Source organism: Teleopsis dalmanni, chromosome 2 (assembly GCF_002237135.1).
Source record: "Teleopsis dalmanni isolate 2A chromosome 2, ASM223713v2, whole genome shotgun sequence".
Lineage (NCBI taxonomy): Eukaryota > Metazoa > Arthropoda > Insecta > Diptera > Diopsidae > Teleopsis > Teleopsis dalmanni.
Window position 1 is genome coordinate 183,853,261 of NC_051847.1, and position 72,089 is coordinate 183,925,349.

Consider the following 72,089-nt stretch of genomic DNA (forward strand, 5'->3'; position numbering starts at 1 on the left):
CACATACAATTAATTTTATGTCGTATATTGACAATATTTCTGCAATCAAAAAGAATAATGTAACTGTCGAATATTTCGAATTTTGTTTCTACAAATCATTTTCCGTCATCAACTAAAAGACAAATAAATGATATGATTTCTTAGCCTAGTGTGGGGTAGAGATAAGCTCCCCAGCCAATATAGAGTAAAAGTGCGTAATAGCACTAACTCAAGAAATATAATCAAGAATCAAATCAATTTCAGACAGATTAACAACTTGTGCTGCATTTTAAATTAAATAAAAAACAAAATATTTGTTTTTAATTTTGCTATTTTGTTAAACTACTAAATTGCAACTTTAATAAAAAGTACCATATCGTAGTGCTACACGGCAACCCTTGCATGTTAATTTGTCAAATACGCCGCGGAGTACTGAATGGTTTGACAAGGTTTCATATTCCTCTGATTAACGTTAAAATATTTGTTGTTAACTGCGGCGATGAATATAGATATAAACAAATTCAGAGCGAAACATGCTGCAGGTGTGTAAGGAATTACAATTTTAATTTATTATTTATACGTATAAAATTCCTTATATTTTAGAATCAAAGGAAGCAGCCCCGCTACTAGCAGCTGAGAAGGTTAAATAATATTTAATTAGCAATAAATAAATAAATGTATATTTTATTTCTTTTTCACGTTAGGATGAAAAAATGATGCAAACCTTATGTAGGAACTCTCAAATAGGATTCAAGGAACTACCAATATTTATTGTTGTTGAGACTCGTTGTATAACTATGGAACAAGCAGTTCAAGCAGGCATTATAGTAACGTCCACACAGATACTCGGTGTAGAACAAACTAATGAAGACAGTAATGTGCCTATGGATGCAAGTGTCGTTAATGTGCCCTTAGTAGTGGCAGTACGTTCTGATACTGTCGATGCAGGGGTAAATGCAATTCCTCTAATGAATGACGCTGCAGTTCTAACTGATGGTCCCAATCCCACGCGGAATCGTAACATACAAGTTTGTCTTGATAATAAATCATTTAAAACAGTTGCAATACAATGCGACATTGATTTCGAAGAAGAATTTGATGCAATGAATAGCGCTCCGTCAGAAACAGAAAATGCGCAATCAAAAGAGTTGGAATTTGTCACATTTGCCAAAGAGAAAACAATATGTCATAAAAATGGTAAACATGAGTGCTTAGTTTGTGGTGAAGTAAAAATTAATTTCAATCTAATGTGCAAACATATGAGTTTGCATTATGGACCAAAGATGCTGTGTGCTACTTGTGGCCATCAATTTGAACATGTTTATTTATACGATAAGCATCCATGTCTCAACGAAAACGCAGAGAAGAAATCTGTTGCTAAAAAACTTAAACACAGATTTAAATGCCCACACTTTCGTTGCGGCGTCACAACAATATCGCTATTGGAACTTTATGATCATATCAATGAACATACAGGAAAACGTTCTTACATTTGTGACGGCTGCAACCGTCGTTATCACACAATGGGTGAATTGCGACGACATTTATCAATGCGTTTGAAATGTTTAGAGAACGGTAAAGTTCGTGACGTACATGGTATATCGAATTTGGTGCGTGAGAAAAATTATCGCATACGTGTGTTTCCAGTCTACTCTGCCAGAAATAAACGTGTACTCATCAAAGTCTTTCTTTCCCGACTACCGCAATCAAACTTTTGCCAACTCTGTTTGAAGCATTGCACCAACTCCTATATGTATTCGAAACATTTACAAAGATGCAAAAAAGCTTATAAGTATCGCTTACAGAGAAAACTCAATGCAACGTCCGCAGGCACAAATAAAAGGACAACGAAGTCAAAGTAATTATACCGAAATGTCTAGAACATTAGTGATTTATCCTTATAATTTTAAGAACAATAAAAAACGAAATTTAATAACATTAATTTATATTTCGCTTAACAATTTAAAATACACTTCAATTCACTTCACTGCACACCATGTGCTTTACTTAGGCCTTCAAACAATTGCTTTTTCTCCTCGTTGCACTCTTTGAGCGTTTGTAGCGCCAATTCCAGTTGGACCTTTTTCTGTGCATGTTCTCGTATATATTGGTCAATGAATTTAATACAAATTTCATCCACCTGGAAATCTTCAGATCTCTTACCAATCGCTGTAGTTATTTCTTCTTGTATATTACTCTGATCTGTCTTTAAAGCCTTTCGTAATTCCTCTAAAGCTGGATCACGTTTCGGTCTGCAGTTCTCGATTCGTTTTAATGTTTCTCTATAATCAATGGATATGTCATGCATTTTATACAATAGCGCGATGAGTTCCACGCCATTATATAAATAATCGCGTTGTATCATATCATAGAGCAAATCATCAATGGATTTATGCCACGCTAGGAAAAAGGCCATAGGGCCAAAATGCCTTGTCGAACGCAGTGCATCGAAATCTTTATTCTCATTAATATGTTGATAGACTGTGCTACTGATGCGATGGAATTCCTTCTCATATGGTTCATATTGCATAAGCAGCCGATCAAGCACAAACTCATATTTGTGTTCGTCTAAACACCTTTTGAGGTGCACATCTTCAAACATTTTTGGCGTTTGCAAGCTGCGTCCAGTCATTGGCGCGTAAATTTGATTTATACGTTTGACCACATCCATTGGGGCATACTCTAATGTACCATCTATTTGACGTATGACCACTTTACGTTCAGATTGTCGTAAACCATATGTTACATCGCTTATAACGAATTTTGAATCTGAAAAATCTTTTAATGCTGGATCTTTGGAAATGATTCTCTGTTCATCTTCTTTGATTTTAACCAATGGAGGCATTTCAAGTAGTCTTTCTGCTTTTTTAAATGATGCTCTAAATGCTTGTTCGAGTTCTTCTGTAGTCATAAACTTTGTTGTTGGTGTGTTGTCGGCTACCGTTCTTTGGCGAAATACTTTAGAAAATTGTAATTGTGTCATTGATTTGAGAAGTTTTTGCGTTTCGGCATCTGTGAAAAGCGGCTCTGGATCTTTTTCATATTCCAATGTGATTCCTTTAATTGTGCACATTAATTTCATTTGATTTTTGCTGGGATGCACAAATTGCACACATCGTAACCCGCACAATTTACGTAAATTTACTAAAACCAACATTTTTATAGAAAACTTATATTTTTACTACACCAAAGAGTTTTATAACAATCACCGCATGATAATAATACGACAGATTTGACATTTCCATTTCGATAATTTATTTGACAGCCATATGATCTTAAGAATGACATTTATGTTAGAAAATTAAAAATCGATATACGATAACAATGGAAAACCATAGCATGTACATGAGGATTTCCAGGCTCAGATATAAGATGGTCCAATATATATATAATATATGCACTGGAATATCAAAAATTGCTTTGAAAACAAAATAGAGAGACATAATTCAGACATAGAAAAAGATATAAATGAATGCGTTTGCAAATTTCAAAAAAGAAATATAATGGTTAAAATGGAGAAAGAACGATACTGGAATGTCTGAAAATTTAGAATTTAATAATTTGTATAAAGAAGTATAAAAACTTAACCCCTAGTTATTAAATAAAATAAATATTTGCTTTCTTTATCAGGTTTTAGATCGTTGGTTTTTGTTTAATATTACTTTAAATCTGGGGGAAAAAACAAATATTTATAAACAATTAGGGTATAAATATAAAAATATAAAATAAAATTTTAAAAAAGTATTATTTATTTCTCTTTCACTCATAATATAAGTCACATTTCACAACGTCTCAATTTTTAGGCGGTTTTGTTCATGTGCCTTTATATAAATGAACTCATTATCAATAAATCAGCTCATTTAAGGCGAAAAATTATGAATGCAATCCTTAAAAATAAATTTCACACAAGGAAAATTACCAAAATTTGAAATATGTGTCATATGTTTCTTATACGAAATGTAAATAAACAACAGCTGAATTGTGAACAAAGGCACTGAGGAAGTAAGTATTTAATAAAATCTTTGTTTTTATTAATAGAATTTGTAGTTGATATATAATATGTATATAAATGATTTAATATATCAATTATATATTCAATTTCTTGGTTTGAAGTCATATTAATGAGTGAAGTTTATACAAATTTATAAAGTTCTGTCAGTTGCATAAATGACTTTTTATAATGTGAACGTTCACTAATTAATATAAATGAGCGAGTGCCTAAATGAGAGAGTGTAAATGTACTGTAACCTTCAAATGCATGAAAATACACATATTTTTTTCCTTTTTATTTATAACTTTTAATTACAATTTGTTTTTTCAAACTTATTTTTTGAATATAACATATATAATTGTTTTTTTTTATACATTTTATAATTGTTCTATTAATATTATGTTATTATGAATAATTAAACAAACATATCTCAGATGAGGCAAAAAAACTGTGAAAAGTTTAAATAAACAAATAATGTACAATAAATTTATGTTGTATTGCATTTACCACTGTTTACATACCCAATAAGGACATAAAATAATATACTATAAATAATATAAATATAAATACTATAGTAATATAAAAAATAATATACTGCACTAATAGCCTTTTCTAAATTAAATCTATAACATAAAAAATTTTTTTTGCTAATTAATTAATGCATTAACTCTGCGCTTACACTTGCTTTGAATTAATTTGACATTAAATACAAAGCTTAGGAAGCACACTAATTGGGGGATGGTAACTTAGGTGCAAGAGCTTTGATCTGTCAAAAAATTATCTCCGAGCTTCTTTTCTGCTTATGCTTGCATAAGAAAGGTTAGTCATTCTGACTTTGTCAGCGCAGCAAGGAGTGTGGGACTTAGTAATTCTTAATTAGTGAAACAAATAATTAAAAGTGTAAAATTATTATAAGTGAAAAAGTTAAAGTGCAAGAATCCAAAGTAAACATTGAAGAATCAAGGTAAGGGTTTTTATTTGAAAAAAGTCAAATATAATATAATTCAATCCAAACAAATAATATGTATAATGTTTCAATCTATTGAATATAGACCGCAAAGTCAAGGTAAGTATGATTTTTTGCAGTATTGCTATTCCGACACTACTTTATTTTATACATCAATTTTTTTTTTGTTTAAAATTTAACTTTTGTAAGATACTCTCTCTAAAGATACTCTCTCCTCAAACAATGAGGATCAAAGAGATCCTGGAATGCAAAATAATGAGTAAGAAAATTATATTAAATAATATTATACTGAGTTTAAGAGATAAGTGCCACACCCAGTGCAAAATATTATGCATTACTAAAATCAAGTCTAAACTGAAGTCATTAAAACTTGGTGCATAAGTAAAAAAACAGTTTTGTCTGAGGACATTTCAACTACATACAATATTCTTAACAATCTAACATATTGGTAACGACAACTTAAATTCCATAAATAAAATAAAATAATAATATAATAGCATTTTTTTAACGAGCACAAAAAAATTTAATTAAAAGGATAAACCATTTTAAATAAAAAGCGTTCTTATAAAAACCGTTTTAATATAGTGTAATATAGTATATATAGAAATATAAAAGTAATTTTATTTACAAATTTCTTTTGTTAGTTCTGTTAATTAAAAAAAGAATGAAAAAATATCAAAAGAACATGATGGTAAGTTTAATTCAAAGAAAAATGGAATTTTTAAAAAAATTAAATAGAAGAGAGTGATATATAGATATTAAGAGAGACATAACTAATTTTGTTGGTTATGTGCATGAGTTTGTGTGTTGTAAGCATAAGTTTTATTATTTAGACAAATTATATTAGATATAAACTATAAAATTATCATTATGTTAATAATGCAGAAATTTAAAAAAATACATTTTTTATATACATTGTCTGCTTCCAATTGCTCTCTTTCAATGCTAACATATTTTTGGGTGTGTGTATGTGTATGTGCCTTTGTTTAAAGACAGTAGTTTTAGTGAGAGAGTTATGTTAAAAACATATGTTTTCTTGTTTTATCTCGCTCAAACGTTCAACAGACAATGGAATGAAAAATGGTATAAGAAAAGGATGAACGTATACAGTTATTGGGTGCGGTCAATTCTCTTTTATATTATGATTATCAAGGCTTCGAATTAGTACTGAACCCAAAACTGAAATAAGCCGATTGATTTGTAAGAGTGAAAATTGGAACCGAACCGAATAATATGTGCAATACAACTCAATACCTGTTTATACATGCGGATTCCTATTTAGTTGTTGTAATTTTTTTTACATGTGTATATGTATTTTGACTTAAAATTATGCAAATTATTAGCAAATAATAATTACGTCTTTTTCGCACAAAATATGTAATTTCGCGAAATTTAATTAAGTTTTCTGTTTCTTGCTTATATGCATAAATTATTGAATTAAAATAATAATATAATTTCTTGTGGTAGAAATTTCGTTTTTATTAAAAAAACGACTATATTATATATCTAATTAAGATAAAAAATAATTAATATTTGATCTCAACTCATAAAAAATACTACTTTGAAGCTGAACCGAAAATAACTGTTGTACTATACGAACGAAGACCGAAACTGAACCGATTCGGTATGAAAAATTATCTATTCAGAGCAGTTTTTATGTATGTATTTAAAATTTCACAAAATATGTATGTATAATTTATTAAAATAATAATTCTTTTTAAATATATTAATTAATTATAATTTTTTAATAATTATTACAATATAATATAATTTTTTATATATATTAATATGTCTATTGTAAGCTCGTGAACTTATTTTTTGTTTTTGTTGTTTAATATTCGTAATCTTTAGTCATCATTTCTTCAAAATACAACCCTGGTCAAGTGCAATTCAGTTACTCACTGAACACATTACATTGCACATCATTGTTTAAGGAATGCAAAAAAGTTTCTATTGTGACAAGAGTGAAAAATACTTGAAAATATTAATGCAAATTAAGAATATTGAGTAAAATGGAGCCTGAACCTGAACCTAAACTTGACAATGATCAAGCTGACAATACTGAAAATCTACAAAAAAGAAAGCGTCGCCGCTCAGATTTTGATGAAGGAACCTCGGAAGAGAATTGCCACTCCTTAACGGCATCAGCCGCTGAAGGTGTGCAAAATGTTACAAATGGTAGTTCTGTAGCTAAATATCGTGAAGTTGACGAAAATTTGGGTTTTACACTTTTGCAATTTAGTGACGAAATGTTATACGAAATCTTTAAATATTTGGATTCATGGACTTTATTGGCTCTATTAAGGTGAGTTCAATTGTTAAACCGTTGATGGATTCACAAGATTTATTTACAATTTGTGTATATTATTACTCTTTTGTTTAGTACGAGTAATCGTTTTGGACGTTTAGTTAGAGATAGTCGTTTTTGGAAAGAAATTGATCTATCCAGAGAACCGTTACCACTTGGTATATTAGAGGATGTTATGGAACGAACGCATATTAATGCAACTACTCTCAAGCTTCGTGGGCCACCTCCAAGTCAGCATATTGAGGGTGAAATAAAACATTTGACAAAAACGTTATATCAAACGTTGACTATACGTTGCACAAAACTAACAGTGTTAGAATTACAAGGCGTTACGATAGATTTTAACCTCGTATGTACTTTCATATGAATAACTAAGCTTATATAGACATCTAACTAATATAAATTTATTTCAAGATACGCATATTAGACTTTCCAAAAACTTTAAAGCGTTTATATCTAAGAGACTGTAATGTGCGCGTACCAAGTAATGGCAAGAGCATGTTTGCTGGAATTGACACCCATTTACTGGACTTAGAGGTAAGCAAAAGAGTAGTAATTATAACAAGCAGTGTTGTATATGGATTGCGATATATTTTTTTTGGAATACTTTATACAAAATTAAAGCATCATTAATTTTGCCAGTTTTTTTCTTAAAAGTCTTAAAAATTTAAATTTTATTTTATTTTAATTTTTATTGTTATTGTTAGATTATTAAAATGATTAATAAATAATTAATGCAACATATACTGCCCCTGTAACGTACATTTAGTCTAAATATAAAATACACTTTAATTCTTACAGGAGCTTGGCGTGGAATACAGTCCTTGGTTTGATCCATACTACATAATGATTTTTTCCAAACTTCCTGCATTGCGCTCATTGAGCTTAAAATGTTGTCAGCAAATGTCTGAATTTGTGCCTTACGGCAGCATGGGTGCGCGTTTTGGTTTTAAAAAACTCGAAGTACGTATTTTCGTTATTTATATAGATGTATATATATATATATATGTATATGAAAGCTCACTTCTAGTTGTTGCTAATGATGATGACATATATATGTATATTTATAATTGTTTGTTTTTATTACAAATAAGAAAAATATTTTCTTTCTTAGTTTTTGGATTTGAGTTTATCGCCGATTAATGACTCTGATTTGCAATGTTTTAATGCTGTTACCACATTAAAGGAAATAGTACTTGATTGTCCAGAAAATTTGCGTAATATTGCAAAACCTTGTGAACGCCGAAAAGCGAAAAAAGCTAATGGAGATTCAGGGTCCACAACAACAACTTCATCAGATACAACAGATGAGGATTTAGATGACGAGCTTCTTACTCCAAGACCTTCTACTAGCAAATCCGGTAGAGGTAGTTCAATATTAAAATACTTTGAAAAAAATGCTGATGAAAGTTCTTCGTCACCTTCAACGTTGCCTTCTACTTCGAGTTCAACAATACCTAAACCACCAATGAGTCCGTCATCTCAAACTCGTATTAAATCACCAACATCCAAACAATTTTCATCAGTTATTGCTAGCTCATCCAAATCGAATACTGCAAGTACAAATACATCATCAGTGGAGTCACAAACCGAATCAAATGAAACCGAACCCCCAATTCCTCCTCCGTTTATAAGCTTGGGCTTAAGAAGAGTATTACCATGTACTGTCACAACAACGGTTACATCAGGTCGTGTGACTTCTACTGATGTTCAATGTTCGTCACCAGAATTCGAAGAGATGACAAATATGACGGTAAGACCGCTAAAACGTCCTGTTTCCGAAGATTCTTCAACACCATCAACGGATACCACGACTACAGATGCAATATCACCTGAACCATCAACTTCGTCACAAGCAGCATCATCGTCGCAAGCGGCATCAACGTCCGAAGCAGCATCAACATCACAAGCAGCATCAACGTCACAAGGAGCATCATCGTCTCCATCAGGCGATGCACGACCACATATGGGTCGTACAGTTGCATCACTTACAAGATATTATCGTTCACAATTATCAAGAACTCAATTTTCTAGACCTCCTGCCTTCGCAATGAATCCGTCAAGAATAATGTCATCACATTCATTACATTCAGTCTTACGTCCGGCAATGAACCGTTTTTCAATAGAGAGGCCAGATGAAGTCATTTATATTGAGTTTCCGAATCGTCAACCCATTTTTTCACGATCGACAAGCAATAATAACAATAATAATCAAAACAATGCTGGCAACGGTAATAATGGTAATGGTAATGGTAACGGCAATGGTAACGGTAACGGTAACGGTAACGGAAACGGTAACGGTAACGGCAACGGTAACAATGTCAACGGTAATAATGCCAATGTTAATAATGCCAACGGTAATAATGCCAACAATGGTAACGATTTCGATCAAGTATTGAATCATCCATTATTTTGGAATATCTTACTTCCATTGCCTAGACGGGATAATCGTGTGGGTAATCGGGAATTTGAAATAGGTGTTAATCAAGAACGTGATGCTGCTGTTGGAAGCGGACGAACACGTTCTTCATATCTTTATCGTATGCAAAATCAATATCGTTCCCAAATATCAGATCGTGCGATGACTTGTTTTGGGCGTGCGCGTAACCCCGTGGAGCAAGGTATTATATGGATAGGTGGTGCCAATCGACCACGTGATACTCGATTTGAACGTTTAGTCATACGCAATTATTCACTTGTAACTGATATTACATTAGAGCATTTAGTGCAGTGTTCACCATTTTTGATACACATCGATGTGAGTGGTACAAGTGTTACCATTGCAGGCGTGCGCCGTTTCAAACAATTGAAACCAGATTGTGAAGTAGTTGCAACTCATTTGCCTGAATCATCTGAAGACAATGACACTGACAAGAATGCTACTTAAGGATTCGCAAATCACATGTTCCTGTTGCATTTACAAAAACTTAAGTGCTTTTGTCGTTAAAATAGAAGTAATTACAATATGTTTAATTAAATTTTCGAGTTGTGTACTTTTTATATTGATAATATGTTTAAGGCTGTTACAATAAGAAAATGAAATTGTATGTCTACAAGCAGACTTCAAGTATAGAAATAGAATAGTCTGGAAAGACTTCTCTCATTGTTTTTAACTCATATGTATTTTTTAAGTTAAGTTACACTTGCAAAATGAAATATTAAGTTGATTAATCATTTTTAAAATAAAAAAAAATTAGTACATAACATTACTTAAAAATTGCATATTTAATCAAATTTTAGGTAATATTTTTTAAATAAAGCATGTATAGAAAGGTTTCGAACAGTATTGAATTGCAACAACAAAATTTTTTATTTATTCGAACATACAAGTACAGCACGGCTTTGTGTCAGTTGGTGAATGAACACTAACTCTGAGCTTCAACTTTGGCGGGGTACGAGTTGAACTCTTGGTATTTGCAGTCTCAAAAAATTATTTACGAATAATAAAATATACGAAACAACTCCAAGACTCAATACAAGATGATGGGTATTTGGAAGTATTCAAAACAGATGTATGGTCAGTCGTAAATCCAATTAATTAAAAATTAATCGGAGTTTGCTTTTTGCTTTTGAGTAAGGTTTATAGGAAAAGATCGAACAATTCCGAAAGTATTTACTAGAATTTTTTTGAAATAATTCCGTACAACAATATTATACTAAGTGCACTCAGACTATTATGGTTAATTATATTATCTGGTAAAGTTTTTATTCTATTTAGGACAGAAAATGAACTACCAATCAACGCAACCAAAAACTGTTGCGTTTGGGGGAATAGCTTAAATCGTACCGAGATACTTCTGAAGAGGCTTCGGTCATTGATATTCTTCAACTGTAGATAATAACATTTTATCATAGACGATTGTTATTTATGTATACACAGCAAATTGTATAATTCACAGGTTTTCTCGATTAGGGACTTAAACTTCTTTGTCTACGTGTCGGTTTAGGGGCACCACTTTGCCCATTGATTCAACAAATCTAAAACTGTGTAGATACATGGGGCTAGTTCTAGCTAGGAATCGTTTTTTTGAGATTAACAAAAATCTGCAGAAAAGAATATAATAATAATAATAATAGTAAGTAATAATAATAATAGTTAGTAAGAATAATTATAATTAGTAATAATAATAATAGTTAGTAAAAATAATAATAGTAATAATAAGTACCAAAAACCATTTTTTACCGAAGAAATAAAACAAGTGCAATCGACACCTTATTACTAACTCTTTTTTCTGAATTTTTTTGATATGCTAAAGTAGTATTTAGTGGACCCATTTATTGATATGCATTTGTCCAACAGATGGCGCTAAAATCGATTAAAGGAAGTTTAAGACTTTTCATGGAAAGCAGGTGAATTAGCTTCGATAACCACATATTGATTTTTATTTTTCCAACAGTTAGCTCTGTGTAGGGAATCTATTCGCTGAAATTTAGGGTTTTGTGTGTGCGGAAATATATTTTTGAAAAATGAGCACATCAATACCACTGCATCATATTATCTCGTGCTGTTTTATAATGGCACCAAGATAATACCTTAACAGGTGTAATGTTGTCTGCAATCCATCAAAACCTTGCACCGAAGCATGGGGCGATCTTAAAGGTACACTCGATTTACCGATACACATTAAATGCATCAAAACCTGGAACTCACCCAACAGTTAATAACCAGTAACATTAGCCACTGGAAAAGTACCTAAAATTTTTAAGAAATCAATGGACACCACAAATCTGACGAATAGTTGTTAATCACCAATAATATCAACTATAGGAATAGTAATTAAAATCCTTAATAATCAGTGGACACACTGGAACTCTCCGAATAATCAATCATCTCCAACAATATTAGCCACTGGTATAGTACTTAGAATCTTTAAATAATCAATATTAATAAATAAATGTAAGCACCAACAATATCAACACTTGGAATAGTATTTAAAATTCTATAATAACCAATAGATATTCTGGAATTCTCCGAATAATTAATAAATCCCATTAATATCAATCGTTAGAATAGTGTTTAAAATTCTTAAATAACCAATAGACACTAGAATTCTCTGAATAAATAATAAACCCCAATAATATCAGTCAAGGAAATAGTACTTAAAATCTTTAATTAATAATGAACATACTGGAATTCTGCGAACAATTAATTATTCCCTATAATATCAGCCACTGGAATAGTATTTAAAATTAGTAATAATCAATGAACACACTGGAACTCTGCGAACAATTAATAATACCCAACAATATCAATTACTGGAATAGTACTTAAAATCCTTAAAAAAACAATGAACATATTGGAATTTTCCGAATAACTAATAGTCTCCAACAATATCAGTCACTGGAATAGTACCCAAAATCCGTATAGCCAATGAAGAATGCAGAAATACGATTCACTGTGTATATGTGTACAATATTAAGGGAAACCATCAACGATCTTTAGTAGGACCGATAGTAATATAGGTGTGAACATGGACTATACCTTAACGGGAGTAGATATTCCCTAATGACTGTTAAACGGAATTATGTGAATCCCAGTACTGAGACCTATTGAGATGTAATATTTATTGTGATTATAACAATACTCGTAAAGTATGAATAAAATATGACCATACAGTGAGTCCTTTTTCTGTCAAGTTAAAAATGCAATAAGTCATTTTAATCCGCAAAGGGAATCTATTAAGTCCAATAATTCATCACAGATTAATTCGGGGACAAACAAATTAATATCAATTCAATGTTGAATCTTCGATTTTCGCTTTTGAGATTTAAGCAAGCAAACGTTCATGTATTTTTAATTTGTTTAATTCAAAAATATTTGCCTGCCGTCCATGTCCTGTGTGTGCGGCGCTTGTTTATGTCCTTCGCAGTGAATTACGTATTCGAATTGGCGCGGGGCTGTTGTGCGGGGACGCTGATTTTTGAACCTGCCGCTGCTTAAGATGCAAGTGACGTTTCGCTATAATTTTCCAGTTTTTCGAGCAACTCAACCAAGTGTTACGATTTTTTGTCTCTGTTGTTTTTTGCGATGCTAAACGGTTGTTGACCGTTATTAAAACCGTAATTTTGCATATAATTTTGTTGTACAAAAACATAAAACAGAAAAAAAAACTAAAAACAAAAAACAAAAATGGTGGAAAAATCGTAATAAAATGCCTTCGCTCATTGGGTGTCGGTAGTAAAAAATTAAATTCCAAACACGCGTTGATAATATTTTTTCAAGCGATTTTTAACGCGTCTTCAGTTTTCTTTATGTGCGTTTTCCTTTAGTTCTGCGTTTTTTTTTTTTTAATTTTTATTTTCATTCTAAAGTGGTTCGGGAAAGCGCGTTGGTTTGTGAAAAAGAGCATTTTAACATAATTAAACGCTGAAAGCGCAGTCTTCGGAGTGGAGTGGAGTAGTGGAGCTGGCAAACTAATTACGAGGTTGAGTGTAATTAATCCCAAGTGTACAATACAAATGGAAGGGACATAGTGAACTCTCCTGAATCACACTTCCACCTCCAAAGCCAGTTTTTTCGGTAATTATTATTGTAAAATAAATGGAAAAATAAAAAATAAAAAGAAATGTGTTTTCTTTGCACTAATTGACAAACGTTTATTGTTTACTAATTGCGAAATGCTCATTACGATTTGATGTTCAACAGATACTTTTGGGTCAGAGTACAAATCAAAAATTTAATGATGCAAAGTTTCTTTCTTCTTCTTCTCTCTCAAAAAAGCCTTTAAACTGAACTTATCAGTAATTTTCTGATTTCTCGGTATCTCAATATCAGTAAAATATTATACAATATTTTCCAATGCATTTAAAAAATAACGCCAACATGCAATAAAACGCCGGAATGTCACAAAAGTCAACAATAAGTCACGGAAAGCCACACTTGGAGACGAGGTCTTGACAAAAACTAAAATTAAATTATGATTGGGAATATGAAAAAGTATGGAAGAGCGAAAAAGTGTAAGCAAATTTACCCAAGCGGAAATGAAAGTTTTTTACGTTTCCTGTGTGTATTAATGAAATCATGTGTATGTGTGTGTGAGTGTGTGTGTGTCTCAGTATGGGCGCGTCTATGTAACTCACATGTTTTATGTGTGGCAACACATATTTGAAAATTTGTTGTTACTTGTTACAGTGGTCCAATAATCGAATTGTAGGAATTTTAGGAATTTTATATAGATTGAATCTATATAGATTCACTATTCTATGCAGTTAGGACCTCGAATACTATCCTGGTTTTCTCTGAAATCCTTAAAAACACAGAAAAAATAGATCAATAGTACACGAAATCTTCCGATGATAGAACACTTTGGTATTCTATGGATTGCTACAGAATGCAAAAGCAGATAAAGAATACAGGAAAGTTACCAATGATACAACACATCGGTACTGTAAGAATACCGAAGTAGATAAAGAAAACAGGAAAGCCATTAACGATACGACACATAAGTACTATAAGAATATAGAAACAGATAAAGAATACAGAAAGCCACCAACGATACAACACATCGGTACTATAAGAGTACAGAAACAGATAAAGAAAACAGAAAGCTATTAACGATACGACACATAGGTACTATAAGAATACCGAAGCAGATAAAGAAATCGGGAAAGCCACCAACGATACAACCTGGTGTGTTCTATTGTATGAATTGTTAAAGGATGTAGACAAAATAGATCAATAATACAGAAAAGCTTTTTTTTGCGGTAAGTGGATAGCTTTAGTATTGGACTTCAAGTCACTAAAACCACCTCTTAGGAATGAAATGAAGATTCATTTCATAAATTGAGAAACAGAGTCTTAGTACTTAGAATTCTAGGTTTATTTAAGCTAAAAAGTATGGGCGCGGTACAGGAGGCAGTAAGAGAAATTTCATTCAAGTAATTAGTGGGAGAGTTGAGAAAAAGTGGGTTAGTACTGAGAAGTCAAGATTCATATAAGTCAAAATGCATAGATGTTGCGTAGGGTGAATGAACGCAGGTGGAGAGAGGGGGTGCAGAAAAATCACCGAATATAATAAACGCTAGTAGATCAAGAATACGGAAAAGCTTAAAACTTTCCAACAATATAATATAAATATAAATATGTTTTTTTTAATTCCTAGAAGGAGTATAGGGTCGCAACATTTACTTAATAGTCTACTGTTATTTCAGAGATAGAATCACATATATGTTTAAAGTAAGCTTAAAAATTGTTTTTAATTTAAAGAAAAATCATTTTCCTGCACAATTAAGCTTTCTCTTACATATGTTAACTGGTTTACTTACTTATTTGGCAGTAATAACCTGTTATCGACTTTCGATCTGACGCACATCCTTTCCTGGAGACTCTCTATCAAAGTAGAAACTATAGTTAAACGTATAGCTTTAATTAATTCTTGAAATTCCAGTAGAGCGGGCTTTTTCAGTTGCATGTGGTATATATTATATATATTTCCTTAGCATCCTTTTTGGATTAATATAAAAATCGTATGAACTTAGGGACTCACTTAGTTCTATTGACCTATATTACTGTGCAAAATTCGATCGGCTTGAAGCCACTACATTACATTTGATATATAATATATCCTTTTATTTTTATACATAGTGTCATTATAACCATTTTAATGTCATTTTTAATAACGAAATTTTTTGTTTCTGCCCACTGTAGTGGAAATGGATTTCTTTGAAATATTTGTATGCCTGCTGGTGTCCATCACCGAGGAATGTATTTTTAATAAAATTATTTTTTTTAGCCACCTTTGGGAAATTAATTTAAAAAACATTTATTGTATTTATTTTTCAAAAGACTAAATATGTGAACATATATATATATATTTGTATATAGGAGTATGTATCAACTTACAAAGCCTTTTGACCAAATGTAATAGTTCCAGACATAATCGCAAATTTAGATGGTAAACTTTTAAATGAGTTTAAGAGAATGCTTTTTATTTATTGAAATAATTTTAATAAAAAAAAAAGGATTCAATTTTTACTAATGTATTTGAAATTTGTGTAAGAAGTCTATAAAGAAAGAACTCTATGAGGTGGAGTTTATACTCAATTAATCTTTATTACGAATGCGAGACTATAATCAAGGTGTGAGTTCTCGTCGGACTCAGTTTAAAAACTTAAATCAATTTTTTAATTTGAAATAATCGCTGGACTTCGCCTATATCATCAAACGATGTTGATTTTTTGAACTTTTAAGAGTGATTCTCTAATAAACTGTTATAATTGCCTAGAGCAAAGCGTCACTTTAGTTCAGCGTGCGATTAAGATATACTCACGGACTATTGTATTCCATACAATTCGACTACAATGAGAGTTATCAGTTACTGAAGCGACCGACTGTAGATTAATTGTGAGTTGAGCATAATTTTGAACTAATTAAATATACTTTACACAAGCCTTTTTAGACAATTTAACTCGGACAAGTCAGTTTAGTTACTTAATCAGTTTAAATCAACAATTAAATGATGTAATCTATTTCTATTTATGATTATTATTTTTATTATTATTATTATAAGAAGGGATAATGATATCACACAACTTTTATTGCCCTATTTGTAGAGAAGGTCTCCTAAACTTATTTGGACATTAATAATGTATCATGATTACTTTATAAAATAACGATAACTATATTTACAGAAAGCTACGCTTCTGATGACAACAAAGAAGCTATTTTTTTTTTATTTTTTTTAATTCGAATATTTTCTAAGACCACTGATAATGAGTACTTGGCAATACTCGAAACAGCGTTGTATGGTCAGCCAAATTTCAATAAATTATATAAATTTTTGTTTTTGTCTTTTCCTTTCTATTCGAAACCTTCTAGCTTTATAAAATAACAATTTTAGCTATAGGTCTGTATCCATACATCCATTCATCAAGTTTATTTTACAATAGCCTTAGTAACCTGAGAAATAGTTTTGCTTCACAGAGCACCATAGTAGAATCGCTTCTTGTGAGTTCTTTCGCTCATTCATTTTCTAATATATCGTATTACTCATATGTTCTAAATCAGTGATTTCCAACCTTTCTTTAACCAAGGACCACTATGTTATTTTTATTTGTAGTAAAGACCACACTGTTTAAGAATAATAAACTGAATGATTATTTTAATATGCTCTCTGCATCTTTGGTATAACGTATATTGAATAGTATATGTTCAAAGGTACATATTGTAGGCTATAAAATAGGTACAAACATTATTATTCGGAAATTTTTTGTGCTCATTTTCTAATAGTTGAGGTCTCAGTACAAATTACTAAATACCTGTTAAATTTGATTTATGGACCATTTTTAATCATCTTCATGGACCATCGCTTAGGAACTACTATTCTATATTGATATTATGTCTCCAGTTCTTAATTTTCATAGATTTTACGGACTCATAGATTTAATTTAAAATTATTATTAAATTATGACAGGACAGGAGTTCGATTCCTGGTACTTGCAGTCTCAAGAAAATTATTTAGGAATAATTAAATATAAGAAATAATTCCAAGACCACTGATGATGGGTATTTTGCAATGCTCGAAATAGCTGTATTATTATTATGACATATTCTATAAATCACAAACTCAATTCAAGAACTTAGTCTATTCACATATGTTTTCCAGACACCCCTATTAAGCGCTATTGCTCTAAGCTCGCTGAATGATTTGTTAGTTTCGACATTTTCCATGTACTTTTTGGCCTTCCACGATTCGTTCTACCTTGTGGGTTCCATTCTAATGAAACAACTGTTTGGTCAGCCAGAAATTCAATTAATAAAAATAATATAAAAAAGGGTTTTTGTTGTTGTAGTTCACTAGTTTTCGAAAAGACCATTTTATAAATTAAAATTTTGAAAATTAATTTAAGCAATATTAAGATGAATTGATTATCGTAATGACTTTGTTATAGTAATGTCTGATTGCTTCAGGTTCTGTCACTCTTATATTTGTAAGTCAGTAGCCGATTTTATCTCTCTAACGTTTGCTTACGAATTCTGTAGCGAAATATTAAAATCCCCTTAAGATGTGTCAATAAACAAATTTTGCATTACTTACATTATTTAATTATTATTCCGTTTAAGCTCCGTTTAGGTTTATTCATTTCATTCGTTCTGTAAAGTATTTAACACAATTAAGGCTATAATCCGAGCGTCCTTTAAGTGCAGCAAAGATTCATAAATATTTTTCTTCTGTTTTTGTACTTTCAGGGCAATTTTACGGTAGAAAAATCTCCTAAGATTTTCTTATCTGAATATGAATTTAATTAACTTAAAATTAGAAAATGCCAAGCCAGGCCAGGCCAAGTCTAGTAAGGCTTATAAAGCAAGATAAAGGCAAAGGTAAATGCATACTCGGCACACAGATCCCTACCGAGACGGGAATGCATCCACATCGAAGTACACGCGAGGAGAAGGGTTAAGATGAAATTTTGAAAGTGCATGTCTGCATAAAATTTAGTTAACCGAATGGTAAGAAACATTAACGATGATAGGTGCTCTGTTTTAGCTTCAATTCCAAAGGATTGGAAACCAAGCCTGAGGTGTTGCATGTGGCACGAGTGTTAAATTTGTGCTAAGAATAAAAACAGCAGATATGAAAAATTAAAATATAATAGCAAAAATAACTAGAAATTGGTAAGGTGTATAATGACGAAACGATGTGTTAATTAAGGTCATAATAATTAAAAAAAAAAAAAAGAAAAGAAAAGCAATTCTTCCATAAGTACGGTTGTGGGTTGGCAGTTGAAATGGCTGCCAGGATATCTAATATGTTTTTAATAAGTTTATTTTAATACTTTTCAGTACATGCTTTTTTTTTGTAGTATAAAATTTAAATATTTTCTTATAATGATTTTTCCCGTTCTGTTGCTGGAGAGAAGAGGATTTTCGGTCAAATTGAAAGCAGCTGCTTTTAAAAACTGAAGTTTTTTTGCTCCTTTGCACATTTAATTATGCAGCAACAGCGATTGCCTGGTAAATATACGAAATTATAAAGTTTGGAGCAAAGTGCTAAATAATGTTCAACTTCATTATTCTTTTAATGTTGCTGCAAAAAAGTTTATTATTTTCAATGTCGCTCATAATTATTACAATTTTACGTTTCAGGATATTTTGCAGAGCGCACTGAGCGAGCTCCTGGAAGGAGGAAGTTTGGTATTGTGCAGCAAACAACAAAACATCGTGTTGAAGTTTAGTGAAGTTTATGATGAAAGCGTTTTTGCTTTACCTATAAAATTTACTGCATTTCGTCATTAAATCTTAATCAATTGCGTGCTTCATCTGTGTCCTCTGTGCTTTCATTGTAATTGAGTTAGGAGTGATAATACCAAATAGACTAAAGAGACTAAAGAGACTCATTAAAAGTTCTAACACCATTAATTCCATTTAATAAAGTTTCTGAAAACTATTTCAATTGAAATACTTTTTATGTTATAAACATGATATTTTATAGTTCAAAGTAAACAAAGAAGTACAGGTAACTAAGATAGACACCACCATTCATCCGATAGACGATAAATCACTAACTGAATTAGTAATTCATTATAGCAAAATTATTGTAAACATGAAGAGTAGTGAAACCAAAGGAATTTCTTTATTCTTGATATTCTTGATATTCAGATGTCTGAGTCACACTAAATACGGGGCTTTACGGGGCTTTATAATATGATGGATCTGATGTCTTTGTATCTGCCTGTGTTTATCAGATTTGGCTGTATTTTTAGGATACTGAGTGTTGGATTATTGTGACTGTCAATTGTATTGAACAGTTTCAGAGCACGATCTTTAATGTATTTTTCAACTGAATCCACTCTCAGATCTCTGTGGATATCGGCTCCTTTTACATACCATGGGGCGTTAACCAGTTTTCTTAAGGCAATATTTTGCCCTCTTTGAAGAATTTTTAAGGTTGAGCTTGGCGCTTGGCAAAACGCTATACTGCCATAGAGTAGTTTTCTTTATGTTGAACTCTTAATTGATTACTTTTCTCTATCGAAAATAGAAGATATTAAAAGTTTGAAAGGTTACTTAAAATCATACCTATCAAGAGTCAAATCATATAAAACTTTTGATGACATCAATCGCGCTTTTTTATGGTGGAGAACCCAAAGGCCACGAAAGGGAAAAATTGACGTTAGTCGCATTATTTTATTATGGGTCCAACCACATGAAATAAGACAAATGCAACGCATGAACTCATTGTCTTGCCAAATGAGGATACTAACATCCACTGCTTTGGCAAATGCGGATTCTAACATCAATTAATTGAATCTGAACCATTTTGTGGTCTGGTGTATAGTGAAATAATTCAGAAAATTGCAGGATTTTCCAATAAAAAGTTATTAGAAAAATATTAAGACTAAAAATATGCTAAGAGATATCAAGTAAGGCAGTCTATTTTAGCCTGCCTTAGTTGAAATCTTCTTATATATATCCAGCAGAAAAGATATCGAAATTTTCAATTGGTTTCTGACAGGGCATTGCAGGTTCTCAATGAAATGTTTAGTATTTATTGGTATTAATATTAATATTATAAGTATTAGTATTAGATTCTGTAGAGTAGTAATATTTAGAGGTTAGTATTTGACGCTTTTGTGAAATGGATTTTTAAATGACTGAATATATTCTCTGTAAACTGAATAACTGTAGATTCATTTATCTGGGTATTAGATTTGCCACTTACAATATATGAAATAAGACAAAAATGTTAAAGGTAAAAGGTTAAAAATAAATGCGCTTAATAGACTAATAGCAGTATATAGTATATCTTCTTTCATTGCTTCTTATCCGAGAACCCACTCCATAGTAACGTGTTTGCTTTGTTCAAGTTTTTTGTGGAGCGACAGATATTTTTTTTACACTCCTAAATAAAATTTAACAAAGTTTTGAACTTTTTCTCTGCATCCTCAGAGACTTGCGGATTTACATGTGAGATAATATCACAGGTTTTAATAAGAGAAAATATTATAGATTAATATAAGAGGAAATATTAATTTTTTGTTATTTTAATGACTGCTTTTGGTGTCTAGATTTAAAGAGCTTTTTGTGGAATATTCCAGGTACTATCTTTTGATCCTCTATTTCCACGTCTCTTCCATTACTTTAATGACTCTAATAGTTTTCGATATAGTAGGTTACTTTTGTATCAATTTGGATATATAATTATTATAAGATGGAAACATGTCTGTGTTACTTTTAAACGATACATTTTGCCTATTTAAACTGAAATTACTGGTTGATTAATCGATTTTTAATGTCTTCTGGGGTAAATATCGTTCATCTGCTCTCAGTCTCAAACTAATAATATTTTTTTTTTTAAGTTGGGAAAAAATTCAAATTTATTTTTTTTTATAAAGGAAAAACTCATTTATTAGGGAAAGTATACCATACCCTAACTACTTAATGGCTTAGTTCTCTTCATAATAAGCGAACTTTTCTAGACTAAGTGGCTCTTCCACAGACACCCCAATGTTAATTCCTGCTCCTGTCAGCTAACTTCGTAGATTGATTTATGATTATTTTTTGCGACAGGCAAATAGTGAGTAGACGCTTGCCAATCTATTTCATCTATATCTATTTCAAATAGAAGCTTTGACCTAATACACAGAAGAAAATCAGAGTTATCTATGTTATTATCTGTCTTTACTGGGCACTGGACTAGAGGACGGTATGAAGTTGGACTTGGCCTAATCTGTTGTGTCTCCTGTAATGCGCTTCTACTAGCTCTCGAAGAAAGGACATCAGAACATCTGTTGTGCTTATTTCTAGGTTTGATCAGAACTAGGCTTAAGTTTCTGGGGGCCCCCTCTTTTTCAACACACTCAGCTATATCTCTAGCATTAGCATTGGCCAGATTCTTGCCTTTATAAATGCCTCTGGCTGGTTTTAGTTTCACCTTCTCTCTACTATCCACTATTACGAGATTTTTTGGATTCAAAACGGATTTTTTAGCTAATTGAGGAGGAATCGTTTCTCCCGCCACCACAACTAACTAGGCCAACTTGCAGGGTCTGTGTGAGTCGAGTATTTTTCAATAATTGAGTTGCTTAGTGTTGATTTGTATGCTTTATTTTATTTTATTTTATTTTATTTTATTTATACTTTTATTTATTGGTAATTTCTAACAACTTGGTTGTTTTTTTTGTAGGCGTTCTCTTTAAAATAGTAAATTTAGAAATAAATCTAATTCACTTATACAATGGAATTTTATTTAAAATTTATGAACAAAACTTATATAAAATTGCATTCACACACAATTTTATTAGTTAAATAAGTAGTTTAATCAGTAAACCAAATATTTTGATATTCATAAATACTGCTTTGATTACATTGAGATTTTTGGCATTTCAATTGAAATAAAATTCCGACATTTATTAAGTAAAATGCACACAAAAATGTTTAATTAAAAGGAAGCCTAGCACTTAAATATTTAAAACAAATAAATTAATAAATAATAATACATAATAAAAACAAATTTTTATTGGCTTTTCTGGATAAATATACTAATTTCTGTAATGTAAAGTTCAGTTGTGTGTTTTGCTTATCAATATTGCTTATTAAATTATTTATATTTTATTTAAATAAAATTCAATTTTTCTACATATCCTTAAAGGATTTGCTATAGTTATTTAAATTATTTTATTTAATTGGAAATAAAATAAAGTTCTTACTTTGTTTCTTTTACTCATGATATCAATTTTTTTTATTATATTATGAATACAGTAGCGCACATATATACTGTCTTAGGGGGGTAGTTTTGAAAGTTAAATTAATATTGACATGGAAATATTTAATTGAAAAAAAAAAACAATTGTATCAATTTTAAAAGAGTCCAAAATATTTTAGGGGGCATGTTTGAATCCCCTAATCCCCTTATATACGCCAACCATATAACCAACAACTCAGTGGTAAGGTATGTATTTGATATTTAATGATTATTTAATTAAATTATGGGTAATTTTTCAATTATACGAGATCGGTTTGATAAGACAGTGACTTTTTGAATTTCCCGCGCAGTTACTCCAAATGCAACAGTGCTGTCGTCAGCTGTAATCTAACAGTGGGCAACTTTCTAATTTTGAGCAAGCAGACAACCTCGTGAATTTGTACGAAAATGGAAAAAAGTGAATTTCGTGTGCTAATTAAGCATTCGTGGCCAAAATCCACGAATTGGAATACGAACTGCTACCCCATCCAGCATATTTTCCAGATTTAGCCCCTCTTCGACTATTTTCTGTTTCCAAACCTAAAGAAATGGCTGAGCGGTAAGAGAATTGAGTTGAAGCAGTCATTACCGAAACAAATGCGTATTTTGAGAGCTTTGAGAAAACCTATTATTTGGAGGGAATAGGAAAATTAGAAAAACGCTGGATTAAATGTGTCGGGCTAAAAGGTGATTATGTAGAAAAATAAAATGTTTATTTGCCAAAAAAATTTGTATTATTCAAAACGTCACTGACATTTCAAACCGCCCTCGTAATAATACTTTACAATGCATTGTAAGCTAAAACTTAGGACATACTGGCATTCTTAACTGCTACTCGTCTATGGAACTGAAGTGGGTATGTCACAATAATCCTCGAGGATGCAGTGACGCGGAGACTACTTCCCAACCCTTCTTTTGAAAAAAAAAAAAAAAAAAAGCTAAAACTTTTTCATGTGGATATTAAAAAAAAAAAATTCTATTTTAATTAATTTTAAATAAAATTATTACTATAGAAAATTCACATGCATAAACACACTATTATTGAAGTACTGTATTGTCTTTGATCTATATGGTACTTCTGGTTTCGAACCAAAAGTGATTTTGCGGTGTACCTACAGTTCAAACACTAAAGAAAGAGTTGGTGCAAGGATATTTGGGCTTAAGACAAGAATATCACTCGCGATGGGTATAAGAGCCACTGTCTTGCAAGCGGAGGTACACGCCATCGAGGTCTGTCCTCGTATCAACACAAGAAATGGATTGAAAGATGTATGTATTTACTCAGATACTACTGAAAGTAGTACTAGAAGTTTTCCTCAAAGCTTTTGTTATACTGCTATGACACGCTGCAGCAACTGGCAAGCAAAAACAAAGTGATGCTTTGCTGGGTGTCTGGTTACACAGGAAACAATGGTAATGAGTCTGCGAGGTTAGAATCTGCCATTCAACTCTGTATGGAACGGAGTCATATATATAGATTAAATTGGTCTACAACTAGGTCTTTGATTGAAAAATGGTTTTCAACCGAGAGAATTTGTTACTGGCGCGACATTCCAGGTAATCGTCAGACTAAAGAGCTGGTTCATCCCCAAAGTTATGGTAAGCTATTCTACTTCAGCAGAACTGTGTATACGATGCTGGTGAAATATATAACGGGTCACCATGGACTGCGTTATCAACTTAACAAAATTGGTCTGTCCGAGGAAATAGATTGCAGACCAGACTTCCAGTCAAATTCTCTGTGAATGCTCTGCCTTGATCGGGAGCAGGAGGATGTCATTGGGTTGAGAACTATTCTTCCTTTCTGACATTAGGAGATCATCAAGGGCTGACATTTTGATTCTCATTCGAAAGACGGAATCTTATATAATAAAAGGTTTGTCTGTCAAAACACAAGTCCAAAGTAAAAATCTGAAAAGCTTAAATTCGTGAGAAAGACCAAAAATATGGACAATTAAACGAGTAGATGTTGCAAGAAGAACTGATTGTGTAGATTTGTAGTATTCGAAAAAGTGGAATGGTAAATCAAATTTTGTATGGTCAAAAGTGATATATATATATAAAAAAAAATTATATATGGTTTCCTGATTACTGATACTTTCAGCACGAAAATCAATATGTATAATTAAATCAATAGATGATTTCACATACTACTGGTAATGGATATTTGGTGTTATTCGAAATAACAGTATGAAAATTATTTATTGACCAAAAATAAATAGATGTTTCCAAAGTTCACTGATGATGAATATTTGGTGGTATTCAAAAAAATTGAATAGTCAGAGTTTAATTGCTTATACTTGTAGTAAGAAAATTGTATTTAGACAATTAAATCAATAGATGCTTTCAAGGACTACTATTGATGGTAGATATTTGGTGGTATCCGTAAAAACTAAATGGTCAGGGTTCAATTGCTGACCAATTAAATCAATGGAAGTTTTCAAAGTCCACTGACTTTGTTATTATCCGAGTTGACTAGTTAGGGTTTAATTCGTAATACTTCCAACCTAAAAACTGTATATAGTTAATTCAATCAATAAATAGTTTTGATGAAAATTTTGCGGTATCTGAAACTGTTGAATGGTCAGCCAAATATCGTTTTTTACATACTTAGTTTTTGCTGAAATCATTTAAAGGAATGCATTAATTAATATTTAAAATTAACATCTTAAATTTCCGGTATATATGTAAAGTTTAATTAAATATACTGTCAAAAATTTTTCTTTTTCTTCTTGTTCTTGAGTTAGTGCTATTACTGACTTTTACTCTATAATGGCTAGGGGGCTTATCACTACCCCACACTAGGCTTTAACTAGGCTAAGAAATCATATCATTTATTTGTCTTTTAGTTGATGACGGACCTTAAATCAGCATATCTTCCTGAGAATCCAGAAGTGGACTTGAGGATTGTTAGGGCGGGGTTAATTAGCGTATCAACTTTAGTGAATAATTTCAGAGCTCTGTCTCTGATATATTTTTTCACTGAGTCAATTCTAAGATCTTTATGTATGTCTGTTGATCTAATATACCATGGAATCTTAAACAGTCTTCTTAAAGCCAGGTTTTCAGCTATCTGTAATTGCTTTAAAGTAGTATTTGAGGCTTTGCTATATGTAACACATCCGTACAGTAGTGCTGGTCTAATTACTTGCGTATAAAGTGACTTTCTGTTTTTAAAGTTGAAGTGATAATTATTAAATAGCGGCTTTAATAAAAGTAGAATCTTAGAGCAGCTATTTCGTTTGTATTTCAAATGTATAAGCCAATTGAACCGTTTGTCAAAAGTGACCCCCAGATATTTTATGGTATCCTCCCACCGTATCTCCGTGTCAAAAACGCTCACTCTTGGAGGATGCTGTCTTCTTTTTCGAGTTATAAATATAGTATTATTTCCTTATCAATTTCTGGCTTAGATAAATCTAGTTCGCTAGGTACTATGTCTATTTTTTTTCCTCTCTTCCCTGATTACTGGAATGAGGTTTTCATAATGCTGTGGAAATCTTCTCCATTTATTTCTAATAAGTGGTTTAATGGGTTCAAGCCATCGTGTGGGCTTTCGATGCTTCTACCTACTGTCAAAAAAAAAATAAAATTTCCTTATCAATTTATTAAGAATGAATTTCAGTAATATGTTTTTAAATTAATAAAATAATAATTTTCAGCTCTAATAATTATTTCTTTTCTTTTCATCAGGAATATTTGGTGCAAAATGTTTATTATTTAAAACTAAATTGTATCTCATTGTTTTATCAAATTAGTTAAAATAAGATTTATGCTTCATTTTGTAAATTTCTAATAGAAATAATAAATAAAATACTAAAATAAATTAATTAATGAATTTACAAGACTGAGTTCTTTGTTGTTTAGAATTTTGGAAAATTGATGATATCAAAATTTTCCTTGTGGTCTATGATTTATGGTATCTAGAAAGCAAAGCATATCTTATGTCAACCACAATATTTAATATTTAATAAAGTTTCATTTAGCAGACATATAAATTATGGTAAAATTTGAACTTTGTCTGAAGGAATGAATTTAATATTTTATTTTTTTTAATAATTTCAAGGTCAAAAGTTACATTCAATATAAGAATTGTACATTTGTATGTTATATTTGTAAAAAAAATTGGTTTTGTTAATTAAATAATTTAAACATTCAACTTATTTGGAGCTGATGTCTTAAAAACCATTCTTTTTATATTATTAAAGTCGACTTGAACCTTGTTGGGGAGTACACTAAACTCTTATTGGATATAGCATATTAATGGTACAGTCTGATTAATACTTTGCTTAAACTCAACATATAAGATGCTTTTTCTTTTCTGCAGTAGGTGGAAAGCATCAAAAGCTACAGAGTGAGACTCGAACACACTAAAACCACCACTTAGGAAGGAATATGGAAGATTGCAGCCGCATGCAGCGGATACAACCCCATTTCAGTAAGCAAGAGAGAGAGAGATAAGAGTAAGAGGCTTAATACCTAGTGAACTAGCTTCATTTAAGCCTCATACTTCATAAAGCATGGGCGTAAAGCTGCGAAATTTGGTTTTAATATATGGGCGGGGTTATTGCCAAAGCGCGGGGTATTAGCGGTAGACTCTATGATCTGTTTCACTAGAGCCGCAGTTGAATAGAGGGATGATGGAGGGATTAAAGTCCCACTCATCGTGGTAAAAGGATACCTATATGTATATATAATTCCTATATTAGGGTGGTTTGTGGCGTAAGTCTTTGTCCGCAGGGACGGTGCTAGGGGCTGAGAAGTCAGGTGGAAGGTTACGACGACAACATATTAGTACTCTTAGTAAGGTTTTTTTTATTGTATTTGTTTAATAATAATGAAACTATCTTTAGCAAAATTATGCTGTATTAAAGCATTTTTATAGTCTATTTTTACATATAAGAAAATATTGTTAGGCATAGAAATGCTGATAAAGTAACTATAAACATTTAATCAAATATAATTATAATTAATTTTGAATTGAAATTTGAGAAATTATTAAACGGTAAATATTTAATTCAAGTTCATTTATAACTAATTGTGATTTGAATATGCAACTATGTAGACTGTTACATCAGTGTTGCCAATTTCGTATTTTTACTACTTTTTGGTACTTTTTGGTACTTTTTGGTTGTGCCTAAATTTAAAAGGAAATTTAGATATGCTGAAATTTTTTTTTCTACCAGTATATAGAGTAAAACTGTACAAAAAAACATGTTTGACTTAATTTTCAATTCACGTCATTTCGAAATTTTAACCAAAGAAACTCTCTGAATTACTTCTATTTATTCTTTTGCGTTTAATTAAGTTCTACTTTATAAATACAAAAACTTTTGTGTATGTCAACAAAAAATGGCTGAAAAATTCTACAAATCTTGAGTCACATGTCTTTGATATGCAAAGGCTTGAGTAATACAGTTAGATTCTTTACACCTTTTCATTAAATCTCTTGACTCCATTTCTTTTGACTATACCAACTATTCCAAAAGTATTTAGAGCAGGAATTAACTATTTGCAAACACAAGTGATACGTGGCTCAATTATGTTTACATTAAAACCCACTTCTTATGGCATGTTTTTCATTTCTTATTTCCAAGGCAATATTTCCGAAGAGCAACAAAAATCTCTGCCCTCCACACCGCACCGCGCATATTTCGCACAAAGTTTCATGGAATATGGCAACAATTTAAAACGCACTCATAAAGTTGTACGGGGGTTTTTTTTATGTAAATTCGATGAAAAACTTTTCCTTTTGCTAATTAACATTCATTACACAAAATTGTAATAAAACTACGGCAGGACGAAATTCAAATGCTTACATGCTTCATTAGCGCATATGAGCGGCAATAATTGCGCTTATTTCTTGCAAGGAAAACAAGGTGAAATTATGGTAGTCCCACCGGTAGATGGGTACGTCCACCCGTGCTTCAATACATTTGAAGGAGCCACCACACAGTGGCAATGCTAAACTTCTTAACATAGTTTACACAAGGCTGAATTGGTAACTATGTGGTATTCGGAGAACGTTTCTTGCCAGAGGACAAATTATGAGCGTTGGTTGCACTGGCAATGGGACTGGCACGAAATGAAGCAAAATATGAGAAATCTTATAAGCAATTTCTAAAGACACTAAGTACATTTGTAAATATGCTACGGAGCGGGACGAGAGACGAGCTGGGGGAAGCAGAGATAAGTGGTAATATGTAGTAGAGTAGCATTTGTAGAATTTCTTGAAGTTTGGGGCATACTCTTGAAGGTGAATGCATTTTATCTGCATTATATACATATATATATATATATATATATTTATTTATTTTTCTTAATTTATTCATAAATACTTAAATATTTACAGATGTGTTTTTGTTTGTGTTTAACATTTATTTATTTTGTGTGTATTGACAAAAATTTTAATTAAGTTTTAATTTAAACTTCAATTGTTTGGGAATCCTTTGAGCTGAAATTTATATTAAAAGTCAGTAAATTCCATTAGACCACAAATATAAATTACTTAGCCGAGCAGGAAGACAATGAATTGTGACTTAATAAAATTCTAACAATAAACTGAATGCATTTATTTTTGCTTATTTCTCTTATTTTTCTTTTTTTATTATTGCATTTTTTCCTTCTATTAATTTTATAGGATTTAAGTGCAAAAACCTCTATGCAATGTTGGAATAGAAGTTCAATTGCAGCATTGTCATTGTCAACGGAAGACTATAAAACTATAATACCAATTCTTGTCAATTTTTTCCTCATCCATTTTATCATTACAAACAAACTCAACGCCAAGTCATCTCAGCATTAATTTTATCAAAATCAAAAAAAAAAATAAAAAAAAAAATAGCAAAACTCTATAACTCTATGACAATACAAATTTCTTGAATGCTCTTACTTTACTCTTCAATCACTCATACAAATCATCATCATCCACATATACTCCATCCAACTATAACTACAATTCGTACTCGTACTCAAACCCGTACTTGCAGTTCGTACTTCAATGAACCTATATATTTTCACACAAATCACACAAAAATGGGTCATAAAGTCATGAAGGCCTTTTGGGACTCAACTACTTTCGGTACTCGCACCAATCAAAAATCGGAAAAAAGGAAAAATCCTTAAAACAATTGAATTTGTTTACAGAGAATTGCATGAAAATATTCGATAAATAGATTAATGTCAAGTAGCTAATATTGCTAAAAATAAAAATAAAAATAAGAGTAAGAATAAAAATAAAAATAAGAATAAAAATATTCAAAATAGGATACAAGAAGCAGCATATGTAAACATCGACAAAAGCGCAAAAGGAAATGATAAGGCGGAACCGGAAATTGTAGCAAGATAAGTGAGTGATTGAGTGAGTGAGTGAGCATGTATGTTTTTGATATGATAATTAAGTTATTTTGGAAAATTTCATTTTTCAATTTATTTGTAGTCAAATTTTTATCGATTTGTAATGGGAAGAGTTCAACATATGGTAATGTTAGAATCTATCTATAGGCTCAGGAAGAGATTGGAATATATTAATAAATATACTTACTCACTTATTGACACTGTACATACATTCTAAGATGTATGCAATGGCACTTCAAGAATACCAAGAGATTTTCTAAATTATAAAGAAACACAATCAGGAATATTAATGTTAAATTCAGCTTAATGTGTGGGATTCACAAAATTAATTTATTCGATGAAAAAATAACGCATAATGGTTTAAATATATATTAAATATTGTTGCTTACAGACTGTTCACAAAGTAACTGAAGTTGTTTTTCTTATTAAAATGAGACTATAGACATTATACAAATTGACTAGTTGTAAAGTACATTTTATTATGGTACGTACTATATGTGCCTAAATAAGTACTAATTAACAATGAGTTGATAACCATAATGAAATATTTGCCACGGTATATGTGTCTAAATGAGTAGTAATATACAAAGATATGATAACCATGATGACATATTCTCTACGGCGTATGTCAGCACAAAAGATCAATTATGATCGCGGTGCTCAGCTCTATTAGGAAACGGTATATACTGTTTATATATACTGTTTATTTTTATATGCCTAATTATATACTAAATTTACAATGAGTACTACTCGTAATAGACTAAGAGATGATAACCATGATGACATATTCTCTGTGGCGTATATTAGCACAAAAAATCAACTATGGTTGTGGTGCTCCGCTCCGTTAGGAGACGGTATCTTGTTTACTCCAATTCCATATATAGTTAGAGCTCTCTTAACTTGATCGCTACACTGAAGACACGGTTTATCTTTACGCCTTTTTCCTTCAACTGTCGCTTTTTTGCTAGATCATCGTCATCCATCTTAAAGACATGATCAAGCCAACGAAGTCGCTGGATGTTAATTTAGTGAATTATATCAATATCGTGATAAAGTTCACATAGCTAGTGGTTTATTCGGATGCAGTAATCGTCTCTAACTGATAGCGGAGTGTCGCCTGGAGAGACGTGCTGAGTCAGGTTTAAACTCGTTAACGGGTTGCTGTGACTGTGATTGATGAAATAGGTTAGTAATTGAACATTTACATTTGCTTAAGTAATTGAATAATTGCCATTACTTAAGTGTAGAACAATTACAATTATTTAAGTAATTGTACAATTAATATTACTTAAGTAATTGAATAATTACCTATTTTATGCAATAATCGAATAATACGGAATTGATTACTTATCCATTGCCAGGAATTTCATCTCTTGTAGTCACAGTCAAGGTGTGATGTTGTTTGGATATTTTCATCTTTATTGCTTATGCACTACGTAGTACTTAACTGCCTTAGATATTAGACAACAACTAAAGTATGCATTCGATTTACTACTACAGATAGGTTTACGTATATTTACATGGATGTCAGGATTAAGCAAATGTACAAAATAAAATTGTGAATTGCGAATTATTTTGAATGCATTTCAACATTTCTAATCATCGCTCCAAGTGAATAGCAAATGTTGCAGAAAATGCTGCAAATAACTTGGATATTCAGCAAATATGCAATTAACTTATTCCATTTGTTGCTACTTTCTAATCCAATTGCCAGAGATGTTGTTACTTCTCAAAATTGCAACTACTCAAAATCCAAAATTTTCTTATTAAAGCAAAAATAATCTAATAAAGCTTATTTTTTAAGCTGTTTAGTATTTGTTGTTAGCAATTTTCAGTTTGTTGGTTTGTTGCTGCTGATGACAAGAATGTGTCGAAAGTACTGAAGACAGACACAGTCAGTGCTCAGGATTCGTATGCTATCGAATCCTAAATGGATGGGAACAGCAGCAACATCAGGACTAATAGGAGTAAAAGTGTAAGTGCAGTAAGAGTATTTGCAGTAGCAGCAAAATTTACAACAGGAAATAGTTTAATTAAAATTTCAGAAACATCATTAAGGACGCTTGTTGAGCAGGTGATAAGGTAAGCGCAGTTTCGAAGATAGCAATTCTCAAATTCATAAACGAAAGCTAACCTTTGTGCCCCGCCCCGCCTGCAGTGCTCATTTAGTGCAAGTAAATTAGTAATTATAAATTATTTGATATAGGATTGCTTAAAAATGCTTAATGAGAAATGGAACCGAAATTGATTTTTAATAAGTTTAGTTGCTAAACAATTTCTAATAGTTTTTGGGTGAATCGCAACAAAAAATATTTCAATTAAAGATACAATTGTAGTGTTTGCATTTGAAATAAGTATAAATTTAGTGTTCTATTAGAACAGTTTGTGTAACACTGCCCAAGTCGATAACTCAAAAATGCATAAGAAAATTTTATATGCAAAACTTTATCCAAACCGAATTCATAATATTCATAGCTGCTGTGCTCGTTCGTACATGTCTCAAATTACACTTAAGGTATAGAGATTTATAAATTTGTATTCTAGCAAATTAATTTAAATAACTACAACTTTTGTGCTATACACATATATGCGATCACTTAGTACTTACTGTATGGGTTGATATGCATATACCCAGTACTTCTACCTACGTACGCAAAGAGATAGATACAAATACTATACGTAGCACTTGAAAATTATAAACCGAATCCTGTAAGTATCCTTTTACTTTAGTTTAGTTTCTGTGTGGCAATGTTTTTGCATGTATCTGGGTTTGTTAAAATGCAGTTAGTCTGCTCAAGTGCCTCCTGATTGCGTTGTCACATTCTTCACTTAACCTTGTAAAAATATTTTTATATATGCTATTATATTTTATTATATATATACACATACATTTACATATATATAGGTATATATGTAATACATATATATTTATTTTATTTTTGTAAATTTCTGTCGTTCTTATATATGGAATAGAATTTTTAATTAAAATATTCATATGCAGTGTTATTAGAGAAAATAAGCTTATAAGTAAATTTTGTCGATACGAGCGCAAAAGATGAAAGACTCTCATGCATGCCGTGAAGTATGCAATAAAAAACAGCAAAACTGCATAAAAATGAAAAAAAAAAGTAGCAAAAAAACAACATAAGAACCAAAATGGAAAAGCAATAAAAATCCTTTAAGGATATTCCTACGGACTCATGTGCTTACATGCTGTTCACGCTGCTTTTATATTGCTTTTTTTTTGGTTTTGTTTCAGAAAAAGTTTTTACTAAAGTGCATCCAGCTTAGTTTAGGATTATTATTAGTAAGGATTACTTACAAACAATACTCATTGAACGTTTTCCACACTCGAAATTATTAATAACATGAATATTTCAGTGCTATTGAGCTTTGCTTGTGTTAATTGTCTTCTAAAAGATAGATAATAAAATTAATGAATATTTCGCAAAGAATATTTCAGTTAATACTCCAAGACGTAGGGAAGATATACAACAGTTAAGTGGTTGAGGCACTTTCGGTAAATATATGTTAAATATGTTATATATATTACCTCCCATAAATCCTTATGAGAAGCAAAAGGCCACACTTTAAAATTGAAGTTAAATACTTTCAATTAATTTTAAACGAGTTGAGCACATTGATTAAGCTATGATTAAGCTAGTATCAGGCGTTTATAAAGGTGAAAATCTGGCCAATGTTGATGTTGGAGGTAGCGCCGAGTGTGTTTAAGAAGTGGGTCCCCAAAAACTTAAGCTTTTTTTTGAACAAAACTGGACAAAGACACAACTGATCTGCTTATGTCACTATAGAGTATGCCGGGCTTAGCCCCATACTGTACTATGGTTCTGTGCCATGTAAAGATAGATATTAACTTAGATGTTGGGTACTAGTATAATCAAGATATAGATACAAGTTTAGATTTGCCATATATCAAGTCATAGGTTCTACATGTGGAATAATCCAAATCCCAACCGTTGACCTGTTTGCTGAGGCAGTATGAGTCCACTTACTAATTGCCTATCATAAAAAGTGTTTAGAAATCAACGTAGAAGAGATACGTATACGTACCATAGATGAGGCGTTTAGTTTAGTAAGCTCATTTCCTATTATTAATTTCCTATTATATTAGAATGCTCGAGAACCCAAACTAGAGTTAACTTGAATGTCTTGCTTAGTGCGTTAATAAATTGCCTACATTTTTTTTACTAATCTAGATGTAATGCAGACTGCTGATACATTTTTAATAGCTGCCTGACTGGCAGTAAGAATATAAATTTCTTTTTCGTGAAAGTTCATGTTCACATTCAAGACAATATGCTTTGAAGAGTTGGTAGGATTTACTTATCCCTAGGTCCGTGAAAAAGATTCCGCCTCCAATGACTTCATCCAACTTAGACACGTCGGTTTAGATCGCTATCTTTTCTAGAGTTGTAAGTAGCTCTGCTTTACGTTCCGCTCTTGAAGGAGTTCAAAGGAGTGAAGGAGTGGCAAAGTTATTATCGAAGTATAAGCGAGGACATAAGTAATCTGATTCACTAAATGGACTATATACTAAATAAAACTTGCCGAATCTCATTTATATACCTATATATATTCTTAAAAGGTCCTTTAAGGTCTATATAAATATATTAACATAAAGAGCTCACGCCAGATCATATGAAAGACGTTTAAGCCAACAGATGCTTTACCCTCCATAAAGTGGATTCCTGTTTTGACAGATGCACCAATTAGAGTCTTATCGATTTATTGCTCCGTTCTATTAATATGGCAAAATTTTTCGATCTGGACCAAGGTGAAATTTAATTAATCGCATCCATACTATTTCCACTACTTTTCATACTTGAAAGAGCACCAATCGAAATTACTGCGTAAAAATACAATTTAGCTCTCTGTTGGGAATGATTGAAGTTATTTTTGAAGAATCCAGTTGCTTTGGAGGGATGTGTATATAGTCAAACTTCCATAACTCGAAAAGAAAAGGCTCGACTTATGGAGACTTCGAGTTAAAGAATTTTTTTACAATTGTAAAAAATTTGTTCTGTAAACCCTGTTCTACTCTATTTAGTTCAAGTTATAGAAAATTTGACTTATAAAAGTTCGATTTATGGAAGATTGACTGTAGTTATACCCAAATAATTAGGAAGGCACTATTATAATGCTTATGTATTAATAATTATATTCTTGAAGAGTTTTTATAAAAGACTTTAAAACATAAGTTATATTAATGATGTTACAGTACACATTTTTTTCGCATTTAACACAACAATAGTAAATAACATTCCTGGATAAGATTGAGACTTCTAGTATTAGATACCTGCGAAGAAATTGATGGTATACAGTTTGTACCAACGTTTTTCTTAAATATCCTTCTCAGTTCCTCAACAAAAAATATTGAGTACTTATTATATCATATATAAGTTTATGTAAAATCATTTATATTTATTTTTGTTTTTTATTCCTTTTAAAATTTTCATATCTTGATCTTTATAGATCATTTGTCCTGTGACTGTCTATAATAAATAAATTTATTTAAAAGATAATAAAAGAAAATTATTAATAACAGAATTGAATTAAAAATGTTATTACTCTCAGTAACGTCAATACTTAAAAGAGCCTAAAATGAGGATATAAAGGATATACATTTATATGGAATCTAGTCGTAAATCATGGAGCACAGTTTGTGGTACATGAAATTGTTGTTATCGCTGTTGAAATTCAATTTTTTTCCTCCTGCCTCATACCTCATGCCTGCTGCCTTCTGTTATTATTGTTAAGTAAAATAAATTTTTTATTTTGTTGTTTTTGATGACATTTTTGTTGCCAGAAGCAAAATTTAAACCGCAGATTTCACAGTTAACACTGTTGTACTCCTCGCAGTTCTTATTTTTCCTCCTTTTATTTTATTGTGATGTTATTCCATGAGATTTTTTCTACTCATTTTAGTTTTTATGCCCAATATCCTCCTTCTTCACTATTCCCGCTGATAATGAATATTTATGAAGATTTTAAAAATATTTTCTTCGCGTCTGTTGTTTTATAATTTGCAATTGTTTCTCTCAATGGACAACAAAATGATAAAAATTAAAAATCAAAAAACAAAAGCAGAAAAAAAAAATTTGAAAGAAATTGGAGGGAAAAGCCAACGGATGAGCGATTGGATGAATGGCCATACAATAAACGGATATTGTTTTGTACAACCACAAACAACGGGAAAACAGCTGCAGTCACTTGTTATGTTTTGGGTTCAAGAGATGGACGCGACGGCTTTCCATTCTGTCAGCAAAATTAGCTACAGTAGACAAAAGGTTTCATCGTTTTCTATGGTAATGTGAGGATGAACTAATATAAACAATTGTAAGAAAAATATTTGAATAGGAAATCGTTCGGGTAGTAAAGCACCTATCGAAGAGTATCGTTTGATACAATCACTGTAATTCTAACAATAGACCCGATAGATATTCTGCTGTGTACACTGTAACTCACATATAATATGGATGAGAGTACATTGAAGTTGAAAGAAAGGAGAACAGTTTCAAAGGAGTAGCATAGAACAGCGTCTATGGAGCATTATAGAACACAGACAAAGATGAGGGAAGCATTTAACAAAGAAAAATGGAACTCTGATTTAGTGTGGATTTAGTGTAGATGTCTATTTGAAAAATTTATTTCTAAATATCAGTATTACTAAATGGAAATTGCTGTTTTAAACAGCATATGTAGCGTTTTTAACATAAAGATAAAGTATTCTGAAACGTCTATCTAAGTGAGATGGATGACACTCTTTCGCATACTACTATTTGGAAAAGAGATCCAACAAAAAGTATGTTAAAAAAATATAGAAAAGAAAAAACAAATAGAAAAGTAGGTAGATCACCATAAGCGAAGATCTCACCATGATGAATGTTGTTTCACATATCCGTAATAGTAGCAACGAATGGAGCATATTATAGGTGGCAACCTCTAAAATTATGATAAAATGTATAACGATCTCATTATATCGCGGAAAAAACTAATGAAGGGATAAATACACCCTATGGCTTGCTGCTCCTAATGACTTCTTGTCGTAATAACTAATAGTGGTTCTGTGATTATACACCTGAGTAGGACTAAGTTTCTCTTTAAATCATATATTATATATATATATTATATATTAGATATATATATTACATATTATACAAAAGATTATAATACCTATACATATATTAATGCATTAGTATTAATTCATATGAGTTCCAGAATATTGTATAAATTAGTGTTTGTAAGATCTACTATCTTGCTCAACTAATACTCTAGATACTAATTATTTACCTGTTCATTAAACAAACGATCACTCTTAGTGCAATGTACTAAGAATGGATCTAAAGCCAGATGTGCTTGATTTTACTGGATTATCCAGCTTTTTAAAGCGCTGTCCAGAGTCAAGATTTTAAATTGTATAACTAGAGGGGACTGATAGCTGAGTGATAGTAATTTTTGAATACACCTCAGTATTCTGCTGACTAATAATACTTTTTAAAGTTATTGCCTTGGAATATGCTTCGGTTTCAATTTAGGCTTCAGTTTCATTATCTCTATAAAACATCCTAATATTAGGCGGAATAATAATACCTTTTTAAACATTTTTTTTTAAAGCTTTTTCAAAGCGAAACGCTTACGAATGTGCTTCGGTTTCGGTTTCGGCTTCGGTTTTGGAAGCCTTATTTCTATTTTCATAAAGATATATGTCGCCAATAATTATAAAGTAGTATTGGTCGTATAGTATTGGACTGGAGCAATCGTTTTTTAAGTAGTAAAGTAGTAATCGGTAGTAAAGTAATAACCGGTGGTAATGTAGTAATGGGTGCTAAAATGGTAATCGGTAGTAAAGTAGTAATCGGTGGTAAAATAGTAATCGATAATAAAGTAATAATCGGTAGTAAAAAAGTAATCAGTAGTAAAGTAGTTATTGTTAGTAAAGTAGTAATCGGGAGTAAAATAGTAAGCGGTAGTAAAGTAGTAATCGTTACTAAAGTAGTAATCGGTAGTAAAGTAGTAATCGGGGGTAAAGTAGTAATCGGCAGTAAAGTAGTAATCGGTGGAAAAGTAGTAATCGGTGGTAAAGTAGTTATGGGTGGTAAAGTAGTAATCGGTGGTAAAGTGGTAATCGGTGGTAAAGTAGTAATCGGTGGTAAAGTAGAAATCGGTGGTAGAGTAGTAATCGGTGGTAAAGTAGTAATCGGTGGTAAAGTAGTAATGGGTGGGAAAGTAGTAAACGGTAGTAAAATAGTAATGTGTGGTAAAGTAGTGTACCACGAGAGGTTCATCAAACCGGCAGTATGCAAATAAAAATGACTTTATTATTCTTTGAGATAAAGCTATTTTCATTAATGTTGTTGTTGCTGTTAGAGTGCCCCTCGTCCATGTTTCTTAATGCCTTTATCCTCATTTTCTTGAGTGTAAATTTATTGATAATTTATTTTGACATTTGCGGTTTCTGATTGTGTCATTATTGTTCTTCGTTTTAATTTTTTTTATTGTTTTGTTTTGCTCTTTGATTTTGTGTGGTAATTTTATGGGCGTGTTTTTCAATTTTAACTAATATTAAGAACTTTTTATGTGTTCTGTGGTTTATTTGAAGAATTAAATTGGTATTCCCGGCATTTTATTTATTCGCATTTTTTTCCTTTAATTTCTTTCATTGCTTTGCAGTGCTTTTTTTTATTTATGTGGCATTTTATAGTTTTTATTGAGTTGTTTTTCAGAGTTTTTAAAATCGTTTTTGGGTCATTTTTAAATTTGCATAAAATAATATTGTTTAACATTTTTTAAAATGTTCAGAATAAAACAAAAAAAAAAAAATAAATAAAGATAAAACAAAAATAAAAAAGAAAAATTTGCTTTTGCCTTTGTTAAGTAATCATAATTCCTTTTTATTTGATTTAAATTTTTTCTAAAAAAAAAAATAATTTTTTTATTGTTTTAATTTTGAACCATTTTTAATTCAATTTTTTAATGGCTCTTAATTTAAAACCCAAAGGAAAGTATTTGGCGATTTGATTACTATATTGCTTATTGACGTACAAACAGAGAATTTAAAACATTTTTCATAAATTTCGGTTTTAAGGCTGAAATGATAATCCATTTTGTTACGCATACACATCTATAAAAGATGTGTATAGAATTTCCTATTAAATACTTAAGTTCGTGTTTTTATATAAAATGATGTTAGGATATAGGAAGCTGCTAACACCCCAGTACTAACCCACTATTAGCGGTTGAATACTAGAAGTCTTCTAGCCTTATTCTAAAATTGCCAAAAAATATTTCATAATAAATAGTGGGTCATGAAGGTCCAGAATTTTACATAAATACCTGCCGTGAAAGCTTACTATGTTCTTCACACACATACACCGGTATATTGCGCCGATGAATGGCTCATTGGAACTTTGACGAATTTCGTCGATACCAGTTGAAGTGACGTGTTTAGTCATAACTTCCTCTTTCATGAGGAATGAGGCCTATTTAACTCCTCTGCTGATCTTCGGGTCACAGCACTCGGTTGGAAAATGCAACTCCACATCGAATGAAATTACACCTCCAGTCGGGTGTCGTAAGTGAAAGTCACCTACTTCCAGTGATACTCCAAACCGCATCGGTGATGGTGCCCATAACGGTCGAATAACGAGTGGGTCAATGAGATAATATTCAATTGAAATAAAATAATAATTGATATGTAACATAACTACATTATTTGCCTTGGCAAATTCTGTGGACATTTCTTATCAGACGAAGGCGTAATAATTTTTGCACATTCTTAGCTCAATTTTTAAAAACTGTTTCTATCCTTCATTTTATTATAACAATTATAACAATAAGTTGAATATGGACGTATATTCTTCTATATAACATATTTTAAACATATTTTATTATTATTACCATATATTACCATATATATTACCATATATACCGTATTACCATATATATTATTATTAGCCATAAATTATTTTCCTTTCAATCATAATTCTTTTAACTAAACTATTATAGTTTATTTTTTATTTAAAACACTTAATTTTATAAAGTAATTAAAATAATTTTACTATTAAAATCGTTTTATCTTAAAAAAATCTTACTCTTTAAAAAGTAATGTGGACGTATATTCTGATACATATAATATTTTAACCGTATATCCTTTAAATTATTTTCATTTTAATCATAATTCTCTTAACTAAATAATTGTAATTTATTTTTTATTTATTTATTTATAAAATAATTAAAATGCTTTCATTATTAAAAATATTTAAACTTAAAATAATTTGAATTTTTTTTATATTAAAGAATTTGTTTTATGTATTTTATTTATAATTCTCTTAATTTATTAAAATTTTAACCAAAATTCTCTTAGTTTATTTCTCATACTCTTATATTTTGTTGGCCTATATTAACTGAAAATTTCCCAAAACATAAGCTCCTTAAAAATTGTCTGAAATAAATGCACAAAATATACCTACAAACCCCTGATGCTATTTAGTATTTTTTTTAGTACTAATGATCCCCGTTAAGGTAATTTCAATGGGGAAGAATATCATATTGTGCTCTTATGACAACAACAAAATTTATTTGCAAAACTCACCATCACGAGAGGGGAGGCAGAACAAGTTGGCACAGAACACACAAGCAAAACTAAACATTGAACGAAAATCAGCAAATGACACAGTAAGAAGAAGAACGAACAGAGTCATACCGCAATAAGGGTGGGTGGTGGTAGGTCAATGCTGTCTATGCTTACTGTTCGTGCATACTTTTAAACTGTTGATTCAACGACTGGTTGGTTTCGTGTTATTGTAAATTCGTATTTGGATTCAGTCCAACTGAATACTTTATGTTGAGAGGTTATATTTGTGCGCATTGTGTGAGGATAAATTTTATAAAATATAACGTCACATATTAAAGGCTAATATCATACGAACACGCAGGCACATCTTATAGACGAACGTGTTGCTTGGTTTGAAGTGGTTTGATGTTGTTTGAAGTGATTGCATTTATGGCTTACTTTAACATATACAACATCCTGTTGCGATAACTGTAAAATTGAGGACACTTGGACCGGCGACGACGTCATATTAAATGATACTCGTACACACATATTTGTAGTGTGAGAGATTATCTGCTTTGGCAAATTGAGATTGTTTTTGTTTTTGTTTTTGTTTTCGTAACTGACAAACCATTCGTTCGTTCGATTGTTCGGTGGTTCGGTGTAGTTAAGTATTCGTATTCTCGTGTTTCTTAGTACGAACGTCAGTTGTGTTGTATGCTGCACGTAGTCCTTTGAGTTCGTTGGTTCGTACGTTCGTTCGATCATCGTAAAACGTTTTACACTTGTTGTTGTTGCTGTTTTTGTTTTTTGTTGTTTTTGTCTTTCAGACATTTTGGTTGGAATTTATTTTGCTCGTGAACTTATTTAGCTTTTGTATTGTATGTGCGGCGTTGTTGTTGTTGTTGCAGTATTTTTGACATAGAAAATCGTTGGAATTTTTTTGCACGAACACTTTACGTCGCTCATTCATGTTGGAGCTGTGTTAGCGAGATTTTGACGCGCACGGAAGGAAAATTGTGAATATTTAAAGAAAATTCTTTTGGAAAAACAAACGTAAAGATATAAAAATTTTTTTTTTCGTGTTACGGTAAACATTAAAAAAAAAATAATTTAATTTATTTATAAATTTTAAAAAATATTCAATTATCAAAAATTAAGAATTATTATTATTAAATTAAAATTAAAACTAAAGTGAAGCGTGTACTGCAAAGAAAAAAAATGTTAATTTAAAAATTCGTGTTCTATTTACTGTGCTTCCTAACAGAAGGAAAATTCCTAACAGAAGGAAACGTGTTCCAAAAACAACAAAACATTAAATTGAATTTTCGCATTTACTCGTTACATTGTTACATTGCAAAAAGAACAACAAAAAGAAGAAAATTATCAACAAAAAAAAAACAAAAAAAACAACAACCCAAACGCGTAGAGAAAGTACGTTACATTAGTGTTTGTGTACTTTAAAGTCGGTAACGTGTAAATTTCATTCTTAAGGCATTTCTCTAGAATTTGCCAAATAACTTAGAATGTGCAACGAAGTCTTCAGCAGCCAACAACACTGCGTCTCCTCTCCAACTCCAACTCCGAATACAAGGTTGACGGATCTTGTCGTTGCTGGCGTTCTTTGTCGTTGCTCCTGTGACATGATTTAGATTGAAATTGTGCTCGAAAATTTAATATCCTTAAACTTAAACGTGACGTTACGTTACATTACGGGTTTGATTAAAATTTCGCATAGTTTTAGCTTAAAACTGAAACTAAGAAAATTCTGTAGTGAATCTTGAAAAATATTTGTGCATTTGTCAGCGGGTCAATATTTTTCGAATAAAATCCTAAAATATTTCAAATTACTCAAAAATAAATAATTTGAATAATTTAGTTGAAAAATAATTTTTTTTTAAATTTTAAATATAGAATTGTGAACGTTATTGAAACGAAAGCAGTGTTTTCGAATTAAACTCAGAGTCATAAAATTAAATTGACTGCATTTCGAGCTGAAAATCGTGAGGAAATATTTGTTATTTGATTGATGTGCAATTAGAAAGGTAAGTGGATTTTTTATTAAAAAAAAAAAAGAAATCTACACAAATTTGTCAGAAAAATAGGCACAAATGTCAAATCATTAAGCCATTTAAGTGATTAGAAGTATTTGTGGATTGAAATAAATTTAAAGCAATAAATTATTTTTAATTTTTTTTTTTGATTTTGAAATCAATATAAAAACTATATATAATCATATATAAATATAAATTAGATTCTTATTAGAAACTATATTTTTAATAGGTTTGAGCAATAGTAAATAACAAAAAAAAAATATATGTAACCATATAGAAATATAAACCATATTCTTATTAGAAACTATATTCTTATTAGAAACTACATTCTCATTAGAAACTACATTCTTATTAGAAACTATATTTTTAATAGATAGGTAGTAAATAATAAAAACAAAATTTTTTTAATTTATTTTATTTATTTTAGTAAATAACCAAAACAAATATTTTAAAAATTAAAATAAAAAAAACATAAAACCAACAAATTTCTATAAATTAACTAAGTTTTTGTGCTTGCCTTTTCTGTGCTATTCGAATCCTTTCATAAAACATATATGTTTTGAACTTTATTTGACTTTTTCTTCAGCGAAGAGTATTCTTAAATTATTTAATTATTTTACTACTTCATTTTTAATTAATTGATTTTTAGGCTGACTATATAGCTGTTTCGAATATTGTCAAATACTCATCATAGTCTTTTTTGGAAATACATCTTATATTAAATTATAAGTAAATAATATTTTTATTTTTTTTATTTTGTAAATATTCTTTAATTGGATATACTAAAAATTATATGTAATTAAATATGTCATTCCAATATATTGCATAAACTTCTAGTCCTTTCGTAAACACTCCTTATATTAAATTATTAGTAAATAATATTTTTATTTTTTTTTTTGTACATACCTATTACTAAATTGGATATATTAAAAGTTATATGTAATTAAATATATCAATATATTTTATATAAAGTTACGTTTTTATTTATTAATTAATTTATTTATTTGTAAGTTAACATTAATATTAATTTTAAAGTTACGAACTAAGAATAAGGAAATAGACTGCTAGATTCTTCATCCTGATTTATTAATTATTCTGATTTATACTAATAGATTAATTTAAAGTGATCGACTTTAAATTAAATCGCATATTATGAAAAAATAGTTAATTATTGTGATTTATATTAATAGATTAATTTAAAGTAATCGACTTTAAATTAAATAGCATATTGTGAAAAAATAGAATGCCAGAAAAATTATAATATTCTTTAAGGCGAAGTTGGTTTGATTAAATATAAATTATATTATATATTATATATATTATAATTATATTATAAATATAAATATTATTTTTATTTTATACTAAATGATTAATTGGTTAATTGTTTCAACAATACAGAAGTTTTTAAACTATTTTTAAACATTATATTTTATATTCACCAATGTTTTGGCTATAGTCTATAGTAATTTTAGGGGTACTCTGAATAAAAATTTTAAAAATAATATTTTGAAAAATTGTGCATTATTTGAACAGACAATTGTTCAACTCGTTTTAGAAATAAAAATAATTAATAAAATATCGTTTATTATAACAAAAAATGATTAAATATTGATCACATATATACATGAAAGGAGTTCACAGTTTTTTATACATAATTGGAACTCTAATAAATTTTATAAGACTCAAAATGTTGTAAGGAATAAATTAATACTGGAAGAGATTTCTATTCTCTTTAAGTATAGAGATCCAATAAATTCTATGAGAAAATGAATACGACTCCAACTGCCTTAAGGTATAGATTAATATTTCTAACTGTATAAAAATAGAGGTCCAATAAATTCTATGAGAAATGTGTATGACTGAAAATATTTTAAGGAATAGACTTTAGTACTTACAGCTGTCTTAGTATAAAGATCTGATTATTTCTATGAGAAGTGTGTATGACTTAAAACGTTTTAAGGAAATAGATTATTATCTCCAACTTTTTAAGAATAGGAATGCATATATTTTCATTAAAACAGATTTTTAAATAATAAAAAAATGATTTTTTGTGAAAAACTTAGTATCATCAAATGCAGTATCTATATCAAATAAAGTATATAATAGAAGCATAAATTAGTATTTTAAACAAAAATTATTTATTTAGGTATTGGTAAGAACAAACTCTTGATTTAAGTACTTCAAATTAGTTAATTAAACAAATAATAATAATAATAATAATTAAACGTTTGCAAAGACTATACACTTTAAGAATTATAATAATACTTTTAAAAAACGACAGTTCGATTATAATGCTAAATGGTATAGCTAAAATAAATATTTCTTTGGAGTAAACAGAATTTGTTAATAATAATACTAAAATGCATATTTCTTTGGTTTTAAATAAAAGCTATATAATAATCACTAATATATACTTTTTCTTTCTTTTAGTTTAGAGATTATTAATACCAATATATATTTAAAGCAGACTTTAATAAGAGACTAATTGCCGATTTTTCCTACTCTTAGTTAGACTCTCAAATCTAACTTAAGCATGATTTAAGTCAGCAAAGTTAATGATTTATGTTAATATTTATATTTAAGTAACAATTGTTAAATAAGTTTTTATTATTCTACAATTTTGCAAAGTATGAAATTTATAGTAGAAAATTAAAAATTGATATATCAAATTCAAATATCAATCAAAAATTTTTAATATATTTTTTTGGAGAAGTTTCGAACAGTAGTGAATGGTAACAACAAAATTTTTTTTTTATTTTTAATTAATCATATTTTTGGCTGACCATGCAGCGGTTTTAAGTATTGCCAAATACTCATACCCAAATACCCAACACAGGTACCAGTTCTCTCTAGGTACTTGTAGTCTTAAAAAATTATTTACGAATAATTAAATATAAGAAATAATATCAAGTCCACTGTGGATTGTTATATGGAAATACTCAAAGCAACTGTCAAAATTTGATTGAAAATTTGATCGAAAATTTGATTGAAAATTTGATCGAAAATTTGATTGACTAAAAATAAATAAAAATTTTTGCAAAACACTCTATTAAACACAAAAGTTTCTATTAAGTAAAATATGGATAAATGAGTTTAAAATCAAATTAAATATATATTTTTGGTTTCGGTTATATTGTTTTAAAATTGTAAACTAAAATTGTATAGTAAATAAAAAATATATAAAAATTTTGCTCTTTATTTGATTTATTTTATTAGAGTTATTAATTTTATGACACTTTCTTAATTACTAATGTGTTATTATTTTAAATATTTTATTGAATTTTATTTTTTATTTTAAAATGTTCTTTTATATTTAATATTTTTTTGTCTTATTTATTTTTTTTGTTTTTGTGAAATTTAATATCATCCATTTCAATTGTAAATAAAAAAAAAAGTTATTTATTTCATTAATTTATGACTTTTATGTATCCTTTGTGAGATGCTGTCAGTTGCAGTAAAATATTAATTAAATAATTTAAGTATTATAAGTTATAACATTTCGCTTAAAGATATTTGCTTAATGTAATAATTTTCGCAATTCAATTTTAAAGAATTTCAATTATTTTTCAATAATTATATATTTATTTGTTATATGTAGTACTTTTAGTAATATTTTTTTGACAGGATTTTTCGTCTTTGAAGTTCAACATTTAAATTTTTATTCTTTTCCTTTCCTTCTTTATTTGAAAAATTTTTGTCTTACTTTTGGAAATATTTTTTTTTAAAGGTTATTCACTTTAAGTATATATACTTTACTATGTTAATGCTATAAAGTTGGAATATATCTTCCATTATTTTTTGATATATGGCACTTATTGATATATATTCATTTTTGACATATGCTTAAGGTATTTATTTAGCTATAATATACGCCTTCTACTTGAGTTAAATACAATGAAAAATATATGGAAAAAAATAAAACCATTCAATATCCTTTTATCCTCTATTATTAATAACATCTATCCTATCCTATCGTATCCTTTAACCTTCTCAATTAATAATCGTCATTATACTTTCATGTGTTAAAGACAATAAAAAATATATGAAAGACAAGTAAAACTATTCCTTATCCTTTTATCCTCTATTATTATTAACCTCTATCTTATCCTATCGTATCCTCTAACCTTTTAAATTAATAATCGTTATTATACTTTTATTAAAATTCAACATTATTTTATATGCTATCGACATTAGTAATATTAATATATATATAAATTTATTATAATTACTATAAAATTTTATATTATATATTACATAAATAATTATAATTATAATTGAACATATATATATATATACATTAAGACCGAAAAGCTTTCGGAAATTCTCATTTAAAATTCGCGCGCTGTATATTTTCCGATATTTTAAGTTTATGTAGTTTGGCAGCAATAAGTCCTTAATTACTATGCCAAAAATGAGCGCGATCTGTCAGACAGTTCGTTTACGGCAGCTGTTGAAACCAGTTCACCTCAGTAGGGCGTTGCGAAAAAAACAATGGAAAAAAATATTGAACAAAGAGTTTGCATCAAATTTTGTGTTTCGAACGAAATTTCGTGTGCAGAATCGTTGCGAATGCTACAAAAGGCTTATGGGGAATCAGTTTTATCGAAAACTCAAGTTTATGAGTGGTACAAAGCCTTCCAGGACGGTCGTACGACCGTCGAAGACATTTCGCAACGCACTACTGAGGTGAACTGGTTTCAACAGCTGCCGTAAACGAACTGTCTGACAGATCGAGCTCATTTTTGGCATAGTAATTAAGGACAGTGCTGCCAAACTACATAAACTTAAAATATCGAAAAATATACAGCGCGCGAATTTTAAATGAGAATTTCCGAAAACTTTTCAGTCTTAATGTACATATATAATAATATTATATATATATAATAATATATAATAATAATATATATATATTATTTTGGCTAATAAATATATTTATTATTATTCAATTTTTAGAGTGATTTCTAGTGCTCATATTTGATAAAATTTTTATTATTCACTGCAATAAATATAATTAATTGTGCATTAATTTAATATTCATAAATTTTATTAGTTTTGAATAGGACAAAAAATTTTCAATATGAAAAACTTTTTCATGTTATATTTTTTGGAGTGAAAAGAAATTAATTTTCACTTTTTAAAGAAGGAAAATGAAAGTCATAAATTTATCAAACAATGTGGCTATGTGGGCTTTTATTACTTCAACACAGTCAACAAATTTCGGTAATACGAGCTGAACTATTCGACTTCCGCCTGGAACTGTTGCATTTTTATTAGCATATGTTTCCGTTTTTATGATTATCAGTTGGCGTGAGTATCTGCACTTTTTTATTGCCTAATTTTTTCAGAATTTTTTTTTATATTTTTACTTTATTGCTGATTGTAATCAACTGTTGCCAACCCCAAAAAATTACTTCCATAAATATTTCATTTCTTATAGTGAATCCAAAATTTACTTCAGTTAGAGGTAAGCAAAGTCAAGGAATGCTACTTATATGTACGGGGAAATAGGTGAGGTGAGGTGAGGTATATGCAAATGCTAGACTGCTGTTTTTATGTGTTGACAATCCTAATTTTCTTGCTGCCAAGACTAATAAATAAAATTAATTAATATATTTTACTTTAACTTAAAAATTTTATTCATATAAAAAAAGAAGTAAATATTAATGTGAGTTTGTATGAGGACTACTAGGAAGTAGTCTTAGAGATACATTGCATAACTGCATCTGCTTTAGATTTGGATGACATCAGCTTTGCAAGGTTTTTCTCTTCCTAGGAGTTAGAAAAACCGCGTTAAGTAAACTATACCAAACGATAATATATACAAGACACATAAATATATTACTATTAAATAATCTGTCGTATATAAAATAAAATTTTAGATTATCAGAGACAGACGAGTTAGAAATTATTGGTATATTTATATATACATATCTTAAAAATGCATTACAGTCACGGTTGCCACTTATGGTACTTTAGTACCAAAATTGGTACTTTTTTTTTCGTTTGGTACTCATGTTCAAAAAATGGTACATTTTTGACGACCCAACTTTATTGTGGATATTTCCAAATAATTTTTTTTATAAATGCAATTTTGCACTATTTTATATTTTGTTCATTTATAACACTATGAAAAACACAGAACGAAAAAACAAAAAGGTCCAACAAAATTTTGGACCTTTTTTTACAGAAATGGTACCTTTTTAAACCAATTTTGGTACAGAAAAAAATTTTCAAGTGGCAACCGTGATTACAGTATTCTTTTTTGTGATATATTATTATAATATTTAATAAATAGTTCTATTCCTTCAAAAGGCTAATTCGTCAATATATAATAAAATACAAGATTTTTTAAAATAGTTTTGAAAAAATAGATTTTATTATTACGAATATTTCCACTATAATTATTGTGCCTTGAATACGACTATAGCCGAATATTGGTAAAAATAATATACATAATATTTAAAAATAATTTAAAAAGTATACTATTGAAACAATTAACCAATTTGCCCGTTTAAAAATACAAAAAAATATATATAATATTTCGAATATTATTATTAAGTCATTGAAAAACTTATTATTAGTCGTATTATTATTAAATTTTATTCGCCAAAAAAATGGATCAATTATTTATTGATAAAAATAACGATCAAATCATATATTAAAATTATATAATATAACACAGAAGTCGCGAAACACTTACTAAAGTAAATATATAAAGATGATGAGAATCATAATTATTGTAGCAGTATTTTAGCTACATTTATTTCGTTTTTAAATTTGCTGCATTACAAATTCTTCTATTCTATTTATAGAGTTAAAATAAATTCAATATATTTTTAATAATTTTCAAATATAATAAATTAAGTTAATTTTTTAAAATTATTAAGTAATTTTCAATATAATTAAATATTTAATTTTTGTCATTTGATTTTAGAGCCTCATTAACATTTTTTTTACTAAGTAATTTATATACTTTTATTAGTTTTAATTTAATATTAAAATGATATAAAACTTTTTATTATCGATTATGAATTAATAGCAAATGTTTTATTTAACTCACTGATCAAATATTTATGTCATTAATTACACGAAAAGTTCGCATTTCATGTGTAAAAGTGCACATATAGATTTAATTACTAAAGCAATGTAAACACTGATAAATGTAGCTTTATTTTTTAAATACTATAATTAAAAATAAAAAAATAAATCACCTAAAAGGGCAACAATATTGTGCATTTTAAAATAATTATTTTAATTATTTTTGAATATTTTTTTTGTTTTTTTTTTTGTGTTTGTTGCTTTTATTACTTAAAATAATGTCGATAAAAGTGTTGCATATTACTTCATTTAATGTAGCTAACCGCATTTAAGGTCATTTTATGATCTACTTAAATCATTTAAGTACAAAATATTAACAATGAAATTAAATATTTATTAAAATGCCATTTTAATTTAATTGTTTTTCACTCCTTTGTCGAAATAAAGTTTTTATGTATTGTGCAAATATTTGCAAATATTTTTGACGTCATTTTGATTTGTGGTCAGTTCATGTGATTTGCAATTAATTATTGTATATAAAAAAAATAAATACATTTAAAAATTTATTTAATTTTAAATTTGCTTTATGCTTATATATTAATGTTGAGCATTTAAAAAATAATATGTAGTAGTTTTTATAAAATAAATTTTAACAAAACAGAAAAAAATTATGTAGTCTTTATAATAATTATTGATGTTGTGTATTTAAAAAATAGTTTAATAATTTTTTTTTAAATAAATTTTAATAAAATTTAAAAATTTTATATAAGTGGCCTCTATAATAATTATTGATGTTGTGTATTTAAAAAATAGTTCAATATGTTTTCTAAAAAGAATTTTAATATTTGAATATAAATTTTTCTTTAAATGGCTTTTATAATATATATTGATATTGTCTATTTAAAAAATAGTTCAATATGTTTTCTAAAATAAATTTTAATATTTTAATATAATTTTAATATAAATTTTTCTTAAAATGGCTTTCATAACATATATTGATATTGTGTATTTAAAAAATAGTTCAATATGTTTTCTAAAATAAATTTTAACATTTTAATATAATTTTAATGTAAATTTTTCTTTAAATGGCCTTTATAACACATATTGATGTTGAGCATTTAAAAAATAGTTTAATAATTTTTTTTTTAAATAAATTTTAATAAAAACAATTTTTTTAGGGGCCTTTATATTAATTATTCATGTTGTGTATTTAAAAAATAATTTAATATATTTTTTTAAATAATTTATTATATTTTTTAAAATAATTTACAACAAAAAAAGAAATTAAATTTATATCGCCTGTATAATAATTATTAGTTTTGCTGTATTATTTATTTTCATGTATTATTATTTTTAAATAGAAATTAATTTTTTTTTGCAATTAATATTTAAAAATTCTTTATGTAAAAGTTCCATTATTTTTTTTCCACTGCATAAACAATGAAAGTGCAACGATGGTAGGTTGGACAATAGTTTTAAAATTTTGAACTTTTGCCAACAAAATTAAAAGCAAAACACATGCACTGACCATGTCAACCGTGTAATTGTGTAATTTCTACTGCACATCATTTTGTACGTAAACTAATGTAATTAGTAACCAACAAATCAGGTAAAAATGCTAATTTAACCATTTTACCACAAATTGACTGTTAACTTTATTTAAACTTGGAAACAAAACCAAATGCAAATTGAAAATGAAAATAAACACAATATAAAAAAAAAACATTTATGCAGTAGATTAAAATAATATAATTTTAATATATAAAAAAACAAAAAAAAAATTATTAGCTAAAAAACTCTTTATGTTAAATTAAATAAAAACACAAGCACAACAAAAAAAAAAAAACACAGCAATTACACAAACCTAACCAAAGATAATAAAATCAGTTACTTCAATAACAGCGCTACCCACAACTATACACGTCATAAATTTAAACTCAAGTGTTGTTGTAACAGTTGTAATTGTTGTTGTAGTACAAACCATTCAAATTATAGAAAAATGACAATTTAATTGGTAGCACAACACAATTAAAAATGCTAACACATTACATACGAACGTGTGATATATAATACTTTTGGTATTCATATAATACGAGTACTTTCGTATTACACCAAAAGTGTATGTATGTATGTGTGTATGTGTTTGTATAAAATAAAAATCTATCAATGCTTTTCATATGTTTTATTAACAAAGGCTCCTGCTGCTGCGTTCACTTGTTTAAATTGTATTTTGCCGCTTTTGTGCTTATACGGTTTTGTTAGTGTTTTTGATGTTGATGTTGTGTTGTGTTCTCTTTTTGTTGTATTTTGTGCTGCTGTTGTTGTTGGCGGTGCTGCTCTTGTTGTTGATGGTGCTACTATTGTTGTTGTTGCAGTAGGAAATGGTGTTTTAGTAGTATTGTTGTTATTTATTTATTTGTTTTATTTGTTTACGCTTTTATTTTCACTGAAAACATTTATTTAGTCACCAATATATAAAGTGACACCCGTACGTATGAGTACCATAGTATGCTATGGATTCACACAACACCGCACAAAAGCAGTGTCTATGAGCAGTAAACAAGCACATAGTGTGTGCAAGCACATTTGTGTATGTGTGCTTGTGTTGTGTATGTTTTTAGGCGTTCAAGGCTTTTATTGTTAATTAAACGTACTGCGGTTATTGTGGTGTACCAGTTAAGAGCCTTTTAGTGGTCCATAAAAATTGAAAAAAGTCTATAGAAAGTTAAAAAATATGTGTTACAGTATATGTTATAGCATTTTATAATAGTTTTATAGGTTATAATAAAAAAAAATTAAAAATTAATTGTTTATACACTTATGGGAGTAAAGTTAGGAATTAATTATTTTTAATAGATTTTTTCTTAAAAGTTGCAGAGAACGAACTATAGAGGTTATATACAAAGCAGATATTTAATTCTCGCTAAGGTTTATTTTAAACAGTATAAAAAATTTTTTTTTGAGATATATTTATCTATAAAGATACATATTTTTAGAATTAGTAACAATATCTGACTTCATTTCCAATATACCATGATTTACTAATTACGTTTTTAAACCCTCCCAATTCCATTCAAAGTCAACATATTTTTGCATATAATTTATTTTAAATATTATTAAAAATACTTTATATTAAAATTAAAACACACAGATGTAGAGCACAGTTAAATATTTATTGAAGAAAATTTATAAAGCTGATGAGAATTTTTACTTTTTTATTACACTACTGTAAAGAGTTCTATAAATATTAGAACATATTCAGCTGATACAATGTTCTATCCCGAAATCTTTTACATCAATTGGGAATCTTTTGGTGCCAATCTCAATATACTGTAGTTTAGAAATTTCGCTATTAAACATAGCAATTTTCATTTAATGACACTACAATTTTGTTCTGGATCTAGTCAACATAAAGATTCTTCTCTATACATCATATTCAAAATAAAAAAAATATTATAGTAAACATTGTTAAATCGGTGATGCTCTACATTTTTGACAAAATCGAATAATAAATTTATAGCACCATTATTCAGAGTATAACATAAGCACTCACTTAATAAAATTATAAAGTTAATGAGAATTATAATTATATTATGACATTTAGATATTACATTTATAGAATCACTTTTTGGAGCACATAATTGCCAATTGAATTAGTACTTGTATTTAAGGTCAATGTTTTCAAATATATTGCATTTACTGATTATTGGAAGACTTTCTGATGATATAACATTAGATAAGGCAATCTTCTACGATAATTGAGAGACCATGGCGGCCTTATTTAATTTATTTTAGTTGTTAATAAAAATTTGAGGCAAAATGATTCAAATGGAGCTTACCATGATTTCCATTTCATTAAATGGTATTATATAATATGGTATTGTTTATTTAATAATTAAAATATTTATCAAAATTAATAAAATGCTTAAAATTTTTGCTTGTAGAACAAATCCAAATAATTTTATGATTGCAACTATAATAAAAATTTTATTATTTTAAAATTTAAACTGAATAAAAATAAAATCTGCAAAAATTTTTATGCACTTTTATTTAAGTTTAAATCGCTTTTTGCATTGTTTCTTCGCTGCGGTGCGATGAAATGCAGGAAGCCCAAATAAAAGTCCCCTACCCCGAAGAATAATAACAACAAGCAGAACAAAGATATACAAATTGTGTTAAAAATATTTATATAAAAAAAAAAATAACAAAATAACTACAATAACAACGTAGTTGAAAAATCAAGAGGAATGAAAAATGTGAAACGGAAGTTTGACGCGTCCCGTCGGACGGACTGCTATAGACAGCAAAAATCTTATTTTCCGTTTGCTAACATGTTTATTTGTTTATTGTTGTCTGCTATATTTTTTCCTTTCCTTTTTTTTATTATTCTCTCAATTTTTTCTTTTTGGTTTTTATTCAAAGTTTTCTTGCGTTTCTCTTGCTTTAACTCCTAAAGTTATGCAATAAATAATAAAATTTTCATTAAAAATGATTTTTTGCATTCTCTGTGTTCCGTTTTCGCAAATTTTTATTCTTCAATTGATTTTCAATGTTTCATTTTATTGGCTTCAAGTTGGTGATTTCTTTTTTCCGTTTTTTTCGAATGAGTCTTTTATGGAGTTTCATTTTTACAATTTTACTTAAAAAATGTTGAACAGTTAAATTATAAATCAATTGAAAATTTGTGATCATTATTTATAATCTGGAAGTTTGTTGAAATATTTTTGGAAATGTCAACGTAAAAAAATCTGACAGTGAGATGTGAATAAAAAGTGGAACCGAAAAAAGGATTGAGATTAATTTTTAATAGTAGTTATGAATTTTGTAAGGTTAGAATAGATTCAAACACCAAGTCTTGATGCGAACATAAACACTCAGACATAACGGCTGTCTATTGTTTTGCACTTGAAGAGCGGCGGAATGCAAGCTACATTAAGTCTTGTTTTAGGATTAATCCATTAATCCACTGATTTAGAACCACTGAATATTAAAAAATGCTTGGCAAAGATATTTTTATTGTCTGCTGGTTCTCAATTCAAGCCCAATGGATGAAACCTTTGAAATGTTTGGACTCATCACAGTAACCTCTGAATTTTTCAGGTTTGATCTTGGTCATTCTTACCTAGAAGTTGATTGAAGTTTTGCATCGCAGTGTGAATGGTGTTCCGATTCTTCTTAAAACATTTTCCCACAATAACATTTTTTTACTCATGATTTCAAAAGACCCCTTAAAATAGTTCCATAGTCGAAATTCACATTAAACTGATATCAATGTCCAAAAATACTAATAGTGAGCGAAAATCGCTCAACATAGTTGCTCAAACCATCACAAATGGTGATGTGACTAACTTTTAGGCATTTAAGTGTCTAAAACTTTGTTTCTCCACAATTTGATCAGTTCAAAAATTTATTTATATAAGTGTGGCATGGGTCATTAGAAGTGATTGGGAAAAGGTCATAAGTTACTTAATAGTACCACAATAGAATTGAAAGTAAATAATGTGTTTTAATACCTCATGCATCAAGGCATGAGTTAAATTTCAATCCACTAAGTGCAGTAAACTGTGCGAAAACTGTTATAAAAAAAAATTTTAATCCAAATTTTTACACAAGTGTGACATGGATCATAATGTTAAACATATGTCATTATTCGTATTTTTTCTTGATTCTGTAAAGATAATTAGAACTGAATAGATTGAAAAGTACAGTATAAAATAAAAAAGTGAATGATTTTGTAATAATAATTATAATAAATAGTTTAATTAATAACTATGTAGAAAGCATATATTTGCAGATACATAAATCAATCTTTTTGTTATACAAATTCTCTGTTATTTTAATTTTATTGTGTGATTTTTGCATATTTTATTTCACATTTTTGTGGTACAATGTAACACTTATAACAAAAAAATTCGTAATTTTATAATGAAGTCCTTTGAAAATAAAATTGTTATTAATTACTCTCGTGTAATACAATATTATATATAAAAATATGAAATAAAAATTCAACTGCCTGTAAAATGAAACTTAACAATATCAATTTAATCAGGATGCGATTCGTGTTGCTCTCTTATTATTTTATTAAAAGAGTTTTAATTTTAACATTATAAAGTCAATTATTTTTTAAATGTTTTAACAACACTTTTTTAACCTCCTCAAAGTAAAATCCAATTTCTTCGTTAAGTTCTTGTTGAAAGCAAATATTAAGCAAATAAAAAGCAATAAAATTCTTGATGAGAAAATTATCATTAAATTTTCACACAGAAAAAAAAACTCAGAATATTACAAAATTGTTATTTTATATCATAATTTTTTTAAATATATTATATAAAAAAAGGGTTTGGCATATTTAAATAATAATACAAAGGCTTTAATATAATTTTATTGCTCGAAAGTGAAAAAGAAGAGGAGAGACAGAGTTATGGAACAGTGGGAGTTATGGAACAAAGCATGCAGGAAATATTAATTCAATTGCTTAATTACATGAAAAATTATGCAAATTAAATAAAGAACTACGAAAATAAATAAAACGAATAAATGCGTATAAAATTAAGTGGAAAATTAAATTATGAACAACGTGTGATTTTGTTCAATCGTATTAAACATGCGTATGTATGCGTGGTATACACGTTAACAATGTATAAATAAACTATGTATGCGTACTATACAATGTAATGTACGCATAAAAAACAATAAAAAAATATGAAAAATGCTAGTAAAAAATGGCGTGAATCGTGATTACACAGTGCCATTTTTGCAGTTGACGGTAAAAAAAAAAACATTTCTGCATGGCAATTCTCCAATGCTCCTTGGGTTGTGTTTAATTGTTTTTTTTTGCTTACTCTTATTTTTATTTTAATGATTGTGTGCGTTTTAATATTAAATGCAATTGACTAATTAAAAATGCGAGCCAAGAATGTCATAAAACTGAAATTCCTTAAGAAAGAGAAAAGCATTCAGGAAACGAAAGCTACCAAAGCAATCTAAGCAGCGTAGAGCAAAAAAAGAAAAAAAACCAAAAAAAAAAGAATGAATGAAATGTTAAGGTTTAGTACATCCAAATGACCCTATAAAAATGCGCTCATTATGACGCCTCACTTCCTGCAATGCATAAATTCAAATAATACCGCCATCCACAACAATAACAACAACAACAGCAACAAAATAATAATGCAAAATTTTGCGAATATTCATTTGTGTATTTTATTGTGAGTTCGGTCCAAATGGGTCATACCAGTTGGAAGCGTTATGCGTGATAATAAAAAGCGAGAAACGAAAAGGATATTAAAAAAGAAACGAACAATTACGAAAATTTTCATTGAAGGAAATTGCTTAAATATTTAATGTTTTGCTTTTGTTGTTACTTTTATTTATTTATTTATTTATTTTGTTTTGTTAAAGAAATTTACAATTAACGTACTTGCTTTTAAATTTTAACTTAAATTTTCTTAGAAGCCCAGAAGTTCTGATTCGGAAATAATTAGCACTGTTACCACTTTAGAGACAGGAGATTGCCTTGATGATCATTAGGCCAAAAAAACTCATATAAGCATATTTATAAGAGATACTAATCATAATTAGTAATAATTAAGATACTAATCATAGATATTAATACTATGGAATATATGAATCTGTATGAACTTTGGTCTAATTAATTCGACAAAAAACATTAATCTAGTTCAATCACATACGATATATACATGCTTGTCCAATGCCATACAAACTATATGTTAAAAGTTTAAAATCTATGGCCGTTTATGCGATAGTAATAAGTGTCCAATTAGATGGAACAATGCGCTAAACGAGCTATACGCGTTTAGTACTACCAACTGGTGACATCGAGCCACTGATGGGACTACCCCGCGAAAGCTACTCGACATGACCAAGGACGACTTACGACTGTAATATAAGTAGTTCCATAAGTAAGTAAGTATATGTTTTTGCTTTCATACCTTATTTTCTTCTTCATCCCTACGCATTACTCTTGACATAAATAGAAAAATCTCTTATTAAAGATGATATTTAAAAACGAAAGAAGTTTAATCATTTGTTAATCAAAATTGAGCTTAGGAGGTCACACAAAACTTTGATTGTTGTACCTAAGCAAAATGTTGTTGTACAGTGTTTATTCAGTTGTTGTTGTTAAAATAAAAATTATATAACATATAAATAGTAAATCCAGAATTATTAATTTATATCCCGCAATCCTGAGTATTTGGATTGACCTCAATTTTAATAGATTATTTTAATAGATCTTGTTAACCAATTTATTGATTTCAACTATTTTGATTAATAGATTTTTTGTATAACAGGATCAATATAGAAGACTGTGTAGATAGGTAGATACCCGTTTTAATTCCTTATTCCTCATAATTGTTCATTGGACATTGAATTAATATATGTAATTATTTGGTTAATACTAATGTTGTAAATATTGTCGAGTGTGTTAAAGAATGGGATATTCAATAGCTTTAATCTAGTTCTGAACATAGACACAACAGGTGCTCCGATGTCACCTCTTCAAATGCCACACCCAGGCCGAATCTGGTTCCATATCTTTCCGTTATGACTGATAATAAACGTTTTACTTCTATGTATCAAGTTAAAGGTTGAGTATAAGGGCCATGCAGCTTTTGACTTGGCTACTGAGGAAATATGAGCACAATTCCTATTTGCCTTTTGCCAAAAATGGTACTAAATCAACTTTCGTCTGTGTAAAAGATAACCTTTTCATAGTTTTTTTTTTGATTGCTAGTAAATAAGAGTTATTTTGTTAAAACTATTTTTTAACTGTTTTTTTTAACTATTTTTTTTCATCTTGTATTCAATTCTTTTACTTGATTAAAGAAATATATGACATAATTTTTTTGCATAATTTTTTTTTACAAAACAATATTTTTCGTTAAAAAATTTATTCAGAAATTCCTTAAGTTTTATAAAAAATTAAAAATTTCCATAAAGTCCCCATTCACACACCCTATAAGCACACAAATGTGTGTTTACATGTAGGCGAACGAACTTACATTAAGCACATCAGCTTTTCTTTGCTTTGTCTTTGGCATTTATGGCTTAACCTTCTGACCCATTCATATCAAGAAGCAACATAAGCGGCGGCGGTATACTTAATTAGGCTAAAGACTGCCTTTTCGTTTTCAAACTGACTTTCAGTTTTTATATTCATGCATGTACCCACTTTATTGTTGTTATTTTGTTATCCGCACGCCTCGCTGCATTGTCAGTGACAGTTACTATGGCTATGGTTGTTGCTTTTGTAGCTGTAGTTACATTTATTTGCATTTAAATAATTAAATCGTGAACTAATTTACACGCCAGTTGTAGAGGAATTCACTTATTTTATTACTTGCAACATGGCAGTGCACCAACACACACACATACACACACACACGCATAAAGCTTCACTGGTGAATGTGTGCATGTGTGCATTGCAGTCGACATACTTCAACGTGTAATTTACGGCATTCTCTGCACATTGACGTTGCAGAGTTTTTCAAAAAGCTGCAAAAGGTTCAGTTCAATTTACAGTAAAAACAACAACAAAATTCGTTGTTAACACACAACGCCAAGTCGCAAAGGCGCTGAATTTGTTGCTTCAATTTTAAGTTTTCATGCTAAAGTTGCTGGGTTAATGTTTGTTGTTGGTTAATTTAATTTGTTGTTAAAATGCCTTAAATGTTTCTTGCAGTTAAGAGAAAGAAAATTTAAAATTTTTTAATGCTGACACTCATTAAAAATATTGCGATATCTCTTGTGAACCGCTCCTGGTAATCGCTGTTATGACCTGACATGTTTGTGTTTATATGTGTGTGTGTGTTCGCGCGCTTTGTGCATATGTGTGCAAAAATATATCTGCTTTATCAAATGTCGCAACGCGGTGGTAATTAATTTTAATTGTTAAAGTTTTAATTACTTGTACGTACGTATGTATGTATGTATGTATGTATGTTGCAGCAGTAAATATGCGTCTGCTTGCTTATGTGTGTTCGTATGTGCTGCATCATAACCGAGGTTGTTGTGCTTTTCAGCGTTGTTTGTTTGTTTATATGACTTGTCTTATGTTTTTATTTTTATTTTTATTTTTATTTTTAAATTTGATTTCTTTTTTGTTTTTGCATTTTGCATTAACGACATTTTCGAATTGCCTTCGGTAATTGTACGAAGAGCGGCAGTAGTTGCTGCAGAGCATATTTCCCTTTAAGACGTTTCTGTTTCTGTTTATGTGTGTGTATTTGTGTTGTTAAGTTGGCTGAACTAAGTTATTTAGCTTCTGTTAATTGCACTGACCCCGAGCGAATATCGCACTAAGAAAATGCATTGTGTGAAATAACTCCAAAGAGTTCATATGTCATAAACGCTTTGATGTGTTCATTCGCAGAAGCAGTAGTTTCTTAATTAACCTAATTAAGTACATATTAATGGATATGGCAAAAAAAAAGGAAGCTGTTGCTAAGATATAAATTAATATTTATATGAAAATTAAAAAAAGAATAAAAGCAAAAGAAATTGCTATGTAAAGATGAGAAATAGAATTGATGAGTTAATTAGAAGTCTTAAGACCGGAGCTATGTAGTCTTTAAGATTTCCACGAAGTACAGACAAAAGATTTTAGTATGTTTGATTATATATTTAAATAAAAAATTACAAAAGTTAAAACTTGTAAGTATTTTTTAAGGAAAATGATTTTAAACAGTAGTAAATTACAAGAAAATTTTATTTAGTTTAATTACCATATCAGCTGTTAAGTCTGTAGTTAGGTTGAAGTGGGGGCCTTGTTTTCAAAAAGCCTACTTGAGCTCAAATGATGACCCATTGTGGTATCACAGGAATACCATTGACAAGTACATAACATACATTTAAATCATTATACAGCCAACGCCGAAAAAGGTAATGACTCTCACATTAGGTAAAGGAAAACCAACCTGACAGTTTTATAAACTTGGCCAGGTCCCTAACAACATTACATGATGATACCTCAGTCAGATCGGTGAGAAAAGGAGATCCGAAGATTTTTAATCGTCTTCTAGCTACATAAGGACACTGATACATAAGATGGAGCATGGTTTCCTTCTCATCCTCATAGCCACAACCTCGACAAAAATCATTATAGGATAGACCCAGTCTCATAGCATGCCTTCCTAATTCGCAGGGTCCCGTCAACATAGATACCGTGGTGCTGAACAGGTTCCGACTTAGTTGAAGGGGCTGACTAGTTCGTTTTTTGTTTAAATTAGAACAAGTCAATTAGATCAAGCACCATTTTTACCATTATAACCAACGACTCGTTGTGTCATGGCATATTGTTTTGGTTAAACGTGACGTTTTCCTACTTCATATGAGGTCGTTGCTTCCCGATTTTTTTCTTTAAATCCACCAATTAAGCGATGAAGCAATCGCTATTATGGGTCTGTTTTCTTTAAGATAGTCGTCAATGAATAAAATTTCAAGCGTATCCCAAAACACGAAAACACCTTAATCTTTGCCAGCTATATATTGCGTTTTTGGTCGCTTTGAGCGAGGTTCGCCGACTGTTGGATCCAATGGTGGATCCAAGTTTCGTTTATTGTTATATATCGATTCTTTTTATTTCACTTCAACAGTGCTAAACGGCTTTCAGAATCATCCAGATTTTGTTTTTGTTGTTGTTTTTGTTTTGTTGTCAGCAAGCTCGGCACCTACTTCGAAAAGAGCATTCTCATTGACAACTGTTCATACTTAATGAAGCTGAAAGGTTCTTTTGAAACCATTAAGTTAGTAGTTATTTTCTGCAACTTTACTTCATAGTTTGCCAAAACGAAATTGTTGGCTTTTTTTAAATTTACTGGAGTCATCACCTCTATTGGATGACAAGTGCGTTCGACATCATCGGGCATTTGTACAGCCGCTTTTAAAGTTCGCAAATCACTTTCTGAGCTTATGCCAAGACGAAGCAGAGTTCGAGTAATGCTAATCTAGCCAAGTTTTTGCTTTCATTAAAAAAAAGTTTTCACTTTTTTCCATTAAAAAAATTCCCATTAAAAAGATAAATTAAGACACGAAATTGCTTTGAACCCTTTGTTTTGAAAACATAAAAGGTAGTGTCAGTAAAACACCGATAACTAAAGAACTGATCTTTCAAGTGCTATTTATTTTACCACTTCTTAAAATATATATAGATATATTATTAATAGTGTTGCCAGCGCTAAGTGTATGTTTGACTGACCCTACGGCTGTTTCGAGTATCGGCAAATAATCATCATTAGTGCACTTGTTTTTGATAATATTTTTTTATATAATTACTTGTAAATAAATGTTTTTTTTTGTAAATTATACATATTTAGCTGTATTTAAGTAAATTATATTAAATTAATTCTTTACATTCCTATGCTCTATTTTATAAGTAATCCTTAAGGCTCCCCTTTATTTTTAAACATCTCGTAAAAAGTTGGTCGTTTTGTTACTTGACCAAAACTTAAATAACCATCCCTTTTAGTTGACTTAGTTATTTTTCTCCTAATTAATCCTTAAATTAATAATAAAATTAAAGCATTGATTTAAAAGCGTTACTGTGATTCGATTCGAGGAAGCAATTAGCTTCAGTATAATTCACTCTAATCGTTTGCTTACTCAGTATGAATACCTAATGTGTTTATAATTAAGGATGTATGTATGTATATCCTTTTTTCGGTTATTATAATCACAAACGATACATTTATAATAGGCCACAAATTTCAAAGTGAATCAATAATAAGTTACGAATGTATAATAATAATAATAATGAGGACATTTGTAATGTAATATACTTATTTATGTCTCATGCTGTCACAAATAAATAATATTAGAATAATATTTTAAGAAAATATAATAAAGTAAAATTGCGAATGTCCTTTGGGGCAATTATGTTGACTAGATTCCGAATTTTGTTTGCCATTTAAAACCATTTGTGCCATTTGTCTTCGATAAACCAAAGCAAATATCAAATAGGGAAATTTGAAGAGGTAAAATGAAAAAGAGAGGACTAGCTCGAAGACAACACAACACTAAGCCAAATGACAATATTATTACAAAATGTTGGCAGATACAAATACAGATACGAATCATGATATAGATATATAGATACACGCACGTGATGCTATTAATATGAAATATTTACATATTGTACAAATCGTAAAATCGTAGAACAGACAGACCGATACCGAAGGATACGACTATAAGGACAGACGGATGGAAATAATATTATAACTGCAATATTACCAACCGTAACAATTGTTGTTACTTATTGCGGTTATAAGTCCTGGTGCTGTTGTCATTGTTCTATGCACTACGCCTGTACACTCGAAGCGGTAGACGAGTACTACTATACGTAGTAAGTAGTTGTCGTTGGACGTTCCAGTAATTGTTTTCGTTATCGTATAAATGCATTGTGCATACAATTGAAGCTCGAATAGAAATAATAAATAAATTTTAAATAGCATACAAAGTGGTAGTAGCAATATTAGCCACAATGCTGTCATTGGAATAGATTAATGCTATCGTAACATACTCCGCCATGCACACCCACTCCCATAGCGGCACCCTGCACACACACACCAGACATGCAAATAAGTTAGTGAGCAAATAGAAGAATGCATAAAAATTCTATTCAAATGTGTTTATTGCATGAGTTGCACATAAAATTATACAAAAATCAACAGGATACATGCCATAATATTTATCAATTTTTATAGTCAAATGAAGGAATTAAAAAAAACATTAAAACATTAAAAAAGTAAAAAAAAAAAATTAAATAAAATGAAGTTGCCAGCACCAAAGGATATCATGGCAAGGACTGGCACATATGAATTTATTATTTGCGTCCGAGTGCAGTAACTAAATTGCGTGTGGTCACGTATTTTGGTCGCATTTGCATATAGAATTGTGGTTTTTTATTGCGCCTCACAGTGGATTTGCTAATGTTTCCACTATAAAGTGTAACTAAATATGTGCGTCACTATTATGCATAATAAAATTGATAAGCTTTTTATTTGGCTAATTCAAGTAGAAGTGATTCAGTGGTTTATTATCCAAGCATTCGTAAAAAAAGGCTTTAAGTATCAAGTAGCAAAATTGACAATGTCATTTATACTGTTTATTTTAGTCATACTAAAACCGCACTAAAGTTTTTTATGTTATTGCGGATCTAAAAATGAAAAGTCAAAGATACACATAAGCACATAAAAGAGTTATCCGAAGTAGGAAACATAAAATATGTTCTGCTTTTTGATATCAAAAAAGTAAAACCTCATTTTCCTTCCTCAGTTAGAAGCTCCCTTTGCATTTGGAAGTGGTTCAAATTAATGGATATACCTATATATAAGTCTTATTTACTACAAGACCTCACTTTTCTTCTGCAGTTAGAAACTCATTTTGCATTTGAAAGTAACTCAAATCAATAAGACCTCACTTTTCTTCTTCAGTTTATTTTGCATTTGAAAGTAGTTCAAATCAAGAGGGATACCCCCCATATAAGCCTTATATACTATAAGACCTTACTTTACTTATTCAGTAAGCTTCTCTCATTCTGCTTTTCAAATTGGCTCAAGAATCTACAGGTATACCGATATATAAGCCTTATTTACTACAAGACCTCACTTTTCTTTTGCAGTTAGAAGCTCATTTTGCATTTGAAAGTAGCTCAAACCAATAAGACCTCATTTATCTTCAGTTTATTTTGCATTTTACAGTAGTTCAAATCAATAGGGATACCCCGTATTTAAGCTTTATATTCTATAAGACCTTACTTTACTTATTCAGTAAGCTTCTGTCATTCTGTTTTTAAAATTGGCTCAAGAATCAATAGGTATACCTACATATAAGTCTTATATACTACATGATACCACTTTTCTTCTTCAGTTAGAAGCTCATTTTGCATTTGATAGTAATTCAAATCAATAGGCATACTCCCCATATAAGCCTGATATACTATAAGACCTCACTTTCCTTCTTCAGTTAGAAGCTCATTTTGTATTTGAAAGTGACTCAAATCAATATCAATCAATAGGTATACTTATATATAAGTTTTACTTTATAATCATAAACCAGTAAAACCACCTCTGAGGATTAATTTTTGTTTTATTTTGTGGCAGTTCTTCGTAAGATCTTTGGTCCTCCACGCGTTACCGACGACTAACGCATTCCAATGAACCACAAACTGTACTAGGTTTTTTTTATAGTTTAACGAATTGCCAACCAGCTGGTTTAATCATGTCGTGAAAATGGATGAAGAAGTTCTAGTGAAAAAGGTATTTGAAGCTGCAGTTGGTGAAAGAGGAGGTTGAGATAGACCATGTCTATCTCAACTCTATGGAGTGATCAAGTTGCGTTCGATTAACTTGATTGACTACACTGAAAAAAACGTACACGCAGTAAGTAAGATAGTTGGAAAGTAACGGAAGAAATAGTGTTGACAACGGTCAACACGCGCCTTCTGAACCTAACGTAACCTGACGGAAGAAACATTGCAAGATTTAAATCCATTAAAACCAGCTCTAAGGAATGAGTTGAGAAGATTTCAGTCATAAGACTGTGAAAAACTTTCGGCTAAAATCGAATTCTACTATTAACTGACTGAAATATAAGAAGTTTAGTATTTGAAGATCCAAATTTATCTAAACTAGGAGTGGGAACTTAGTAAACGTTATACACAGGATGTACAGGATGTATTTACAAAAGTTTAACACTTTTGTAAAAGTTTATTCTATAAACTTGGTTCCTATATCCATTATTGAATAATAAAATTGTGTGGGGAACGATCCATTTCTTTGATATAAAGAGCATTGGTTTGCGGAGGACTATTAAAAACAGCTTGGAGAAGCTCGATGTGCAGAATATCAAGAGAGAAATTATGGCAGCGAGTTAGATCTTTGAATGCCAAACATAATAGGTGCTTATTCAATCTCTTCATTAGTAGTAGAGTAAAGAACTCGACTATGGTAGTGGTCTAGCTATAGGGGTTTCTTTTAAAGTTCACATTCACAAAGACATTGAACAGAAGGAGATTTGAACACAGTCACGACGGAGTTGCCGTTAAATGTAGTCAAATGCTCTATTCGAGACAAAGTTATACCGGATCAGATTATGAATACGCAGGTGAATAAAGATCAAAAAGTTGCTTGTAGTAGATTACCATTAAAGTAATGCTTTCTTTTCCTTTCTCCAAACTTAAATAGATATCTGACTACTGGTGTAAACATATTATTGTAAGTGTACTCTAATTAATTGCACAATTTATATAAATTTATACACCATATAGTCTATAAATAGAATAATATAAGCAATTTCTTTATTGTGAACTTAAATTACCTTTCCATCATTATATAGAGTCCATTAATGAGTCATAAAATAATTACATAGTCACTTCCGTATATTTATGGTTCAGGCCTATCTATCTGTCTCTATACCTAATATTTAGTTTCAATTGGAGTTAAGCATGGTTGCGTTTTTTCAAAAATATTTTCAAATTTCGTCTTTATTTGCATGTTTACAGGACGCCCCATTGGTTCAATGGTTCGTTCGTCCATTGGTTTGTACGTCGTCATGTTCAAGCGTTCAAGCGTTCAAGCTTTCAAGTGTTTTAGATAAAAAAATTGACTAAACTGCCTAATAAGCACCTGCAAATGGAATGACTTTCATAATTAAAGTGCCTTGCATTAATAACAGAGTGACGCACGCGTTGATTGGCACTAACGTGACTTTAATGTTTGCCATTTAGTGGGGCAATTAAAATTTGTTGGTTGCTTATGCTTTGTTGTTGTTGGCGTTGTTACTTTAAAATTTATGACAACAGCTAAAGCGGCACGCAAACAACAAATTGTTCGTCACATGTTGTTGGTGTTAACAAAATGTTGCAGACGCATTCACTAACATAACAGCAAACTTAGTAGCACTCCTCTCCATACCGCGCCTCTCCTCTCTTCACATCCCTTCTCAACTAAGCTTAGCTGAATGCTTAATTTAAACAATTTGAATTTTAATTATTTAAGCTAAGATCATTATCATCATCATTATAAAAGTTTTATAGTAAATAATTTAATTAATTCAATTGGCCATTAGCGGCATTTCTAATTAAGGTATTAGAGTTGGCTTAGAATAGACCGAAAATCCAATTAACAATAAATATTTTATTGAATTTTGGTTAAAATTAAATTTGGATTTTAATTTAAATAAAATATATTTATTAGCAATTAAATAATGGTTTTATTTTAATTTCAATCTAATTATGTATATAGTTATTGCGTTTGGAATATGTTTGGTTTTATTTAAAATGCATTACATATAAATAACTATTATATTTTTTTAATGAAACAAATTAATAATTTTTATATACATTTATTTTTTTTTTATTTTAATAACTAATTAATATTTTCGACCAAATTTTCAATAAAATTTAATTTATTTTAGCTTAAAGTGGATTAATAAACAACTCAAATTACTAATAAGTAACAGTTATTAAGTCATTGTTAAAATTTCTGTTTCTATACTAAAAAATTATTTTAAAACAAATAATTCTGACTACTTCGTAGACTCTCTTCAGTGTAATCTTTTTTTTTTTAACACTAATCCCTATTTCGTTTTATATTAATACGTACTTCCGTAGTTTATTTCGATCAGTGCTTCTCAAAGTGTTTTTATGCTGTCTTTGCTCTCTAGGAATGTTGTTCTGTGGTCTGCAAGAATAGTCTATCAGCCAACTTCAAAGGAAGAAATATTTGAAAGAATTTTACTCATCGAATTTAATTAATTTTAATAATTAAAAAGTGTATCTTAAAAAATCTAATGAATATGAATGCATAATATATATTATGACTCTTCCATTTCGTAGTTACTGTTTGACAAAATAAGTTATGTTAGACTAGTGTGGCGGCTTTATACTTAAAGCCCACTTGAGCTCAATTAATGGCCCATTGTGATAACATGAAATATCGTTATTTACACGCATACAACAGGTCAGTGAACGTACAACGCTGAGAGGCATGACAGCCCCATTCCAGTGAAAGTGAACCAATCTGACAAGTCTATAAACTTGACAGAGTTCCTAATTTTACAAGATGGGAGCTCTGACATGTCGTTCAGAAAAGGGGGCACCATGACTTTGAACCTCCTCTTAGCAAATAATGGATACTGATTCATAAGGTTGCTAATAATTTCTTATGGACGGATATAATTTAAATTATATATATCTGATGGTTTTATATTTTTATTTACATTCAGAAAACTTCAAGGAAAACTTAGGGGTAAGCGAAGGAAATTAATATTGCCAAAACAAAATCGGTCATTTATTAAATTTCGAACTTGAAACCAGAGTGATATTACCTGATTTCTATTACTTGGGTACCTTAATATATATAATTTTATGACACCGATAGTTCATTAAATATTAAAAACTGATCGTGGCATTTAACAGCACTGATAGGGCGAAGCGTGTGTATTGTCGCTGCGGTAAGCAGTGTCTGGGTTTAAAACCTACAGCCAGATTCAACTAACATAATCTAATTAGTCTTTGAAAGTCTTTACAAAATATAGACATTTTCGAAGAATATTCTTAGCGAGAGAATATGATTATTCACCACCAACTTTAAAGCTCCATTTTTCATGGCAGTAGAAGTTGAAAGTTAAGAAGTAATTTTTAGAAGTCAGCCGAAATTAGGAGGGGGCGCTGATATACTGATATGATATTATTATATATTTTAAGGTGTGCTAAGGTATCCCTCTTTAGTACTTTTTTCTTTTTCTTTTTGGCTTACATTAGCTAGTATTTTGCACCCCTAGTTCATTGAAAACTTGAAAATTAGATTTTGTTAACAAAAAAAGACAAATTTTAAACTTTTCTTGTAAACAGTATTAAATTTTTATTCAAAACAATAATAACATTTTGATTTCTAGGGGGGTGAGCGCCTTCCCCTGCCCCTACCTGTATACGCCCATGGAACTCACCCCAGCTTAACTTTGTTAACTACGGTGCTTTCCGTATTTTCAAAGTATTCTGGCTAATCACAACACCTTAATATACATATTTTAAGAATAGCGACAGTTAATAGAACATTAAGGACAGATAATGTTACAGAAGTTAAGCAAGCATTTGAGATCCCTGATAAGGCAATACCTTGCGGCACACAAGGTCTGGGCTTAAATGTCACTAAGGTTTGATCGAAGAATAGACTTAAAATAATTTTTAAATAGGTTTTCGCGTAGAGGCGAATAGGTTTTCGCGTAGTTTACTGTCAGCCAGATTAAACTAATTTAATATTATTAAGTCTTTCAAGTTCTTGATAAAATAAGAAGAAGATTAATTAGCATCAATTTCAGAGATTCACTTTTCTATGGTAGTAGAAGTTGGAATGTAATAGAAATCACAGCTTAACTTTGTCATAAGTTTTTTTTTTGTCGTTTTTTGCAAGTATTCTCGCCAGTCATAATACCAAACAGAATCATCAATTATTGAAAAAGTGATGACCGAAAATATAAGTACATTGGTGATATTCCAATAGACAATTACTAATAACTGCAGAAATATTGATTAGAAAATATAAATGACTTGGTGATATTCTATGTATACTGTGTAGGCTTGTCGAAAATATCACTAAAAATTTTTTAGATTATGACGACCAAATCAACAGAAGATAATAGTGTTCATTTATATAACATATATACATATATGAAAATATATATACATTATTTTTTATTTTTATTTCTATTTCTATTTCTATTTATATTTTTATTTCTATTTTATTTCTATTTCTATTTTTATTTTTTTAAATTTACTTTGACTGAAACAGAGTCAATTTAAGCTATAGAGTTCAGTGCAAATTATTGAACATAATACTCTATTTTTTTATACGAATTTAATTGATAAAATATTAGTGTTATTTATTTTATATTAGTATTATTAATGCGGTTTGGATTTCAATAATTTTTGATGTGTTTTATTAAATAATCAATAGCGCTTCAATTTATTTTATGAAAACATTTGGTAAAAGCTTTCTATGCATTTTTACATCAATGTCCTTTGATCAAACATAATTTCAATTTTCAATTAAATTATTTCAAAATATTAAATTAGAATATAATTTGTAATTTCTATTTACAAATTAAAAATTTTATTTGAAATTTTTATTTAAATTAAAATTTTTGCGATTTTGTACAAGAACGGTGCGCCGCAGCTTGACAATATAAAATTATGTTTGCATATTTAGGATAAAATTTAAAACACTTATCTCTTCATATATATGACATTGATATGGGTCCGAAGCCTTTTTTATTTTTAAATTATTTTTTGAAACAAATATAAAATCGCTCATTTGAAGAATAAAACATATGCAGAAAATATACATATATACAAACATATATTTGTATATATTAGATACCACATATATCCATTTATATATGGTATACCTATATATTCATATACTATATTGCATACGTAATAACCTATCATTATACATAACCCTTTATTTCCGTTGAATTGCTCAATTGCACAATCTTTTATTCTTTAACACACATGCCATTTAATTGGGGAACTCAGAGGTGTTTATGTGTAAATATGGCTCCTAAACTGGGTCAAACAGCTAAACGGAAACGGAAATTGCAGTACACGTGTACGGCAAAGACAGCAGTGATCAAAGTAAGCACTAAATTGCCCATAAGCGATTACATATTTAAATTGATTGTCAGCCAAATATCAAACAGTTTAAAAGTATCTCAAGTAACTATTTTAAATAAAAGTGAAATAGAATAAAATAGAATAGAAAATGTGTATTTACGCACGTTTCTGTGAGTAAAAATGAAATGAATTAAAATGAAATAAAATCACTGAATTGGCATAAAATGAAAATAAAGTTAAACGTGCAAAAAATAGTAAAAATGAGGAGTGCTCGTGGAAGATCCCATAGCTCAGCCAGCGGAGCTATAGGAGAGCAGGTGCCGTATTTAATAAAAAGTAAAAGTTAAAGGTGGCAGAATATAAAAAATGAACTTTAGAGTGGGCAAAAAAAAAGATACTCTAACAAATTCAAAGGAAATGTATTCCTAAATGAGTGCAGAAATTACACACAATGGAAATACGTCTAAGTGCCTGGTGGCAGGCGTAGAACGCCACTTGATTGAAGCTGCTAAAACTGCTAGCTAAGATTACTTTGTGGAACAGACATGAGAACATAAATGGCATTGCCAACCATTTTTTTTTTTTGTATTTAAAATACCCGGAAGTGTTGCGCTGTTGTTGTGTGGAAGGAAAAAAAAAATTTTTACGGCTGTGTACATATTTTCGTTTTGCTTTCTTGTACTTTGAAGAAAGTTTTACTTTGACTTTTGCTATTGCCACTTTCAACGCCTTTTCTTTTCTGCATTTAAGAAAAACAGTTTTGTTTTTTTTTGGGACTGTGTACCGTGCCGTTTTATTCATTCCAGTTTGTGGCCTGCCTTAATAGCCGCACTTATTGCTGCTGTCTTTGCGCATTTTCCGGCGCCTTATTCTTTTGGCACAAAGCGGTATTTTTTTTCCACAGCTCCATACAGTTCCATGTAGTTCCTCGTAGACTTGAATGCGAGCAATCACAGTGCCGCTGTAGGCCTCTTGGATGAAAGTTAAAGTTTGTGCCGCATTTCGGAAGGAAATGTTTATGTCAGGTGCTTGTTTTCCCTTTGTTTCTGTTTCTGTTAATGTTGTTTTTTCTTCCTATTTGATTTGTTTTATATTATAAAATTTCATTTTTTCTATAAAGTACGAAATTGTTTAGTCAAAAGTTGCTTCTAAATTGTTTGCAGTACTTCCTTCTTCTTTTCTCGGAATATTTTTTCTACTTCAGAAAAATTTTTCTCATCCTATTTTTCACATCCTGCCCGCGTTTAAATGGTAAATGCTTACTTATTGCGAATGTGCTTATCTAAATGTTTGAATTATTTAATTTTAAATTTTTTTTATTTGTACTTTTATATTTTAGCTTTAATATTTTTTTTTCTTTCTTCTCTATTATTTTTTTTTTTTTTGAGCGTAGAAAGTTATGTTAATTTTCTGCTCCCTGACTTGATTTTATTTTACAAGTCAACACTTTTCTACTTGGCGGATTTCTTCGCTGTTCCACCTTTTCCTCGAGAATTTTTATTCTATTT

At 29.6% G+C, this 72,089-nt stretch overlaps 4 protein-coding genes across 4 annotated transcripts; 3 read left to right on the forward strand and 1 right to left on the reverse strand.

The window, feature by feature from the left end:
• Window positions 1–375: 375 nt before the first annotated feature.
• Window positions 376–1,921, forward strand: LOC119679899 (zinc finger protein 729-like). The gene is made up of 3 exons (XM_038092486.1): window positions 376–521; window positions 583–620; window positions 684–1,921. The coding sequence occupies exons 1-3, from the start codon at window positions 479–481 to the stop codon at window positions 1,839–1,841; spliced, it is 1,239 nt and encodes a 412-aa protein (XP_037948414.1). The 5' UTR covers window positions 376–478; the 3' UTR covers window positions 1,842–1,921.
• Window positions 1,914–3,259, reverse strand: LOC119679900 (28S ribosomal protein S22, mitochondrial). Its single transcript, XM_038092488.1, has one exon. The coding sequence runs from the start codon at window positions 3,134–3,136 to the stop codon at window positions 1,964–1,966; it is 1,173 nt and encodes a 390-aa protein (XP_037948416.1). The 5' UTR covers window positions 3,137–3,259; the 3' UTR covers window positions 1,914–1,963.
• A 1,556-nt stretch (window positions 3,260–4,815) lies between these two features.
• On the forward strand, window positions 4,816–10,447 carry LOC119679315 (von Willebrand factor A domain-containing protein DDB_G0286969). Its single transcript, XM_038091595.1, has 6 exons — window positions 4,816–4,934; window positions 6,789–7,242; window positions 7,321–7,594; window positions 7,660–7,782; window positions 8,047–8,208; window positions 8,360–10,447. The coding sequence occupies exons 2-6, from the start codon at window positions 6,950–6,952 to the stop codon at window positions 10,130–10,132; spliced, it is 2,625 nt and encodes an 874-aa protein (XP_037947523.1). The 5' UTR covers window positions 4,816–4,934; window positions 6,789–6,949; the 3' UTR covers window positions 10,133–10,447.
• Window positions 10,448–38,123: 27,676 nt separating this feature from the next.
• LOC119676335 (acyl-[acyl-carrier-protein]--UDP-N-acetylglucosamine O-acyltransferase-like) lies at window positions 38,124–38,612 on the forward strand. The gene has a single exon (XM_038087575.1). It carries the CDS (start codon window positions 38,124–38,126, stop codon window positions 38,610–38,612), a length of 489 nt encoding a protein of 162 aa, XP_037943503.1.
• The last annotated feature ends 33,477 nt before the right edge of the window (window positions 38,613–72,089 follow it).

Bases quoted from the DNA above. Each gene is read 5' to 3' on its own strand.
- LOC119676335 (XM_038087575.1), top strand. From the start codon at position 38,124: ATGGGTGCTAAAATGGTAATCGGTAGTAAAGTAGTAATCGGTGGTAAA.
- LOC119679315 (XM_038091595.1), top strand. From the start codon at position 6,950: ATGGAGCCTGAACCTGAACCTAAACTTGACAATGATCAAGCTGACAAT. The intron at 7,783-8,046 runs GTAAGCAAAAGA...TAATTCTTACAG, and splicing joins CCCATTTACTGGACTTAGAG to GAGCTTGGCGTGGAATACAG. The intron at 8,209-8,359 runs GTACGTATTTTC...TTTCTTTCTTAG, and splicing joins TTGGTTTTAAAAAACTCGAA to TTTTTGGATTTGAGTTTATC.
- LOC119679900 (XM_038092488.1), bottom strand. From the start codon at position 3,136: ATGTTGGTTTTAGTAAATTTACGTAAATTGTGCGGGTTACGATGTGTG.
- LOC119679899 (XM_038092486.1), top strand. From the start codon at position 479: ATGAATATAGATATAAACAAATTCAGAGCGAAACATGCTGCAG. The intron at 522-582 runs GTGTGTAAGGAA...CTTATATTTTAG, and splicing joins CAGAGCGAAACATGCTGCAG to AATCAAAGGAAGCAGCCCCG. The intron at 621-683 runs GTTAAATAATAT...TTTTCACGTTAG, and splicing joins CGCTACTAGCAGCTGAGAAG to GATGAAAAAATGATGCAAAC.